A 71,897-nucleotide genomic window follows, 5' to 3' on the forward strand; every position below is an offset into this window, starting at 1 on the left:
GATCGAAAGTGTTTTTGATTCGATTCCAAAGTCTATACCTTATTATTGTTTATCCTTATGAAATATTATGTGTTATTATATTTAATTGGATTTAGTAATTCTATATATGTTATCACATGTACTTATGTTATATGCCATAGTAATTCTATCTATGTGTTATCTTGAAGATACAAATGGCTGCTCCGGATGATAACTTGAATGATGACATAATGGCGGATATTATCAACGCCGGCACCAATGCGGATGTAGATGACACGAGTCAGTACTTTGCTGATTATGAGGATATCCTGAATATCCCGGTGGTTGAAGATCAACAAATTGTCGCGCAAGAAAATACTGGCGAGGTATATTCGATTATCTATCATCTCTTATAGATGCATGCGTACGTATATTTGTTGTTAATCGTTGTGTTTCTACTCATGTAGCCGGTCTCTGGATCTACATCAACCACCGGCAAGAGTAGGAAAGTCCGAGGGCCAAAAAAGCCATTAGAGGGCCGTTTCATAATATCAGAATTCGACACCGACACCGGCAAACCATTGGGACCACATGCTCAGACATATGTCAATCAATGTGGGTTCATTGTAAAGGATAGGATCCCAGTTAGTGCTCGTGAATGGAAGCAGAAGATATCCGCTCCTAATGTTAGTTTTGTATCTGATCGTGACAAGAACCTAGCTTGGAGAGATATCACTCAGCATTTCACATTACAAGCAGATGATGCTTTGAAGGAGCTAGTGAGGGATTGGACAATGAAGAAGATGGCAACATTGTTCCAGAGTTGGAAGAAGACATTGTATAAAAAGTTTATCTTGAAGAATGATACGCCGGATTTCAATGCTAAGGCGTTTGTCAAGTTGGAGTCCCATTGGGATGCCTTCGTAGAATACAAGACATCTCAAGAGAGTGAGGAACGTGTGATGAAGAATCAGCAGAATGCTCGACAGAAGCAATACCATCATCGCATGTGATCAGGTGGTTATAGGAGTGCTATTCCCAAGTGGCAGAACCTAGAAGCAGAGATTACTACCAAGGGAATCATACCTGAAACAATAGAGAAGAACTGGCCTCAACGCGCGAAGAATTGGTTCTACGCTCATGGGGGAAGCCTAGACCCAGACACTGGCAAGCTAATTTTCGGCCAAAAAATTGAGAGAGCAACACAGAGACTAGCTCATGCTAGGGAAGAAGCTGATAGTGGTGTTTTCAAGCCCAACAGAGAGAAGGATGAATTGACATATGCCCTAGAGAATCCCAAACACGGTGGTCGAACAAGAGGCTATGGGGCGGTTCCATGGCTACAAGCAATCCTAGCAGACAAGGATACCTACAGAAGCTGCCAGAGAAAGAAGGATGAGGAGGCAGACCGAATCCGTGTATTGGAGCAATTTGTTAATGAGTCACGACAAGCATTGCTTGAATCACGTGAACGAGAAAAATCTCTTGAGGCAAGAATGGAGGAGGAGATCAAGAGGCAAGTGCAGCTAGCAATGAGTCAAATGCAATCGCAATCAACGCCGGGAGTCACCATTAGCCCCGTTGGTTAGATGAAAAGCAGTTGTGCTTCCACGGAGCTGCCAGTTATTCAAGATGATGTTGGGTTGCGCTTCTCTGTTGATGACATTACCGAGCCTCTAACAACATGTGAGCTGCACATTCCAGATGGTAATAATGCATCAATCATGGTGGCTATCGGGGTTGTATCTCCAATAGACCGAACGAAGACACCAAGAATCCATGGGTCAGTTATTCAACCTGGATATGCTAGCGTCTCGGTCGATAGAGTGCTCAAAGATTACAGCAATGTTCCTCTTGACATTGAAGGCAGTGATGGGGAGAAGACACTAGGAGAAGCAGAGAAGACATTTATTCAATGGCGCAAACGCTTCATCATCATTCCTGAGGTGCCACCGCTTCCCCTACCTCACCCTAGGTACGAATGAAAGTGAATGAAATATTATTTTCCATTAATTTTCTATTGGCTTCAAAAATAATTGACTCACAACTTGTTTTTGTAGCAGGGTCTCCCCCCAGCCTAGCCCAATCATTCATTCCCCATCTCATCACAGCGTCGCGGGGGGCGAGACGACTTCATCCCCACGGCGATCTCCAACTCCTACACCGGCCCCATCGCCTCCACAATGATCTCCAACTCCTACACCGGCCCCACCGCCTCCACAACGATCTCCAACGCCTCCACGCCGGTCTCCAATATCGGCCTCATCGCCTCCACGCCGGTCTCCAACACCGCCCCCACCCCCTCCACAGCGACGCACTACAGAGACGTCTAAGGTCCCGGCGGCAAAGAAGACCCCGAAAAAAAGAGTTATTTCTCAAGAAATACTTCTTGAAAAGACTGATGAGCAAATAGCAGCTGAAGAAGACAAAAAAGTGAAAGATTTTTTTATAGATATCGAAAAGAAGAGACAAGCGAAGCTTAATGAGAAGCCGTACTTTTACATACCACGAGATCTGCTGAGACAGAAGGTCGAAGCTCACAAGAAAAAGATGCTTAAACTTCGTAAGCCTCCGCCACTATCAGACTATGACCGCTCCCTCATGAAGTCACATGATGCAGATAAGAAAAGGAAAAGAGCATCAGGGAAGGATGTCCCACAGCTCGGACAACAGAAGCAACCAATGCAAAATCTTGTTGTTGCTAATGAATATGGTTCCAACATAGAAGTCTATCGACCAGACAACTCTGGAGAAGTGTCGGTTCAAGACCTTAATGCTTTTTTTGAACTAACTGGTTTAACCTTGGATCAATTGACGGGCAAAGCTACAATCCAGAACCTGGAAGTTGATACCTGGAAGACTTATAAATTTGGCAAAAGTCTGTACAACCCTGCGGCTCTGAATGAATTGGGTACGCAAATGTACTTGCTCAACAAATGGTACATGCAGGCGTGTGGCAGGGGTGAGGAGTGGATCTTTGTCAGATTTAGAGACCATCATTACTTCTGTGGCGATGACATCTTACATATTAGTTTCGAAGAATTGCATCAACTATACCACATGGACGCTCTGGACAAATCAATCATTAGCTGTTTTTGTTTGTAAGTGATTCTTACTTTTATTTAATAAACTCACTTCCACGCGTACGTGTATATAATTATCCTCACATGTAACTTATATTTATATACAGATTCTAGATGTCAGAGCTCCAAAGAATACAAGACACCAATGTTGGCTTCATTGATCCTTATATCGTATTCAAAACCGATATTATTGCCAAGGAGCAGTGGGTATCTGAAGCACAGAAGAATATCATGAAGTTTTTTGTGAAGCAGCACGATAAGACAACAATATTTTTCCCGTACAACTTTGAGTAAGTGTTAATAATAATATAGTCTACACATTTTATGTAATATCAATACAACTTATATGCATGTATGTGTGTGTATAAACCAATGCAGGTTTCACTGGATACTCATTGTCATTGAGTTAAACTCAAGTCGGTTAGTAATCTTGGACTCGTTGAGAAAAGAGCGGGCACTATACCAAGATATGATAGACATTATCCAGGGGTAATTTCGATCTCTCGCGCACGACTATTATTGAATAGACTTTGCCATAATTTATTAACGATCGTACATTATTGGTCGCATAGGGTTTGGAAAGAGTTTATTCGGCAACACCGCAAGGATTGCAAGGCACCACTTAATGTAGTTGAAATACCAGTAAGTTGTACTATATATACTTCCCCACGTGTTTAATTACTATATCGTACTTCAATTTACGTGTGAGATGATGAGAATAATCTTCTTCTCGTACAGTGGTGTTTGCGGCAGTAACCAGGTAATAACTTGTGTGGATACTACGTTTGTGAATTTATCACTGCGCACATAAGAAGAACTCCTAAAGATGTCCTCAGAGTACGTATATATCAATTTTTTATTTATTTTTAAATGAATATATATATATATATTAATACTTTTCCTTTTATTTCAAATGCAAGACTGAATGGTTGAAACAAAGGGTCATGCAAAAAGACCATCTGAAAGTAGTTCAAGAGTCAATAGCAGGATTTCTTCTAGAAAAAGTGCTAAATCCCAACGGCGAGTTCTACTTTGATCCTAAGGAATAAACTATGTAAATTAAATGTTTATTGATATCGTTATTTTCGAGAACAAGATTATGAAAGTGTTGTATATATATACATATATATCTATAATATATATAGTTTCATACTTTATTCAAATATAATAATGCTCGAGATGAGAATTAGATGTAATTATATGCGTGCGTGTATTTATATTAGCAGCGTAGAATACGTAGATAAAAACATATTATATATTAAATAAATATGTGTAACTGAACTGAAAACAAATTAAACAAAAAAAAGAAAAAGAAAAGGAACATTTAGTTCTGGTTGGGGTTACCGACCGGGACTAAAGGGCGTGACCACGTTTGCTCGGCTGGAGAGCCTTTAGTTCCGATCGGTAACACCAACCGGGACTAGTCCCGGCTCGATGACCCGGGACTGAAGGTTCCACCTTTAGTCCCGGGATCGTTGTCCCGGCGCGGTAACCGGGACTAAAGGTCGTTACCGCCCGGGACAACAAAGCCATCCTGTATTAGTGATGGCGGGGGCCAAGAAACTTTGGCGTGCGGCGGTTCCACCAAAGGTGAAGTTCTTCTTTTGGATCGCCTTGCATGGTCGGCTGTGGACAGCGGAGCGGAGGAAACGGCATGGACTCCAGTTGGACGTGGCATGCGCCTTGTGCGATCAGCTTGACGAAACAACAGACCACCTCCTTTGCTCTTGTGTCTATGCCCGCGAGGTATGGTCTTGTTTGCTGCATTCCTTGGGCTCCCTCGCCACAGCACCTCAGCAAGATTCTTGCCTGCTCGACTGGTGGCTGCTGGGTCGGGCTACACTGCCGCAAGCCCTCCGCCGAAGTTTCGACTCGCTTGTGCTGCTTGTGTCCTGGTCTGTGGAAGGAAAGGAACCGCCGCCCCTTCGACCACAGGTCCTTGACGCCGCCCGAGCTGCTCTACTGCATCCTGGACGAGGCGAACGCCGGGATCGGTGCGAGCTACGGATGCCTAGCGTTGCTCACAGCTTTGGCGGCTTAGGGCCTTTTGGCACGGCTTATGCCGGCTTCGGCTTCATCTATTTTGCGCAAATCGAGACACTGTAGCGTGAAGCCGTTTTGTAAACCGTGATTAAAATGAACTAGAAGCCAGGAAAAGCCAGTTTTTCTGGCTTTACCGGCTTTAGCTTCACCGGTGAAGCCGTTTTGGATGAACCGTGCCAAATGGGCTATTAATACCTTGCTATGCCCCCCACCTCCACCTTGTCGCGCCATCGGTTACTTAGTACAACATTAATTCCCCACCACTAGTTGGTGATTTGTGTTATGTGGTCGTCCAAGATGTGTACGGCTCCTCGCCGTGGCTATCCTTGGAGCTTGTAAAACTTTCCACTTTCACTTAATGAAGCACGTGCTAATGCACGCTTTCGAAAAAAAAAGACTGTTAATGCTGCTCTCCAAGTTGCTGCGTTTCGGCAAATGGTTTATGCTCTGAATGGACGCCAACTAGTTACATCTGTGCATGCAGAAACTGAACAAGAGATCCAGTTTTAGTTACTTATCCAGAAACTCTTCAAATATTCACCACACACGGATACACACAGTTATACAGAGCTAAAGACAGAGCACACCAGCTTACTGTTACTCAAGCTGAACTTTTGTGCAGCTCCGAAAGTTTGAATTAAACAAAGCAATAGGAGAAAGGAAGTGATCACCATTGCCGTTCGATACTTTTGTGCAGCAAAATGTAACGGTACCATATTGGAGGTAGCACATTCTTTTTTCCTTTTTTTGGTATACAACATCTGTAAATTGCAATAGAATAGAAGAACTGAAACTTAATGAAAGTACACTCCTGATATGTGAGCAAGTAACAAACCTAAGAGATCGAGGAATGCTGATTTTTCTGAAATATCAATGTAAAATAGTCCTAAATCCATGTTTTCAGAACATACGATCTTTATAATAGTCATGCTCTGCATATACCAAAGAATAAAGCACAAGGAAGGAAAGTGTTTTCAACTGAGATGGTACTGGCAGATTGAAACTTCTCTTTCAAACTAAAAACAAAGATTCGCATGTATGCTTGGTCTTATGAAGTTCATGGCTGAATCACAGAAATATATAGTCAGTGAAAAATAGTATACTTGCATGCCTGCCCTTCCACGGAGCACACAAACGTCGAGCTGCTGACCACAGGGTAAAAAATATATATAGTTGGATATGAAAGACATGACCTGAAGAAGTGAGGTAGTAGAGGGCAGCAGGGTAAAAAACTTTTGTACAGAAACTGAACCAAACAGCCATTTTTATGTTTTCAGGAGCTCTTCAATTTATTCACCACACACGCATACAGCTACAGCATACTGGCAATCTGGCATGCTCAAACTGAACTGAATTGAACTGGACCAGGCACTTTATAATGATGCCAACACAGCCAAGTTCAGCATCACAGAGCACGCTTTGTTCCCGAGTAGGGAGCCAGGGAGGACCAAAGCCCCTGACAGTCAAGCATAGAATATGGCTTCAGTTAGAATGGAAGCCTGGCCTGAACACTGTTCATCCTTCACGACAAGCAAGACGAACCCATGATTCACCATCAGCACATGCTGCAGTCTAGCTTCATTCCAGACAGGAACTCAAAGTGCAGAACCATACTGCTGACTGATGAATCTTTCAGGAAAGTGAAACAAACAAAGAGGAACGAACTTGTATGGTTCTGTGATAAGCAGTGTTTTTTTTTTTCTGAAATACGCATGAGAGCTGCGTATCATTGCATTAAGATAGAGAAAAAAGGAAGGCTCAAAATAGCCAATACAAAACTCACACCACACACACCTCAGGACATTTTTGTTACAAACACGCCTGTTTATATTAAGAAATGACCAAAACCTCAACTACAGGAGCCGCTAACGACCACCACGACTAGCAGCAGCCACCAGACCTCTGAGACCCTTGGCGCCTGCCAGCATCCAGTGATCTGCCTCATCCTGTGCAAGGAGAAGTGCCCGATCCAACCTGGGCGAGACACCATTAAACACAATGTTGTTCCTTTCCTTCCAAAGGATCCAAGCCCCCAGCATGACCAGCGAGTTAAAGCCTTACCCAACGTCCTTGTTGAAAGTGCTGCCAGCTTGTTGCCACCAATCAAAGAACCTTGCCGAACTTGGTTGAGGTGCAACATCTGGTAATCCAGAACGACGGAGCAGCTGGTGCCAAAATTGCAGTGAGAAGACACATGAACACAGGAGGTGCTGAATTGTTTCATCCTTCTGGTCGCAAAATGGGCAATGTTCAGGGTGGGGCAGACCACGTCGAGCAAGTCTATCAGCCATCCAACAACGGTTATGTGCTACTAACCAGAGGAAAAATTTACAATTCCTAGGAGCCCAATTACTCCAAATCAATTTGCTTGGCTCAAAAAGGATTGCTCCAAGGAAGAACGCCTCACACGCCGATTTGGTAGAGAATTCTCCTTAAGTCTCAAATTTCCATTTGTTAACATGGTTAACCTCAGGTTGAAGTACTACTTCCTGGACCAAGTCCCAAATATCTAGATATTCAGCCAAGACTGCAACAAAATGGTGGCCTCGAATATCCTGCACCCAACTATTATCCATTAGCGCTTCCCTAACAGTGCGCCTTCTTGCCCGCCTTTTTGGAACACATGCAAATAGACGAGGGGCCAGTAGCTCAATAGAAGACCCATTCAACCATTTATCAGTCCAGAACTTAGTGTCTGCCCCATTGCCAACCTCTGTGGTCACAGCCAAGACAAAAAGAGCTTGGGCATTCCCATGAATTGTGACAAGGAAGGTTGCCCATGGCTTATCAGGTTCAGTTTTACTCAGCCACAGCCATCTAACCCTGAGAGCCCAACCAAATTTCTGTAGGTCCAAGATACCCAAACCTCCTAATTCCTTCGGACGACAAACCTTGGGCCATGCAATCAAACAGTGTCCACCATTTGTCTCCTTCCTGCCTCTCCAAAGGAAATTACGACGAATCTTGTCTACCACCTTTAAACACACTACTACACAAAATCTTTTACACAACGTTTACCAAATGGGCTCCGAGGTGGTTGACCTGGTTGTCCGCCTCAGTTATTCGAGGCAGGGCAGCCAGGCCAGCAACCGCCTCGGTTAATCCTTAACCGAGGCGGGCACTATAGAGAAACCGCCTCGGTTAATGCTTATTAACCAAGGCGGTCGCCCTAACGTAACTGCCTCGGTTAATCGTTTAACCGAGGTGGTTGCCCTAAGCCAACCGCCTCCGTTAATCAGTATTAATCGAGGCGAGCACTATAGGGCAACCGCCTCGGTTAATCGATTAACCACGTCGTTTGTTCTAAAGCAACCGCCTCAGTTAATAGGCGATTAACCGAGGCGGTTTCCTTATAGTGCCCGCCTCGGTTAAGTCTGGGCTATAAATGCAGCCGCACCCACCCTTCTTCCCCATGGCTCCTCCTTCATTTTTTTGGGTTTTGACCTCAAAACCCTAAAAAGTGGCCATTTTCTAGGGGGAGAGGCTTTGCCCTTGGATTTGTTGAAGGGGGCATCGCAAGAGGTTGATTCTCGCTCTCAAACCCTCAATCCTCTCTCTTTCCCATGATTTGGGTGCTTTTTCTCAAGATCTAGATCTAGATCTATTTGGAGGAGAGAGAAATCATCAGATCTAGAGCTACTCGGTTGTCTTTTTCTGTACTGCTGTGCTTATATGTGCCATTTTCGTTGTTTGTTGTGTGTGCAAGGTGTTCGCGGTCATGGACAGGGAATGGATGTACAAGACATCGAGGCTAGATCCAGCTTTCCTGGAACATGTGACAAAGTTTATTGCCGCTGCCAAAAGGCATCGTCTGAGTCGAAAGCAGGAACTCACCATCTGTCCGTGTAAGAGCTGCAAGAACCTTCTTGCCCACGGAGACGACACGGTGAAATCTCACTTGATCCGGTACAGTTTCGTCGAGGATTACACCATTTGGAAGTTTCATGGGGAAGCAGAGGATCCGAGTGCCGGTGCATCTGGAAGAGGGAACTCGTCGACAGCGACGACGGCGGCAGTGAATGCTGAACAACAAACCTCATCAGCAGTGACCGGCGGGCACGACAATGCTGCTACTGGCGATGACAATGCAGATCATGATTATGTCACAATGGATGATCTACTCCAAGACACGACTGACGACGATGATGGTGATGGTGGTGAGCCAGTGAGGGATACCGAGACTGCGGACCTTTTTGAGTCAATCGCTAACCGTCTTGACCACGACGACATTCTGTTTGGGAGCCTGAGATGGCTGGAGAATTTCAGAGAGATGAAGCAGGAGGCAATTGATCCCCTCTATAAGGATTGTCCGAAGCACTGGACGGCGCTGTGTTTTAACCTCCAGATGCTGATGCTGAAGGCTCGCCATGGCTGGTCCGACACTAGCTTCAATGACCTGTTATGTATCCTTGCTGACACATACCCAGGGGGTAACAAGGTGCTCGCCAATACCAACCGAGCGAAGAAGCTTATCCGGCTAGTGGCGATGAAGCTTAAAAAGTTCCATGGCTGTCCTAACCACTGTATCCTATATCGGGGCAAGTATGAGAACTTGCAGAGCTGTCCACACTGTGGCGTGAGTCGGTACAAGAGGAATGCCAGTTGTCGTGTGGATGCGGACGACGAGAGAGGGCCAAAGAAGAAGAAGATGGCCAAGAAGAGTGCCGCAAGAAGCAGATCCCGTCTCTTGAGGACGAGGAAGAAGAGGGTTACACACAGAGGAAAAGTTTGGCCCATCACGGTCTGAACTTTTAATTCATATTAAAAATGATCCAATTGGAACAACTTATACCAGACTGTATAAAATATGCTGGGTCTAACATTTTTCTTGATGATTCTTAGGAGGAACAGTACTATGCGAACAATCCGGACGAACAACGCCAGCACGAACAGGATGAAAATGCAAGCGATGTTCAGATAATAGAGACTAAAACTCCAAACCCTGAGGCTAGCACGAAGGGAGGGAAAGGAACGAAAGGAGAAAAATGAACTAAAGGAGGGAAAGGAACTAAAGGAGGGAAAGGAACGAAAGGAACATGCAAGAGCTCAAAATAGGAAAAGAGGACGACCGCCAACAAAATTAGTTGTCAATACTCCTCCTACTGTCGTAGATGAATTTAGTAGCGAATCTATCGCTAAACGAGTTCAAAGGGCCAAGGATCTAGGGAAACAGCAGACCAGCCATTTTAGGCCTTTTTAGAACTACTATGTGTTGTCTATTTAGTAAGCTATATTTGATCTTTAGTTTCTCCAGATGGCTAGAACGATGTGTGTTCAGACCTAAACGATATGCTGAACTAAATTCATGTATGTTCAGGCGTAAATACTTAGTCAAACATTTCCTTCAACAATTCATGTGTGAAACTACTAGTGAGTAAAGAGTTCAAACTTACATTGTGTTTAGTTGTCTAATATTTTTTTTTCTCCAGCAGTTGTCTGATAAAATAACATGCTAGTTTGGATACCCTGAAGCTTCCCAAATCTGATGACCTGTGGACATGAAACAATTTGGATGTCACCTCTAACAGATCAAGCAGATAGCATTTTCTATGAATTTACTTATATTATTAAGGAAACAATCACTGAGACATTAACCAAACATGCACAATTAAAGAAGAAACTAATCGTCTCCTGTTTCTTTATGAAAAAACTGAACACGAAATATAGTCCCTCATACAAACATCCATATGATACATGTCTAACTGGAAGTATGGAATGTGTCCCTCATACAAGCATGCAATACTACTAACAGAGAAATAACAGCAGCTAGGCTTCTTAGTAAAACTAGCCTAAATGAAGTACTAAATCAGCAAATGCCATATAGTCTTCTACATCATCACTTTTTGCTTCAACTCCCGAGACAAGTGCTCCAGTTGACCCAAATTGACGAACTTGTTATTTCTCTGGGTACTCTAAAGATATGATCCCACAAGTTTCAGTCATTCTGTAACTTGTCATTTCTCTGGGTACTCTAAAGATATGCATCTGGCGTCCCCTGAGACAAGCTTCTTGTTGACAAATGCACTTCATCCAGTGCTTAAAAGGTGCCTGCGGGGCTGGCCTGCATCACATTCAGATGTAGATTCATCATTAATCAAGGACCACACACATGACAACTGCACTCCATCCAGTGGCTCAAAGGAAATATTTTTCCCACACAGAAATATGAAAATCCTTATAATTACAGCAACATGGAAGGTATTTCTAGTTGAAGGCAAGCACCCACCGACAGACATCTGATATTCAAGCCAACTAGAGCTTTCCTAATGCCTCTGTATGTGCCAACATTAAACTTGTTAAGTCGTGCACCTAACATAACCATGCTAACTTATCATGCTACTATCAAAAACAAAAACAAGCATTCAATCTTCTCAGTGAGATATATTTCAGCCATATCACCATCGTCATCCATCAGCTGCTCTATCTCATATCTGACCTTAAGTGAAAATATAGATTGGAATATTCAAAAAAAAAGTTTTAAAAGGATCACAACAAGCAAAAGCATCATTATGACCATACTTTTACCTTCTGGACTCTCCTTGTCAATGCAACCAGCTTGCCAAATTATCAGCGTCGGACTCGTTCCACGTTGATGGAAATAATTTTTGCTGTCAGCTCATCTTGTAATGGGTAAGCTTCAGCCTCTAATTCAATAGCCTGAAAAAAATAGTGCAATCCCTTTATTTTTACTGATGATCCACCAAATCATTATCAGTAACATTGGACATAACTAAAAGTACACAAGCTGATAATACAGTATGTGTAAGTTCACTGTAAATATGTTAAGACAGTTCCATTATTTAGTAGTAAAATTTGGTGGTGGTAACTGGTAAGCAATCTGAGATGCATGGATCAGAGAAATGAAACTAACAGCTGACACATGGTGCACCAAACTTCAGTTACATCACCACTGAAAAAAAAACCATTACTAATTTGGCTATTTGATAATCGACAAGGCTAATAATTACAAAACCGGACATGATAGCAGACTGACAGTGCTTATCAGACATATAGAGTAGCCCAGTGAGAGGGTTCAAATTACTAAGTGGGCTCGACTCGTCACAGGCTCACATCACTTCAGATCAATAAGAAATTGCAGGTTCAGATCAATAAGAAATTGTAGGTTTAATGCAGTGATTGCTAGTGCCTAGTAGTAGTAGTAGTAGTGCTAAAAAGTCTGCTTTTGATGCAAGGAGCTTTGGTCTGTAGTAGTATATAGCATTTGCTCATAGTGTAGTTGCAGTGTAACAATTCCAAGTGGCACCTACCTTTAGTGACAAGAGACATAATATACTTTGATAGCACAACTGGATAGTTTTCTGATGTAGTAACTATCTTGTAGAACCTAGGATAGAAAGGGTCAGTTTTCAGTCAAAAGGACAATCCAAAGGAACTGGTGATTTCATTATGCTCTCTCTCTGAAGACAGCTTTACCACACCTTTGGAAATTGGAAAGTTACTGATAACCTAATTTGTGTTAACTGGTACCTATATCATGTGGACAAGTAATCTAGTGCATTGCAACTTGAAAATTCTATTAGTAATTTGGTCAGCTCTTGCTCTTTTCTCACATCTTTTGTACTGCTCATGTAATCCTGTCCAACAGTCCTATGACATGAGACTAAAACCTGAAAAAAACTGAAAAGGGCAGGGAATTGTTACACTATGACTTGCGGTAGGTGTAGTAGGGGAGGTCGTTCAGGTCCTCCACCTTGCCCACGGTGTCGTTGACGGACTGCGCGCAAGTGCAGAGAGCACGGCGTTGGCTGCCTGGAGGGAGGGGCGGACGCGCCCACGGCAGCGGAGGGAGTGGAGGAGTTGTGCGGCGAGGTGGGGGAGGCGGAGGCGGGCGTAGGTGGAGAGCGCGGCGTCAGCGAGCGCACTCGTCGGGAGGCTGGCGATGGAGGTGGCGCAGCGGGTCGAGCGGGACGAAGTCGAGGAGAAGCGGCACGCAGAGCAGGAGCCAGGGACGGCGAGGCCGCCGCCAGCTTTGCCACCTCGAACCTGGATCTCGTCTCATCCACCGCCATCGTCGGATCTACGCGGTGCCGCCACTCACCGGGGACTAGTGAGGAGCCCTGGCCGCCGCAGCCCTGCCCTCACCCTCGCCCTCGCAGCCGCCGCCGCTGCCCTCATCCTCAACCTCACCCGCCGCCGCAGCACGAACAAAGCGACGAGAGAGGGCCGGGCCTGGTCTGACGGAGAATTATACGTGACAGACTATACAACTTCAATCATCTCTGTGCTACCCAAAACATTATTTTTCAATTATAGATTTACCATTCTATCCTCAATTACATAAAAAATCGAAAATAGAAAATTTCCCACTTTTTGCTGGGTGCTAATCCCACCAATTTTAGTATGCACCCGGTGCGTATGGTCCCACCATTTAATACACACTAAGTTCCTCCCGGTGCCTCTCAAATTGGTTTCTCTTGGTTCCTCTGCCTTTTTAGCCATCGGATCGGTCCTCATGAGCCGTCCATTTTTCGACAACCATTGTAAAAATTCTCAATTGCCAAATGTAATCATACATATACATATGCCCAACCTGCTCCTGCCCCATGTGCGCAGCGTGCTCCTGCTTCCTCTGTGCACAGTGTTGTGGAGGATCAATTGATCTTCATCGGGAGTGCAGCACTACGAGTCCCATAAAAAATGTAGCCCCATAAAAAATGTAGCCCCAACAAAGAAGAATAAAGCCCCTCGTGTTTCACCTACTGAACTTGTAATTTTCTTAATGTAACAGTGCTTTCAGTTCTAGCAGTTGTATACAATTGTTCAATATTTGCTGACAAGTGCATAAACCATTTCAGGTTGGAAAGAAGGTAACATTATATGTCTTGTTGCAGCCAGAAGCTGTGGCTAAGGCAGTAGTTATTTCAACAAATCCAAGCAATGTACTAGGAGGCCAACCTCTTGGAAGGCTATTTTGTGAAGTTGTTGTGAAGGTTGTGATTAAAAGGGATACAATGCTGCCTCGCCCTTATGGTGACATTGAGACTTTGGCTGATGCTAAGCCAATGCCAGTTCAGTGGCCATACAATAGAGTAATAAACTAGACTTGCCTTTGTTTTTTTATTCATATATGTGATAAGTGAACAAAGTTTCTAATTAATGATATTTCTAATAGTTGAGGGTTAGCAAGGCATCACATTCATCCCAGTCTACTGCAGGTATATTTTTTTTTCTGAATTTTACTTTCACCAAACTGCTATTTGTGATGCTGATACACTGTAATTACTAGCTGAGAATTGTGTTTCATTCCTTCAAAAGTTTCATTCACTTAATCAGAAATCATTACTTCAAAAGTTTTAGTCACTTAGTCAGAAATCAAAACAATCATTTTTGAACTATGTTTGGCTGATGTGAAAATCTGCAATTGAAGCTTCTTGTCTACCAAATCTCTGTAGTGGAGATATTGACTTAGCATTTAGCAACCAAAGCTTAGCCTAACTGATACACAGCAACCACTCTTCATATATATATATTTTTGGCACTAGTAACCTCGAAGGGATAATGGGATGTAGAATGAAGTGTGTGCATATATATATATATATATATATATATATATATATATATATATATATATATATATATATATATATATATATATATATAAGCCGAGGCTCATTACCTCCAAGTTAACTTCCTGATCATAGTGCGAGCGGGCAACAGCAAAGGCCTGGGTGATCCCGGCGTGAAAGGCGTTCTCCTCAAACTGGCCCAACCGCGTCGTGATATCCGCGGCATGGGCCGCAAGTGAGCTGGTTTCCTCCGGCCGCGCCACCCCAAGGTCATCGAAGACCACGCCGACGGCGGCGTGCAGAAGATCGTGCTCGTCACTCTCGGCCTGAAGAGTCCCCCGCACCTCGGCAAGCTCCGTGCCTAGCCCGGCAAAGATGCTCTCGGCCTCCAGCCTTCGGGTCACCGCGGCTCCAAGATCCGCCCGGAGGGAGCTGACCACCTGACGCTCCTCGTCGCGCTCTCGGACGGCCCGGTCGCGCTCCTCGCGGACCGTGCCGCGCTCCGAGCGGAGTCTTTCCGCAGTCTGGCGCAGCTCGTCTCGCTCCCTGCGCAGCCGGGCAATCACCTCGGCATCCTGATCCGCCTTCTGCTGCAGTGCCACAGACCTGTGCTCGGCTTTCAACTTAAGATTCTGCTCCGTCTCCAGCTCATCAAGGAGTTCGACGGCCCGCTGGCTGGCCTCGGCGTCTTTCTGGAGCAGCTCGTCCCGCTCCTTTCGGATCCCGGCGGCCGCCTCCTCGTCCTGCTGCACCCTCGCCGACAGATCCTGGAACATCCCATGGATCTCCTCCTCGTCCCGACGCGCCTCGGCTTCCCGCTGTTTGGCGGCAGCAAGCTGGGCGCTCACATCTCCGCGCAGCCGGGCCTCCTCGATGAGACGGTCCCATTCCACCTTTTGCTTGTAGAGGAACCGAGATTTCTCCCGACTACGAGCAATGAGGGACTGAAAAGAAGACCAGTGTCAAAGATACAAAAATACATGAGGAAAGAAGAAAGCGAGAGGGAAGATCAAGCAGATACCCGGCCATTGGGAATGATGGCGTCACGTAGGACGACCCTGGCCTGATCCAGGACATCCATCATCACCGAGATCCCTTCGTCGAGACTCCCCCGCTCTATGCTCTCGGTAGCATCGTCGAGCGAGAAGAGAGTCGACGTTGGGCCTCGAGGATCCATCCACTGGAGCGGTGGCTCACCCCGCGCGGGCGAGCGGCTGCCCCCCGACATCAGGGCCGAGGGCGACCTCTCGCTGGTCCTCTCCACCACCGCCACGGCGCCCGAGGACCCTCCGGCCGTGTCCCCCCCCCATCCGGCCCGCCTCGGACGCCGTCGCCTGGGGCGCCGGAGGCACGGATTGCGCCGCCACCTCGGACACCACCGTGGCTCCGTTCGGCTGCTCCTGGCTTGGCGCGGTCACGGCCACCTACACTTGCGACGCCGGGCCCTCGGCTTGCGGCGCCGCGCCCACAACGGAGGGCGCCGCTAGCACGAGCGGCAGCTCCATCCGCTCCGACGAGGGTGGCGGAATCACCTCCGCCGCCACGTGCTCGGCGACCCCCGAGGGCGCTTCTTCAGCCCCGGCGCCTGCTTGACCCACCGTGGGCACGGGCGCCACCGCGGGCGGCGCCTGGCCGGCCGACGAGGCCGCAACATCGGCTCCGCTCCTGCCCGAAACAAGAGCGACGTCAGGCGACGGCACCCGTTCCGCCTAAAGAGCAACACTCTTCTTGTGCGCCAGCGCCAAAGAACGGCCCCGTCGCAAGACTCTGCAAGAGTTAAGAGGCATAAGGTCACGCTGAAAAACAGAAAAACAAAGGAATCGGTGACTTACTCTGGCGCTGTTGGGCGGTAGGGATGTTTTGGGGACGAACCCCCGGTTTCCTACTCCAACTCGTCTAGGCAGGACCGCTTCGAGCCTGCCCCCTGCTCCCGGGCAGAGGGGCTCGCCTCCCTTATCTCCGAGGGCGCGGCGGCGGAGCCACCCCTCTCTGTCGGTACCTCGGGCGTGGCGGCAGATCCACCCGCCCCCATCGGCTCGTGGGGCGCGGCAGCAGAGCCGCCCCCTCCATCAGCACCTCGGGGGCAGCAGCAGATCCACCTCCCCCCATCCACCGATCCTCCACCGGCACCCCGGGTGTGGCGGCGGATCCGCCGGCTCCCACCGGTCCCGAGGACGGGCCGATGATTTGGCCCGTCTCCGCCGGCCTCACGGACTCACTTCCCCCCACGTGGAACGGGAAGGGTCCCTGCGTGGACAATTGGGTGCCTGTCAGCGAATCCTCACCCCCAGAACATCCCAATCCACATCGGCTACTACCTCGTCAAACTCCTTGTCATCGTCGTCGTCGTCGTCACTGCCTGTCTCCTCTCCTCGCTCCCGTGCTTGCTGCTTCCGTAGCATTTTTTTCCTCTTGAGCTCCCTCGTCTTCCTATCCCACTCGGCCGCGGTGCGATTCGCTATCGCCAGGATCCGGTCCTTCGGCAGCGGAGCCGGGCTGTCCTCGAAGACGAGTCTCTTCGGCTGGTCCCGCTATCCCGAGGTCAGCGTAATGAGTCAGAAATTCAAGTGAAAAGGAGGCACGGGAAAAAAGAACTTACGAAATCTATGAACCCTGGTTCCGGCCGCATTGGGGGATGCCCCGGCACCAGATACACGAAATCAAGGACAACGCCGGTGGTTCCTTCGAAGGCTCCATCGCCTCCTTGATACGCTGCGCCACTTCGGTGGGGGGAGCGCTTCGTCGACGAGCGCCGTCCCTTCGAGCGACGCCCCGGGTGCCATCAGGTACAGGGGAAGCGCGCGGCTCATCAATGGCGCCACCCTCCGCGTATGGTAGGCGTCGATGATCCCCGATCCCTTCACGCCCCTCTCATTCAGAATTTGGAGGGCGGCGAGATGGTCCTTGATCCTCTTCTTATCTTTGTCCGGGACACCCCACTTCCACGACCCCGAGACCTCTTCGATGATGCGCCCGGAGAACACCGGCAAGGGGGCGGCAACGTCGTACTTGACATAAAACCGATGCGAATGCCACCCCTTGTTGGAGGTCGACAGACGCATCGACGGGTATTCATTCACCCGGTTGTTGCGGAGATGAATGCTGACACATCCCATCGGCATGCTCAGCTCTTGCTTCCCAACCCGCTTCTTCGACAGGTTGACGGCGAAGAAATACCGCCATAGGTCGAAGTGGGGACTAATCCCCAGGAACCCCTCACACAGGGCGACGAACGCCGCAATGTGCTGGACCCCATTGGGAGTCAGGTGCTACAGCTCCACCTAGTAGTAATCCAATAGCCCCCAAAGGAACTTGTGAGCAGGTATGGCGAATCCCCGCTCGTGGAAGGGAGCGAAGGACACGACATACCCTTCGGGCGGCGACGGCTCGTCCTCATTATCGGGCAGCCGCCACTCCTCGGCGGCGGTCAGCGGACAAAGGAGGCCACGACGAACGAGGCCCTCCTGGCGCTGAGGGGTGATGTTGGATCTGCACCACGGCTCCATTGAAACGATTGGGAGGGGGGTGGATGCAAGTTCAACGGCGGCTGCGATGCGGATGCGAGCTTGACGGCGGCCGCGATGCAAGTGCGGGAGGCTCAGGCGATTGGCGGCGGAGGTTGACGATGCGAAGGCGAGGAGGCAAAGTACGGAACCCTGGGGGCGAACCCCTCGGTTTTATAGGAGCGCGGATGCGAGAAGAGCAACCGCCCGCCTAGGTCTCCGAGCCTGCCACGATACACCGTCGCGTCACGTCGTGGGATACGCGCCCGCGATCCCTATCCTTTCCCACCAAAATCACGCCGGACGGTTCGCCTTCCCCAAGCAGACCAGGACTCTTTTCACACAGAGGGGATACGGGTCAAAAAGCTTTTTCTCCGGCCCACCTGGGCCTAGGAGTTCAAGGGCTGGCCCAACAGTCTCGACGACCGTCCCAACGAGGGATGGGCCCACGAGCGGCCAGAACTCAGGAACACAAGCCTCAAGGGAACCTCGATCCGCAAATCAAGTCCCAACCGGGCTAACCCTGGACGAATCCCCGCGAACGGGACCCCAGGGTTTCCTTTAAACTGTCCAGATTGACGAAAACCAAATCTCACAACCATACCCGCGAAGGGTCTGAAATTACCCCCCGAGCGATTCTATCCGAATCACCCGGGGGCTCGGGGGCTACACCCGACGGGTGCGCTCGCGTGCACCCTCTGGCAAATCGAGATACCCCCCGGGCGATTCTACCCGAATCACCCGAGGGCTCGGGGGCTACACCCATCGGGTACGCTCGCGCGCACCCTCTAGCAAGTCAAATCACCCCCGGGCGATTCGGGCTCGGGGGCTACTGTTGGGGACCTAATACCGGGGTACCCAATGAGGTGAAACTAATAACCATCGAACGTTGACGCTTCCGGTCAAACAAGAACGCCACTACGCTTCTTGCCCGAACGACAGGAGATTGGCCCCGCCTCGCCCGACCTCCGAGGGCTAGACTCCGCCTCGCCCGACGACTGAGGGCTGGCTCCGCCTCGCCCGACATCTGAGGGCTGGCCCCGCCCCGCCCGACGTCCAAGGGCAGGCTCCGCCTCGCCCGACGACTGCACCCTGCTCCTTCATAATGACGAGCATAGGGTACGACAGGACATTCGAGTCAACAGCAGTACCGAGGACCATGCCCTGCACGCCTGCAGGAAGGTACCGCCAGGATACGACGGGACGGGCGCTTTAGGCCCTTCCAGGCATGGTAAAGCCCGAACAGTGTTGTAGGCACCGACTACGGTCTTACAGTGTTGTGGGCGCCGCCGTCAGCCCTCGGACGTGGATCCTGACACAGGCATACGACAACCACTACAATCCAAAGGAGAACTCACATCATCTACAGTGACGGACACGTGGTCACCTCCCCGGCTACTCCCCACAGGGCCACAGCTCGGCTCCCTAGCACGCCGCACTGTCTGCCGGTGTAGGATGGGACGTACCCACTTGCTGGATAAAGCCAGGGCACGGCCCTACGAGGATCAGAAAAACACGCCATCCCTGACACAGTCTGCCATGTTAGCAGGGCAGGCACAGGGGGAAGGGAGGACCCGGCTCCTTCGAAGGACCTTCTCTGCCTTTGGTTTTTTCCTCTTTCTCCCATCTGTAGCCCATGTTCCTGTAGCATCCGGTTTTAAGAACAAAACCAAATACGCACCATATGTGAGCCCAGAAAGTCAAATCTCACATATAGCTACAAATAAAGGTATTATCAAAAGACATTGCTTAAATACATAGCGTATTAGTATAAATATTATAACCTCAGAGTATAGACGGCGGAAAGACGACTCCGATCTTTAGGTGAAGACTCCAAATCCACAGGGACAACTGACCGGTTGATCACAAGCCTAACTCCTCCAGACCAACAATCTGGTACCCATCCGGGATTTTCATATAAATATTTGAAAAGTAAAACAAGCGTAAGTACATGCCGTACTCAACAAATATAACATGGGGTTGATGAGGCTCAAAAGGCTGACACTGGTTCACTGCGATTAGCTTTTAATGAGTCATGATTTTAGCAATTGAGTAGCAACAAGTTTATCACAAGCCCATAAACACATGATCAGGTAAACATGAATAATGAGTAGAATAAACGGTAATCATTAGTGAGCATCTTTATTATCAGTATCATCAGTGTTCATCATCTATTCCATAAATGTTCCAAGGCCGCTCGTGACCGTGAGCACGGCTGATATACTAGTTTTACACTCTGCAGAGGTTGTACACTTTCACTGTGAGTCGTGATTTACCCTTTCGCCCGAGGTGATCAGCCTCTTGACCCACTACCAAGGAAGGTCGGCAGGGTTCACTATGAAGCCTTTCAAAGGTTCGTCTAACAAGTTAGGGCCATTAGATTCACTCGGCAAACAGATGTAGAGCCCCCCTTCCCGATGGCACATTGACACGCAGCCTATACACATGGGGACAGAGGCCGCACTATACCCGATTCGGCAAGCCATTCTTACGCCAATAAAGGTAACCTCTAACAAGCTAGAAAATATCCTCATACTGAGCTAAAGCTAGAGCCATGTAGCCCTCACAGCTGTACTGTAAGTCCCGGATGATCACTTACAGATAAATCATTAGAGAGAGGAATCTAGAGCACCATAAAAACAGTCCGATGCTCTAGCCCCCTTGTTCCATGTTGCTAAAAAACATCTTTTAATGTTTATTGCATATACCATTAGTCAAGTTACAAGATCATGGTTGTGGTTGAGCACTAGCATCAAACTACCCAATGCAATAACCCAAAGGTAACAAGGTATAAGTACAGAAGACTAGGATCTCCTTATTGGTAGTCAAGGTAGACACATGCAGCATGAACTAAATGATTAAAGGTGAATAGGTAATAAGGAAGATCCCATGCTATACTTGCCTTAAACACCGATCCTTCGGTAAGCTTTAATCTTCAACGTTCTTCTTCTTGATCACCACGTATATCTCACCGACTGGACGAAATCATAAAGCACCACACAAGCATCCATACAATCATACACGAAGCAAACAATAGATCTAAATTAGAATAGTACACCAAACATAAAATCAAGATGAAAAGTTTGTAAAATGAATCTACGTCTCGCTACGAACACACAGACGCGAAAAACACGCTAATCGAAGCTACGGTGAAAAAGATACATCTACCGAAAGATTTGCTCATATGAGAAAATATAAAACTATTAGCTTCATGTGTTTTAATTATATAATAACATATATAAGATATTTTATAGATACTATATATGGAATTAAGTCAAATTTAGATTCAAATTATAAAACTAAAGTAAAATAAATCATATTTTATTTACAAAACCCAGTTACATAATTATTAATCAAGATATGATTTAAACCATAAAATTTCAGAATTAGTAATATGGTAAACACTGTCACTAACGCGTAGATCTCGTTGATATGAATCTAACGCAACTTGAATGGGTCAAAACAGAATTAAAACGCAGAAGATTTGAAATAAACAAGATTTCCTTTAATAAAATAATAGATTAAATCTAGGCACGAATTTTAAAAGTTGAAAACATTTTCTAACAGTAGTATGAACATGTAAATTATAAAATTATGAACCTAATGCAATTTGAACGTGTCAAATCGGAGTTAAAACGGAGAAACGGTGGGGATCCATGGTTGATTGCAAGTGGTGTATTTCTATAGTATTGTTGGATTTGTTTTTCTATAAGAAAACGGCCATAAAACATATACGTGATGTCATGTGATGTCATCAAGCTAATTGGAACAGCTAACTGGAGCAGGGCACACGGCAACAGCTGATGATCGTATAGGAGCTCAACAGATGCATGTCAGATTGTAACCTCCAAGAGACACGAAGAACAATGAATCGATTACAAAGAAAGAGGGACCTAAAATGCAGAGTGATAGAAACTCACATGCAACGGTGATTTTGGTTGGAGTTCTGTGTGCAGATCAGACGTGGCACATGTGGATTTGATCGATCTTACAAGCATGAAGAAGAAAAGAACGCAGAGTCTTTGCTGGCTGAACTTCGTGGCCGATCGACGCTGCTGCTGGAGCAGGGGGTTGGACGGCAGCTATGCTGCTGAGGCTCACGGGGTGGTGGAGCAGGAAGGTTGCCGGCCCCATGGACAGAACAGATATCCACGGCCAACACGTCTGCAGCGAAACAAACAGAAGTTTCATGCCAAAATCTGGGTTCATGCGACAGGGAATAAGATAGAGAGGGTTCCTGTGGATGCGCTCACCTACGTCGAAGGACAATGGCAAGGTCGCGTAGCCTGGCTGAAATCCTCTCTGATGATGGACGTCGCCAATGCCAGCACGTACGGGCGGTGTGGCACCGGGTGATTGTTGATCAGCAAATAGCAGATTGCCGGAAACAAAGACTCGATCGGACGAGCCACGTTGGACATCGGCAGGAACATGGCAGACAGCCTTACTCGTTGCCGAGGAGAGTATGGCTGGGCTGGGCAGCGCGGCGGCGGCGGCGACAGCAATGGCGACGGCAACGGCGAGAGAAGGATGAGAAAAATCTAATTTACTACACAAGGGATTTCCTAAACTAGAGGCTCCCCATACGGTAGTTTTGGTGTGCTTTGCCCAAGGGGTTGATTGATATATATAGGAAGAAAAACTCCCCACATCTACATCAACTAGCAATATGGTACTAATTGATGTTGTACCCTACACATTTACTAATGGGCCTAAATAATCATTAAAGCCTATTAGTAAATAAATGCATGGGCCTTTTAGGATTTATTAGGATTATTGCACATGGGCTTTGAGGGTTGGAAAAAAATGAGAGATTTATTATTTTCGGAATTAATTAATTTCGTGGATAAAATAATTCTAGAAAAGTCCAGAATTGATATTTAAGCCACGAAAAATACTCCGGGACCTCCAAAAATTTGGGGAAAATTTCCAGAGACACTTTGGAACATGATGAACCCAAATAAAGTATTTGGAGCTCATGGAAATATTGTTGGGAACTTTGAACATAAAGATTAAGATGAAGGAAGTAGGAATTAAATTCCAGAAAGAAGCTGGAAAATTCCTAGAGATAGATATTCGTCTCCTAAACGTATAAAAAACCCACACTTTTGCACATAGAAATACGAGGTGCGACCGGCATAAATGCGACAAACATGTTTCTACCTTATGATAAATTTTAAATTAATGAAAATTTTTATTTTCCTATGTTTTCATATGCACAAAAATTCAAAAATAAACCATTTTAACTCTATTTTCAAAAGTCGCAAATTTTGGGGTGTTACAGTTCCCCCCTTGATCTATAAAAGGGAGGGCAGGGCACCCACTAAGGGGACCGATCGATCTGATACACAAGACGACGAATCAATTCTACACACAACATACAGCCAAGCAGCAACCGTGCTCTTGGCATCCTTTCGACCTTTCCATTAGAGACTTGGGACATGTCCCTCTCTCGACCGTTTGTACCCCCTACTATGAACCTCTTTTGGTACTAATAACACGAGCAGCAGCAAACTGGACGTAGGGACATTCTGCCCGAACCAATATAAACATTGTGTCCTTTAGTACACCATCCAGGCCTAACGCGCAACAATTATAAATTTACTAGTTGATGTTTGTTCGAAACACCGACATAATGTGTCAGAATACATATAGTAAATGAGAAAAGAGAGAAAACATAATAGTGGTGCCCTGATTTGGAGGCTCTTGCTGGAGTTGAGCCTAGAAAACAGGACACCCAAAAGTACGAGGAGCCCCAAAATCAAAATTAGGGGCCCTGATTTGGGGGCTACTACACTGGAGTTGCTCTAAGGCCTTTGATTTTCTGTCCTGGTTTTTACTTTTGGAGGTCTTGATTCATCTTGAATTTGGGAGACAGTGGTGCAACCTCTTACGTCTACTGCTTCTGTGGAAAAACCACATGTGATGTCTTCCAAAAAATCTAGTGGCAAAGATATTAATGGTTCTGTTTTTGGATCCTGCAGCCTTTTCTCCAATTTTTTCCCCAATATTTGACGTTCACTAGCTCCACTACCCATTCCTGATTACTCAAGCACTTTATAGAAAAAAAACAAATGTGGGTGCTCCAACTTGCGAAATAATTTCTCACAAATGCATACAGCAGAAGAAGAAACAAGCGTTCTTGTGGGCTAGCAAAAGTTTTGAATGAATCAATACAAGAGTATAAAGCGAATGAGGGAATAAACAGAGAATTCTTGTTGAGAATAAAAATGGCAACTTCTAGATAAATGAGATTTTGTGCTAAAGATAGTAAAAAAATCCTATGTACTATAAGTGTAATGTAACATTCATATATTTTGAAAATATATTCACATGGTTACCAGTAAGAAAAAAAACACTTATGCAGTGTCCAGATGTATAACAATTATTGTAGTTAATAAGCCCTGCTTCCTAAGCACTTCCTAGATAACTATGCTAGTTAATTACAGTCATTAAAGACCTTGGGCAGCCCAAGAGGTGTGTACGGCTGCCAAGGCACCTATCTGATTAGCTATGCTCTAGTGAGCTGTTTGTAATCAATGCAATGTCTATCTCTATATATAATCAAGGAGACGGCCTGGGGTTTGTGGGTTTTTTCAGGCTAATCGAGTCTGTGTTACCTCCAACATTTGGTATCGGAGCTAGGTTAGACACCAGAGAGCCACGAGGCCAACTCCTCACCTTCTCCACCCCATGTCGACCTCTGCTGAGCGCGCTGCCAGGCTCAAGGCCAAGGGAACCGGCGATGGAGAGCTGGGCGACTCCTCCGGCCGTGCCGCGCGCTTGAAGGCTGCAGAGGAAGCAGCAGCGCTGGCAGTCCAGGCAGCAAAGCAGGCGGCGGCTGCTGCAGAGGCGGCAGCAAGGACGGCGTAGGAGCTGCGGGCCGAAATTGCTGCTGAGAAGGGAGAAGAAGAGGATGCAGAGGAGGAGGAAGAGGAGGCGGAGAGCAGGAATCGGGGGCTGCGGACTCCGTCGCGAGACAGGAGGCGCTCGCAGTCACCACTGCGGGACCGGAGGCGCGACCGCGGCGGCGGTCGCTACGAATCACCGCACGGCAGAGTGGTGTACCGCGACTCCGGTAGCAGCACATCGTGGCCGATGCTGGACAAGTGGAACTACTACGAGTGGAGTCAGACCATGAAGCTGAGGATGCAGGCGCGCGATCTCTAGGACGCCATCGAGGGCGGCCCTGTCCAGTTTCGCGATGACAGGCGTGCACTGGAGGTGATTGTCGGGGCCGTGCCCAAGGAGATGGGCATCCCACTCCTCGACAAGGCTACGGCGAAGGAGGCGTGGGACGCCATCGCTGCGACTCGCATCGGCGTGGACCGGGTCCGTCGAGCAACGTTGCAGCGCCTACGCCGCGATTGGGAGAACATCGGCGTCAACCCCGGCGAGCAAGTGGAGGATTTCGCCCTGCGTCTGTCAACTCTGCACCAGTAGCTTGTCATTCATGGTGACAACGACATCACTGAGGAGCGTGTGGTGGAGAAGTTTCTGCGCACGGTGCCAGCCAAGTACGCGCAGATTGTTGTCGCCATTGAGCAGTTCCTCGACTTTGAGGCGCTCACTCTTGAGGAGGTGACTGGAAGGCTCAAGGCGGTGGATAATCGCGAGGAACAAGCGCTGACCGAGCCGGTGGCCATCAACGGCAAGCTGCTGTACACCGAGGAGCAGTGGAGAGCGCGCTGAAGGAAGGAGAAGAAGGGAGATGATGCCGGTGGTTCTGGATTCAGGAACCAGCGCGGTGGCGGTGGACGTAGCCACGGTGGTGGACGAGGACGAGGCAGAGGCGGTGGACGTGGTGGCGGACGAGGAGATGGCAATGTTGCTGGCCGCGTCGGCCCCAACACCTGCCTCAACTGCAACCAGGAGGGCCACTGGGCACGTGAGTGTCCCCAGCCGCGCCGTGAAGATGCAGAGCGCGGCGGTGGAGGTGGAAACCGTGCTGGCCGCGGCGGTGGCAATCGTGGTGGAGGTCGTGGCGGCAGAAATCAGGCTGGGCAGCGTGGCGGGAACCAAGGAAGGCATGAGGCGCGCGCCCAGTACGCCGAGTGCGATGAAGATGGCGCTCTATTTCTGGCACATGGCTTCATTAGCCTGGAACAGAGCACGCTGGCGCACAGCTACACGGCGCAGCACGTCGAGTTCTCCGAGCCACGTGCTCGCGCCTATCTCGGCGTGGACGAAGAAGAGGTGGACAGCGGCTGGTACTTGGACTCCGACGCGACGCATCACATGACCGGGCGCCAAGAGTTCTTTGCTGATCTGAACACTGGCGTTCGAGGAACGGTCCGGTTCGGGGACGCGTCGAAGGTAGAGATCAAGGGCGTCGGGTCTATTGTTTTCCAAGCCAAGACCGGTGAGCAGAGGGTTCTTCATGGCGTCTACTTCATTCCGGCGCTGAAGAACTCTATCCTAAGTCTGGGACAGCTTGATGAAGGAGGGTCCAAGGTTGTGATTGACGATGGCGTGCTTCACATTTGGGACAAGAGCCGCCGTCTGCTCGCCAAGGTACACAGAGGGAAGAATAGGTTGTATATTCTGCATCTTGAGGCTGCACAACCTCTCTGTCTCGCGGCATGCAAGGATGAAGAGGCGTGGCAGTGGCACGAGCGTTTCGGCCATCTGCACTTCGACGCACTCCGGCGACTCAGCAAGGAGGAGATGGCGCGCGGGATGCCGGTGGTTGACCATGTTGAGCAGGTGTGTGACACCTGCGTTACCACCAAGCAGAGGCGGCGTTCTTTTCCGGCTGCAGCAGCATACCGTGCCCAGAATCAGCTTGAGCTGGTGCACGATGACCTGTGCGGTCCGGTCACGCCAGCGACACCGGCGGGCAACCGTTATATCTTGCTGCTCGTCGATGACGCCACCCGCTTTATGTGGGCTGTGTTGCTGCCATCCAAGGACGCAGCAGCAGAAGCAATTAAGAAGGTCAAGGTGGCAGCAGAGGTGGAAAGCGGGCGCAAGTTGAAGGTCCTGCGCACCGACAATGGCGGCGAATTCACTGTCGCGGAGTTTACTGCATACTGCGCTGATGAAGGTATTAAACGGCATTTCAGTGCCCCTTATTCACCGCAACAGAACGGTGTTGTTGAGCGCAGGAACCAAACAGTGGTGGCCATGGCACAAGCTTTGCTCAAGCAACGCCAAATGCCCTCTCGGTTTTGGTGGGAGGCTGTGCACATTCTGAATCGATCCCCGACGAAGGCGCTGAAGAATGCCACTCCTTATGAGGCGTGGCACGGCCGGGCACCAACAGTCGGCCACCTCAAGGTCTTTGGCTGTGTGGCTTATACCCGGCTGCTTACTCAGTTTCGCAAGCTCGATGACCGCGGCGAGGCTGGCGTGTTTATCGGCTATGCGGAAGGGGCCAAGGCATACCGTATCTATGATCCAGTGTCCCAGCGCGTGCGTGTCAGCCGCGATGTGGTGTTCGACGAAGGCCGCGGCTGGGACTGGGCATCACCGGCAGCAGGCACACCAGAAGCAGCGAGCAGTGAGTTTACTGTTGAATTCCCATGGGCGGAGGAACTCCCTAAAGTAGGAAGTTCAGCGTCGCCTTCACTATCTCCTCCGCCACCTCCTGCATCGCCTGGTTTCTCTCCGGTGAATGCAGGAGAGCCTGCAGCGGAAGCAGAGGAGCCCGCAGCGGAGGCAGAGGCGCCTGCGTCGCCCAGAACACCTACACCAGCTCCAGCAAGTCCTCAGGTTGAGCATGTGACCCCCCTGGAGGATGATGATGAAAGGGTGGATGCTTGCCACGACGATGAAGAACTCCGCTATCGGAAGATTCATGACATTATTGGTGATCAGCCAACCCCTCCGCCGGCGCAGCGGCTGTTTGCAGAACTGAATCTCACCCATTTTGGTGAGCCTACAAGCTATGAAGAAGCCAAAGATGATCCAGATTGGCAAGCAGCGATGAAGGAGGAGCTGAGATCAGTAGAGCGGAATGGGACTTGGGAACTTGTTTCTCCCCGTCCTGGTCACCGTCCAATTTCACTGAAATGGGTGTTTAAGCTGAAGAAGGATGAACATGGAGCTGTAATTAGGCACAAGGCAAGACTTGTGGCCCGTGGTTTTGTGCAGCAGGAAGGAGTTGATTATGAAGATGCTTTTGCACCGGTTGCAAGGATGGAATCAGTGCGTGTTTTGCTTGCCCTAGCAGCACAAGAGGGATGGGCAGTACATCACATGGATGTGAAGTCTGCATTTTTGAATGGAGAACTCCAGGAGGAGGTTTATGTTACACAGCCTCCAGGTTTTGTAGTACCAGGAGAGGAGAAGAAAGTGTACAGGCTGCACAAGGCTCTGTATGGCCTAAGACAGGCTCCTCGGGCATGGAATGCCAAGCTTGACTTGACTCTCAAGCAGATGGGTTTTGAGCAGAATGTGTATGAAGCTGCTATGTACAGGAAGAGATCAGGTGACTCCCTACTGGTAATTGGAGTCTATGTTGATGATTTGATCATCACAGGAGTCAATCAGCAGAAGATTGAAGTTTTCAAGGCAAAGATGAAGCAAACCTTTGAAATGAGTGATTTGGGTCTTCTGTCTTTCTATCTGGGAATTGAGGTGAGACAATCAGAGGGGAGCATCACTCTGAAGCAAACCCATTATGCTAAGAAGATACTTGAGCTTGGTGGTATGGCAGGTTGTACTCCAGCCACCACACCCATGGAAGAAAGGTTGAAATTGAGCAAGGAAAGCACAGCAAAGGAAGTAAATCCAACTCAGTACAGAAGACTGGTTGGCAGCTTGAGATACCTAGTGCACACAAGACCAGATTTGGCTTTTGCTGTAGGGTATGTTAGCAGATTTCTAGAGAAGCCAACAACTGAACATCTTCAGGCTGTGAAGAGGATCTTGAGATACCTGGCTGGTACTCTAGATCATGGGCTCTGCTACACCAGAACAACAGACAAAGCAAGGTTTGTGGGTTACAGTGATTCAGATTTGGCTGGAGATGTTGATTCAAGCAAAAGCACAACTGGATGTTTGTTCTTCCTTGGAACCAGCCTGATCAGCTGGCAGTCTGTCAAATAGAGAGTTGTTGCTCTGTCTAGCTGTGAGGCTGAATATGTGGCGATGACAACAGCTGCAACCCAAGCTTTGTGGTTGTCAAGACTGTTTGCAGATTTGTTGGGAAGAAAAGTTGAGGTGGTGGAACTCAGAGTAGACAATAAGTCTGCTCTGGCTTTGGCAAAGAATCATGTTTTCCATGACAGGAGCAAGCATATTAGAATCAAGCATCATTTCATCAGAGATTGTGTGGAAGAAGGTAGCATCAAGACAGAGTTCATTCCCACTGCAGATCAGCTCGCTGATATACTGACTAAAGCCTTGGGCAAAACCAAGCTGGAAGAGATGAGGAGCAGGATTGGGATCAAGGAGATCAAGATTAGTTGAAGCAGGTCTTAGGGGGAGAAATGTAGTTAATAAGCCCTGCTTCCTAAGCACTTCCTAGATAACTATGCTAGTTAATTACAGTCATTAAAGACCTTGGGCAGCCCAAGAGGTGTGTACGGCTGCCAAGGCACCTATCTGATTAGCTATGCTCTAGTGAGCTGTTTGTAATCAATGCAATGTCTATCTCTATATATAATCAAGGAGACGGCCTGGGGTTTGTGGGTTTTTTCAGGCTAATCGAGTTTGTGTTACCTCCAACAATTATTGATAAGATCAAGTTCTAAACTCCTCCATAGGATGAAAACAGAGCAAGTGAGCAAGCAACGAGAAATTGCTTGCGAGAGAACAAAATGGGAAATAAATTTTAGGAGAGATGGACTGACCCCCTTATTGAGATGTATAGACAGGAAATATGGAGACGGGGCAGGTCATAGGTAGGATCTGCTTCAACAAAGGGGATTGACAGAAGAAAGAAGGGGATGAATCCATTCCCGTTCGCTGAAAATCCTTTTGCTAATATGATTAGGTAACCAGAGCAGTATACTCCTCAGCAATCCAAACTACCCCATCTACAAATTAATAACAACCAGAGCAGTGCAGTGGTTAAAGCAGAGAATACTTGGCCAAATAGTTGTGCACTGGCAAACAAAAACAATACAATGGGATGTATGACTGATGTTTGATTACCTTTTTGTGTGCCTTATCATACCAATCAAGTGCGAACTGTGTTGGAGATGAGTAGCAGATCTGATTCATGAGTTCATGACTTGCTTGGAGGGCATGCTCACCTGTGTTTTGTTGGGAGAAAAATCAGACAACTAGTAAAGAGGAAAGGAAAGTGGAAATTCAAAAGCAAGAGAGTTGTCAGCAGAGAAATTCAAAATCAGACAACTAGTAAACAGGATCGATCTTGAGGATCTACATGTTACTTCAATTCTGCTTCAACACTTCCCGTGAGCTCCCATGCATCTGCTGCTTAGTGGCTATGCCTATGTGCCAGAGAAGAGACGGAGAGCAGAGAAGCTTACAGGCTTGATTGATTGTCCCTGAACTCTGAACTCTCTCAAGAGGCTTCACAGTCAACTGTGGCGGTCTTCCCCTGTAGTATACTTTAAGTCTCCACGCATTTAGTTTATTATTCCATCCAGGGCAGAGAAATTACCAGCTTGTCCTGATTCAACCGGCAGATTAGATTATATGAGTAAATTGGAGTAGCAAGCCTTGTATCCCATTGGTAGCAAGTTGCAGATGCATGGGATCCGCCACTAGCAACCCAGACAAAGGATAAGCCAAAACCAGCGTAGACACCAGCAAAGCAATCCGGACTTGTCCAAACAAAAAAATAGCCAAGACACGCGTTTGCCTAGCTCATCCTCGCCGACCGATGACCTGTAGGCCTGAACGCACCTGCTCACCTGCACCGTGCACAAGTTTTTCGGAGCTGGGCAGGTATGAGATTCAGTTTGCTGTGAGCCGTCCGCCGCCACCCCATCTGCAGCGGTCCCCGGGACTCCCCCGCCTTCCGGTGCCGCTTCAGTTCCGGGAGGCGGTGTAGGCCGGCGGAACCATGAGGACGCGTGGGGTGGATTTACGAGAGGGAGAGGGGGGCGGGCGGACAGGAATGGTCGCGCGCCGGCGGTTTGAATGCCCGGGGGCTCGCCGCCGCACCGCGCTCGCCATGACAGGGTTGCGCGATTGGGAGCGGGGAGGAATCGGAGCTCGGCTTGGACCTCCGCCGCGGCGCTGCCGGTTCTGGATCTGCGTGGAGCTCGCCGGGGAAGAGATGGGGCAGAAGAGATGGCCGGAGAAGCAGGGGAGACGGGATAAGGGTCAGTGCATAGGTGAGACTGACAGTGCGCCCTCTGTTTTTTTGGGCCCACAGGTCAGTGAATTGAAGGAACGAGATTTGATATGAAAATTCTGTTGGGTCGTGGCCCACTTGTCATTGAGCTGTAACTCAAACCTTATTTGTTGCATAGGGAATGTTTAGAAATTACGTGCCACCGTTGCATCCAAATACCTTTGGGCTTTATTATCCAACTTTGGAAACTGGAATGCATGAAAAATTCCCGAGAATTGTATAGGGATTTCATATAAATCAGTTTATTTTATACAAAAGACTTATGAAATAGTAAAATTTCTACATTCCAAACGGGCATAAATGATTGCTCGTTGCTACAATCAAAGATCACTGAGGCTCCGTTCGTTTCGCTGAAAAAACAAACCGAAACGCTGTTCCGGTTGATTTGTTACGAGAGAAAAATACTATTCTGGCTCAAAAAACAAGCTGAAAAAGATGAATTATAAGAGAAGCGAACAGGGCCTGAATCTATATATTTATTTCGATATATAAATTTAACATACCTGATACAAAACGACTGTAAAAAAATATCACTCAACTCATATAGTCATATATGTAGTTCCACCGTTCTATAGTCAAAAGGTCACTCAACTCACTTAGGGCCCGTTCGATTATAGTAATACTAGCCCAAGAATTATTCTAGCTGACGAAGCTTATATAAATTTAACTAGCATTCCGGCTAGGATTTTTTTTTCAGGTGGTCGTTCCAGGGGAAACGAACGGGCCCTAATGTAGTTTCATTTGAACACAGCCCAAATAGCCAAGCCAAATTTTAGCATTGCCAAATCTAGACCAGCGAATTGGTGGTTCTCATTTTGGCCAACTTTGGGCATCTAAGGGTATTTCTAGTAGGACCTCTACTTGAGCCCCTATATCTAAATATGGAGACTCAGTAAAAAATGCGTGCTCCAGCAGGGCCTGGCCCCGAGATTTGGGTGGGCACCCAAATCCTCCTCCAGACCCCATTCTTGGGGGCTCTAGACCAGGACCCCAAAGCCTCCCTCCGACCCCGAGCCCTGGCGAGGCCTCGCGATGCCGACGCGCTCGCCCCTTCCCCCGCTCGTGCCACCGCTCCGATGACAACGAGGATGAGCTCCACGCCCGATGCCCTAGCGCTTGTGAGCTCGGGCAGCTCCTCCGTTCCGCCCGACGCCCCGGCGCTGGCGAGCTCGCGATGCTGGCCTCGGATCCACCCCCACAGGGTCCGCGCTGGCGCCCCCACCGGCCGTCGAAGAGGATCTCGCACCTCCCTTCCTCCCTCCCTCTGCCGCGAGGGGATCTCGCGGCGGTGCCCCAAGATGGCCTACACAACAGCGAGCGATGCCTACATCCATCGGTGGTCCCTGTACAGAGGAAGAAGAAAGAGGGAGAAGAAAGAGACAATGACGAGCGGGTCTTGTCTGTCATTCTCTACCGGAATAGATTTTAGGGCTCAAATTTGGTTGCTGCTGCTGGAGTAGAAGCAGAAAATTGAGCCAATAAAAGTAGGGGCAGTACCCAAATCAGATTTGGGGCCCTGATTTGGGTGCCCCCTGCTAGAGATGCTCTAATGAACTCAGGTGGCCGAAGTGGATGGCTATCATGCCAAATTTCAGAGCATAACTAAATGATAGTTAAAATTGATCAAGATGCCAAATGTTGGATTATACCTACATCATCCATACTTTTTCACAAACCAACACACCCAATAAGTAGGGGCTACTCTAGCTCTTGCTCCTCTCTAGAAATAAATTATTATTACAGAGAACAATTGTGAATATTTTAGCTGAAGAACTTAAAACTTTCTAATAGTGTGCGGACCTCTCGTGCTGCAATTATACAAATAGAATGGTAATATAATGCATCAGGTCACATGATATAGCAAAATCTTAACAGAGGGTACAGTTAGTTAGCATTGTGCCCCCACTCGTTTTGCAGAAACAGGAATTGCAAAAGGATAGAATGACACATTAGGCATATAAAAGTAAACACGATCTATCAATGTTTTCCATGTCATCTGCCAATGAAGGGAATAAAACAGCCGTAAGATCATAAGAACCGGATTCATCCATTGTAGGGGAAGTGATACGTTTTGTTTGTTCTCTGGTCTTCAAGCTCTGCAGCCATGTAACTTGGTCTGTCTCAGCCGTCTTTAATTTCCACCTGTCATAATCAAGGAGACAATATGATGAGGGGAGAAAAGACTATTCTTCTATAACAAACAATGTAAATAGAATCAAGCTTCTTTTTATTTAAACAACGCAAAGCCCACATACATGCATTCACAAGTTATGCAAATAGTAGCAAGCAATAGTGGGACTGCTACACTGTCAGAAACAATTAGTAGTTTAAGGGTAACTGTCTAAGGTATAAATATAATCTAACCCATGAAAACATGACATATAGTAACACTCACAAGTGTCCTAACATAATTTTGTAACCATAATTTATACTGCAAACAAGTAGTAGACATACCAGGAAAAGAGCATGAGCCCACTTTCTCGTGACAGCAATCTATAATTAACCTCTCCCGTGGTTGGTCTAATCCCTCCCAACTTTGGGCAGCCTATAATAACTATGTCTCTTATGTTTCCATTTGGTCCACCAATTGATATAAGCTCAGGACAATTATAAAACTTCAATCTCTGAAGTGATCTGAGATTATTGTTCCACAGGTGCCTAGGAACAGACACTATGCGTTCACAGCAACAAATCTCCAGTGACTCAAGGGAGATGAGGTTCTCCAGGCAACTGGGAAACCAGGCAGAGAGATCCCCACAACTCCGTAACCTGAGCTTTTGGAGACACGATGGTAACATCATTCCACTTTGCCAGTTGATACTTGGACACGCTGAAATCTCCAAATCCTTCAGAAGTGGAAAACTTCCCAATCTATTAGTTGGCATGGACAGCAAGCCACAGCCCACAATAAAAATTTTCTCAATGGAAGGGAGATATAGGAGGTCATCTTTTAAGCTTCCTGCAGAACTTAATGGTTAGGTGAGTGAGGAATGGGAACTTTCCCATTCCGCTTCTGGCCTCGCCATGTAAAAGGTCAGTGGACATAGGTTCAGAATCTCTAATAATTGTCAGAGAATGACAACAAGTGATCTCAAGTTCCTGCAGTAACGAAGATTCCACATTTGTAGTTCGATGGATTCAAGAGCATAGTTTGATAAATGAAAGATGGTGAGGGAACTACAATCAATGTCGTATCCATTCCCAGGGTTTGCTAGATACAGTTTCTTTAGGGACGGGGCAAACAGGCGTTGTGACTTGATCTTGGGACAATAGGACACACTCAGTACTTCAAGGAAACATAAATCTACAAACCTCTCAGTCGGTACCGATTCTAAACTTTTGCAATAGAAAAAAAAAATATTTTCTTTGTTGGGCTACGCCCCTCACCTTTAGCACCCCTGCTGGCGAAAGGGTCCTTTCGCGTCCCTTTGAGTGCGAAAGGGAGTACTCGGTTGTCACGGGTGTCTCCGCACGACACGAAAACAGGCTACGGAGGCGAGGCTCGGGCGAAAGCACGGGGATGATTGAACGCTCGCATGAGGTAACCTTCTTTGGTGTTGCAAGAACTCTCCTTTTTGTCGTTATTGGAGAAGGCAGCTCGGGGGCCTGGCGGCTACAGCTGGCCGACGGGGCCACCAAGCTGCGGCAAGGGCGGTTGGAGCCCAAGGAAGGTGAAAAGGGAAAAGACCAGTGTCCTCGGCGAAAAGGAATATTCCCCCGGATCGGAGCAGTTGAGAGGATAGTTGTGTCCATGTAAATGCTACGAAAGTGTATAAATAGCGCCCCTACGGGGGTTGTAAGAGAAGGGAACCTTCAGCCTGTTCGGTTGGGGCTGAAACGATCGTATACGATCGTGGATTATTACTGCTGGCTGGTTTGGTGTGAGAGAAAAATACTGTTCTGGTTGGAAATTTACGATCGTTTACGACCAAGCGAACAGGGCGCTTAACTCCATATCGTGATACCAAGTCTTATTATCTGTGGTAACATTTCGTCAGTCTCTCCTTTCCGGTTTCCGTGCATGTTTGGGTGACAACCTGAGGTTCTAAGGCTTCGGCCAAGAACAACATTATTGATGATAGGCACAAAAGCTGGTTGTAGAAATTGTTCGAGGCTTGATAAGTTTTGGCAATGTGAAGTTTCTATATCAGTCAGGGACAAGAAGGTGTGATCAGTGCTGTCGAAACTGTGAATCTGCTGTGCGTTTTGTGGATGAAACCAGCATGGAAGAGATTCACCGTTATAGTATTGGATCTTAAATTGCCTTCTCTCACTACTGGACTCCTTGCGTTTGCCGAGTGCCCGAAACACTCGGCAAAATACATAAAACACTCGGCAAATTATTCGCCGAGTGTAACACTCGGCGAATAGCACTCGCCATAAATAGTTCCGGCAAAGCCAACTTTGCCGAGTGCCATTTATCGGGCACTCGGCAAATATTTTGCCGTGTGCAGTTTGGCTCTCGGCGAAAAAAAACGGTCATAACGGCAGACCCGCCGTTAACAGCGACTTCGCCGAGTGTCAAACGGCAAGGCACTCGGCAACTAATTTTTTTTTAAATATTTTTAGTTTTTAGAATTCCTTGTCACCGAGTGCTGCACTCGGCAAATTATAAACATATGCCGAGTGTCGCACTGGAAGACACTCGGCAAACATTTTTCAAACAGTATTTGGTTTTTTTTAAAAATAGCTTTTCGCCGAGTGTCTTGTTGATAACACTCGGCAAATTGTGTTTGCTTTGCCGAGTGTCTTGGTCATAACACTCGGCAAAGCCTCAGAAATCTGAATTTTTTTTTGTTTTTGCATTACATTTCACAGCACATATATATATCACAGCACAGATATGTTTCACAGCATAGATATATTACACAGCACATATATCACATATATATATCATCTCCACACACCACATATCACATACATCACAATAATCCACAATGGTACACAAATGTCATACCACAATACCAACATAAGGTTCGAGTTTAAAGTATCCACCACAAGTGCATTACAAGCATAAGTGCAACACAAGGAATAAGTTCAACACATGAAAAGAAGCAAATCACCAATTAGACCACGGCGACTGCTGCGGTGGGTCATGAGGTACATCGTTTGATGCCGCCGATTGACCCTGCACAAAGAATAGATAAGATTACTTGATAGCTGCAAAAGGAATTGTTGAGACATATATAGCTAGTAGCATTGCAATTCAAAAGGCAATACAACAAATACAACTGTGTGTGTGAATGTGTGAGTGTGTGTGTGCTGGTGTGCTGGTGTGTGTGTGTGTGCTGGTGTGTGTGTAGGTGCAATTTTGTTACCCGCCTTGGCAGACAAGTTCCACCCGTTATGTAACGCTGTCTCGTACGTTTCGTGTAGTCCAACGTATGAGGAAGACAGAGTAAACCATTTCTGGGTTGCAGTTTTCCTGCTACAGTGCTCGCGCTCCTACCGGCAAGCCAAAGCCAGGGCAGTGTAAACAACAGTGACTTGTACAACTAAACTAAACTAAATAACTAATCCTCAGATCCAACATGTGGTCTTCTGAAATCCTGCTTAACTATGGGTTATCTATTTATCTACTGTCAACCATGCTCCATGAGTCTGACACCTAACCATACCAACGCAGGCACAATCTTCCAATGCAAACAGAAACACCCCATGAACTATGGGCTTAGGGTCGTTTATTTGATGGTAAGTATGCCCTATTCAATTCTTTTAATAGTCACTTTGGATGTGGTTCATATATACCACTTGTGCTACGTTTCAGTCATAGCATGTGCTGCTTTACACCTGAGGCGATGTCAGCGTCAGTCTTTTTGACTGATTCATTTTTCCAACTCCGAGTGCCTCTTTTGCTCCTTCTAAAAAAATTTATATGAGTGCCATAGATTTTTCCCTACATTTTATTTCAATTTCTATGTATAGGCTTGCTCTTTTAGAATTGTGTTTTGCAAGGGTTCTGATTGCTGAGTGGTTTCAGTATGCACTCAGGTAGTCATGTGTCCCACGCTACTGCAGTGTGCAGAACAAGTATGGAGCTGGACTATTGGAGAGAAAAATACGGAGTTGAATATCAAAGCTGATCACATGCCATGCTATCTCCTAGTACAAAACTTGATGATCTTGCCACGACTCGTGTGGGAGTCCACTAGTCAAATCGGAGCCAACTATGCACTATCTTGTCTGCCATATGAATTGCACATCTCCAGTACTGTTCTTTATTCAGTTGGCAACAGCTTAGAGCCTCTGCGACACTCCTACAGGTTCAGAAATGCAGAATTGCTAGTTGCTCTCATTTCTCTATCTATTGCACGTAAAAAATAAATTGCTTCATATGCATAAGTTGCTCTCCTCTTAATCAAGTTTGGTGTTTTTTTGTATTTTCTGCTTCTGTCCAGTTGCACTGATGGAGTACAGTTTAACTGCTTCATATGCATAAATTGCTTCATTTGCATAAGTTTGATGTTTTCTGCCGGTCCCGACTCCATGTTGCTGCTAGCTGCTGCCGCCGCAAGTGTGTGCAATGTAAGCCGGGGGACCCTAAGCCCACCACGCCCGGTCGGCACGTCGGATCGCTGCTAAACTACGAGCCTTTCATGTCATCATGTGCTTTCGACTGGAACGCACAAACCAAGCAGAAAAGCTACTAGTAAAAGCCCGTGTTAATCCAGCGCATTACATTAAGAACCCATCCTTATCTGCCGGGGGGGGTGAAATGGAGTTGGAAAGGGATGGGGGGGGGGTGTGTGTGTGAGTGAGTGGACATGGGGATAGATGTACTCACAGGAGTGTCTTCAGGAGGACGAGGAGGAAGGAATAGCGCTTGTGGCAGAGGTTCACCCATCTTCGCGCCGAGATTTTGCATCCACTGAAACATCTGCTCCTGCCTCTGCCGATCAGCGTCAATCTTCGCCTCCAACGCTATTCTCTGCCTCCTCTCTTCTTCTAGCTCGGCCTACAAAATTTCACCCCAATGTTACAATGGAAATCAAAGGTATGTAAGAAACAATGAACGACGAATAAAAGAGTAATAACCTGCAAAGTCTGCATGGCGTGCTGTGTACTGGTCGGCCGTGGGCGTATGGGCGGCCTCTGGCCCGTGTCGCTTGCTCGGATCTGGGAGAGAGTGGGAGTAGTGGCCGTGTCGACAACGCTGTCGCCAAGCCAGTACCTGCCATGCTTCTTGCCTCCTCCCACCCTCATGACAAGGTCTCCTTCGAAATCCTGGGTGCTCGGATCGTACTCCGGCCCATGGACCGCCTTGGCCGCCGTTGTGTACTCGGTGAGATGGCTGTGGATGGAGTGATTGCTGTACGCCGAGGGGGGGTCCTCCGGGTTGAAGTCGACGGCGGACGTCGCCTTGCCCTTGTGGGACATAGCCCATGCCTTCACCTGGGAGCAAGGTGCGCCACCATGTGACGCCGACTGTGAAACAAACAGTAAGATCATTAGAAACTATGCAGAAGCAAGCGTTGGAATACATAAATGAAGTCACGTACCCATCTCTCCGCGTACTCGGCAAGGGTAAGGTTCCCCTGATGGTGTGGTGCACCTGTCATCATCAAACGCCGCTCCCGGCAAGTGGCGTGTGTCTCCGACCACTCCGGGGAGCACCACTTGTCCACCATCCTCCTCCAGCACTCGCCTTTACCGGCCACCCAATTTGGAGGCACCTACATGTCAACAAGCATTTGTCATATAAGAACACAGTAAGTGTACTTAATCTCAGGAAGAAACAGTATTTACCAGCATGTATTGCTCTTTGGTCAGCGTCAAGGTTCTTGCGAGGTCTTTGTCGATCTTCACTTCCTCGAAGACAGCTTTGTATTGTTGTACAGCCAAGACACGCGCCTCGTAGTGCATGTCCTTCACGAGCTTGTAGCAGGCTTTGTGAGCGTGCCTCTCGGCCCTCTCCTCGTATCCCTCGTCACATATGTAGAAATCCTGCATATAAACATTATGTATGTAGTCATTATTTCAAGGATGTGATAGGAATAAGATGTATTGAGCAAGATAGTGCGGGGAAGGCTTACCCACAGCTCTTTCACACCCCGCTGCGTCTTGTTGTCGAATTTCCTGCCTTCACGATCTCGTGCATCGGGGGCAGACGCGTAGTGCTCGAACGTGTAGGCCGGCTCCACCCCTCCTGCCCAGTCATGCATTCTGAAGTTCCTCTTCGTAACTCAGTCATATATCAACACCCCTTCCACCCAAGCACGGACCAGCTCATCAATTAGAGGCTCCATGAACACACCCATCTTACTCCCCGGGTGTCCAGGAATTATCAATGACAAGAATATATTCTGTCGTCGAAACACGACACCGGGGGGGGGGGGGGGAGATTGAGGGGGATAACGAAGATTGGCCAACAAGTGTATGGGGCAGCCATCAATCCATAAGGATTGAACCCATCTGTTGCCAGCGCAACACGTACATTACGAGCCTCAAGAGCTTTCTCACGATGAATCCCATCAAAGTGGGTCCATGCTTCACCATCAGATGGATGTACCATCTTCTCAGGACTGTATCGAGTGCCATTTTTATGCCACGTCATCTGTTTCGCGGTTTCCTCGGTTATGTATAGCCGTTGGATCCTCGGTAAGAATGGAAGGTACTGTAGGATCTTCACGGGGATCTCAAGCTGCCTCTTCTGACCATCACCAGACTCTACCTCTAGGTACCTAGAGGATTGACACTTTGGACAGTACTTTGCTTTCTCGTGTTCTTTCCTAAATAGGACGCACCCCTTCGGACAAGCATGTATCTGCTCATATGGCATCTTGAGTGCACGAAGGAGTTTCTACGACTCGTACATGCTCTTTGGCATAATGTGAGCTTCTGGAAGCAAGCTGCCAATAACTGCCAACGTAGCATCGTAACAATCTCGACTCATGCTAAACTGAGCCTTTAAGGCCATTACCTGTCCAATGGCATCCAATTGAGAAACCTTTGTGTGGCCGTGAAGGGGTTTCTGTGCCGAAGACAACATGTCATAATACGCCTTTGCGGTTGCCTCTGGCTCCTCCTCCCCACCTTCTTCACCTACGTGTGCTTCGTGAAAGTCATTTAGCCAGTCACCTACCCCGGCATCAGCATCAAAATCTTCGACGCATGCTCTCACGACCTCCTCTCTCATCCGATCGGCTTCACCGTGGTAGATCCACCAAGTATAATCTGCCGTGAATCCATTCTTGCAAAGATGAGTAGACATGACATCCTTTGGTTGCCGACGCCTGTTTGCACATCTACTGCACGGACACCAAATGGATGACGCTCCTGGAACTAGGGCAAATGCTCTATCTATGAAAGCCTCCGTCTTCTCAATCCATTCATCAGTCAAAGCACGCTGACTTGGGCGGCCCGTGTACATCCACTCACGGTCATCCATCCTCTGACATATATACCAACGAGACATTAACAATCAATTGCATGTACACGATGTTCCTACCATCTAATAGGTCAGGATAGGTCCTAATCCCACCCGAGGATGCGTAGCTGGGGTTAGTCTCCATGGTCTACTCCGATCCGAGACAGAATTTTGGTAGCACCTCCCCGCTGTTCTCCAAATACACGTCCCGGTAGGAAGATTGTGTATCCGGAGAACAACAGGGAGATGCTGTCGAAACTCTGCCTCGGAACGGAGTAGACCACGGAGACTAACCTCATCTACGCATCCTAGGGCTGTCCAAAAAACGTGAATAATTCGAAACAGATACGGTTATCGATATGCAAAGAGCTGCATATTTCCAACCGTATCTCTTTCTCCACATCTATAACAGGATTGACCTTGCGCATCTATCCTCATTGGATGGCACCAGTAGTGTGTCACCAACAACTAGCTCAAATGGAAAATCCACAGGATTTTATTTTAAGATAAACAACCACAACTGGATTCAGGTTCTTTGCCGAGTGCCTGAGGCACTCGGCAAAGGCCAAATTGCACTCGGCAAAGCCTTTGCCGAGTGCGGCACTCGGCAAAGAACACACGGCAAAAAATTGATCGGCAAATATCTCTTTGCCGAGTGTCTTTTATCGGGCACTCGGCAAAGGCTTTGCCGAGTGCCCCGGGGACACTCGGCAAAGAAAAGCGACCGTCACGGCGCCGGTCCCGTTGACGGTCACTTTGCCGAGTGCCAACCCTGCAGGCACTCGGCAACGATTTTTTATTTTTTTTAAAAAAAATTCTTTGCCGAGTGCCAACCCTGCAGGCACTCGGCAAAGATTTTTATTTTTTAAAAAAAAATTTCTTTGCCGAGTGCCAACCCTTCAGGCACTCGGCAAAGATTTTTTATTTTTTAAAAAAAAATTCTTTGCCGAGTGCCAACCCTTCGGACACTCGGCAAAGATTTTTTATTTTTATTTTTACAAAATTTCTTTGCCGAGTGCCAACCCTTCAGGCACTCGGCAAAGATTTTTTTTATTTTTTTTTAAAATTTCTTTGCCGAGTGCCCTCTGGCCGGCACTCGGCAAAGTTTGAATTTTTTTTTAAAAAAAATTAATTTTTTTTAAAAAATTATATGCATTTTTATGTCATATAAATTGTACTGTTGGGAGTAGCTTATGATCTGCATTTTTTAAAACCACAAACCTAACATGCTGCTCTAAACATACTAGAAACTTTTGCACGCTTCGCGGCACCCTACCAATCAGATTGTGAACGCCCATAATTTTTTTGTCATCGTAAATGAATCCAGCTATAACAATCCTGGCAACATTCTTTAAAAGATAAATTTCGGTATCATTATTCCTAAACATTTATATCAACTACTTTAAGCATTGAATCCCAAAGATTACTGGGAAATATTGATTCCCAAAGATTACTGGGAAATATTGATTATTTAGCTGGTGCTGGGTAAATTAACCAAACAAACAAACAAATTGACTACTGGAATGTATCTCCTCTTTGGCAACTAACCAAACAAATTGTATGTCCACAATACACTTGATAAATGTAAACAATTGGTGCAGATCCAATCATCCAATTGTTGTTAACTGGATGGATAGACAACCAGACGTGCAATAAATAAACACATACAGATCATATTAAAACAGACTTCATATGATAGACAACCAGCTCAGAATTTCTAGTCATGGCAATGTTTATGTCATCCATCCACTGGGCCTAACTTGAGGTACAAAATTACTGTTTTTGAAGTCGGACAAAGTGTAGACAATCATTTTGAGAAGTCTATAACTCCTCCTAATTGACTCAATCTAAAATATGAAATATGAGTATATAACTCTTTGGAAGCATAAGCAAATTAACTACAATTCTCTAATACATTGTATCACGATATTCAGAATGTAAGAGCCCAAATAATCGATCTTATCTATACTGTACAGTTTCTGCAGAGCCAACAAAACTTGTATATTAGCAAATAACCTGTTTCCAGTAGTGATTGCACGATCTACGTTTAGTTGCTTTTCTTGCACATTCTCTGTCTGGCACTACCCCAACACCTGCATCATAGTGCCTGACTAGTGATCAGACTGAGATCAATAGGTCATGTCTGTTTGATGCTGTGTAAAGTAACCAGCTGCTGTCGAGAAGTCTCATTGCCTGAAATCCTAAAAAATAAGAACAATCATAAATAATATGATGCTATAACAGGAACAGGTATGAGATTTACGAGGAATAAAATTATGAATTGACCAGTTCAAGGCTTGTCAGCAATCTGCATCTTGTTGGCCGAGTCACGGCAAAAGAAAATCACGCCCTAACCAGCAGGCATTGCTGATGAATTGACATAGTTAGGGTAGTAATCTGTTGGGTGCTTGAGGGTAAAACTAGAAACCAATTTTTTAATCAAGATTGACGAATAGCAGCAATAGAAATCGCAAGATCAGCTAGCAAATTGGTATAGGTCATAGATGCATGCAGCCCAGGTGTGCAGAGACTCGCACACAGGCACCGAGGAATTTTCATCAAGATCTACTCAAAATAAGAATCAGTAAATCACTTGGAAGATAAAAAAAGGTACGGATCATCTATAACACGAATTGGACCAGCAGAAGCTGCTCGTCTGCCCGAATATGCACTCGAGTCGTCGCACATTATATGGATTAAGCAAATCATATGTCAAGACCACCATGAACTAATTGTCATTGTTGTCTGCATTCATGGGACAATGCTAGAAGGAAAATCGAAATACGTTTACAGTGAAGCAATAGTACTCACATATATAATATATTCTAAAGGAATAATCTGTGCTAATCCGATGGGAGTGGCCTCCAGGTTGAACGAGTACCATAATATAGTTACCAGAACGTGTACAGTTGGTTATGATAATTAGAGAATGTCTTCAGTAATTACGAGAAACTATTTACGATAATTAGAGATCGAATGCCTTCAGTAATTTACCATAACTTGTGGGAGCTAATAATATTTACGAGATTTTATATTATGAACTTTCCTACGATATTTGCGAGATCTATATGTCAGAAAGGAAACCAGAGATTTAGAATCAATTATCACTAGAAAGAAAAGAGAGAATCACCAAATCCGTGCCTCCTCGTGGACGAGGCCTGCCCAGGTCCTACATCCACCATGGCAGAAGGCCGCCCGGGCTGTCCATAGGGACAGCGCCCCCTACCATGCTTGGAGGTGGCCATCAACGCCACGACGGGGAGCTCCGGACTGGCCGCCCCCTCCATGGATTCGTCGTGGACCAGCCCTCGCCCAGATCTGCCATGGGAAGAGGGCTGCTGAGGGTACCGGAGGGAGGGCGCGCCACAGGGCCGTCGGCGGGGTCGACGCCGCAGTGAGGGCACGCCACAGGGCCGCCGGCGAGGTCGACGCGGTGGAGGTCTCTATCGGTCACGCGGTGCAGGTCGACGCCGCAGGGAGCGCGCTGGAGGAGCGCGCCACTGTCGCTCAGTGCTGGCGGCGAACGCGAGCAGGGCCGGCCATGGCCTAGCGGGCTGCGCGTCGGAGCTGCGCCGGGCCGCCGTGTGCCGAGCCTCGCTGCGACGCCAGTGAAGGGAGTGCATGTGCGCGGTGTGTGCGGGCCAGTTGGGCCGGCAGGTTAAATCACCCCTTTGCCGAGTGCCTCCGATCTGCCACTCGGCAAAGGTTTTTTTAAATTTTTTTTAATTCTTTGTCGAGTGTCCCAGATCTGACACTTGGTAAAGATTTTTTTTTAAAAAAGACTTTGCCGAGTGCCCCTGGCACTGCACTCGGCAAAGATTTAATTTTTTCAAAAAAATTCTTTGCCGAGTGCTCCTGTGAAGGCACTCGGCAAAGAGGAATTTTTTTTAAAAAAATCAAAACCTTCTTTGCCAAGTGCCTTATTGTTGGCACTCGGCAAAGACCCCCTTTGCCGAGTGCCATGCCCCGGCACTCGGCAAAGTTTTTTTATTTTTTTTGTTTTTGGCCTCCAAATTTTTTGTGCAGCCCTTTTAAAGCACCCGGAACTCCTAGTTAGAATTTGGGAATTTTTTATATCTTTTTTATATATTTAATTACTTTATTTCGTTTACTTGAATTTTTTCAAAAAATATAAATTTGAACTGCATGTGGTACGAATAATGGAATTTAATGATTCAAAAAATGATAGTCATGTTACTAGGTGTAGTGTGAGGCCGTATCCAGGAACATACCCGAAATTTCAGACATCTTGTTCACAAAACATGACCGCGAACTTGCGTGCGAAGTGTTTTTAAATTCTATAAAAAGCAAAAGAAGTCCAAAAATTATGAAACTTGTTGAGATGTCGTGATATCATATGTGGAGCCTATGATAAAAATTTCAGAAGATTTCGTGCACGTTGTCACGTACGATGCTTACAAACCAGGACATCTCTACACGTGATATCTGATATCACATGTGGAGATGTCCTGGTTTGTAAGCATCGTACGTGACAACGTGCACGAAATCTTCTGAAATTTTTATCATAGCCTCCACATATGATATCACGACATCTCAACACGTTTCATGATTTTCGGACTTCGTTTGCTTTTTATAGAATTTATAAACACTTCACACGCAATTTCGCGGACATGTTTCGTGAACGAGATGTCCGAAATTTTGGGTCCGTTCCTGGATACGGCCTCTCATAACACTCACTAACATGACTATCAATTTTCAAATCATTAAACTCCATTATTCGTACCACGTGCAGTTCAAATTTCTAATTTCCGGAAAAATTCAAGTAAACGAAATAAAGTAACTAAATATAACAAAAAGCCACAAAAAATCCCCAAATTGTAACTAGGAGTTCCTGGTGCTTTAAAAAGGCTGCACAAAAAAATTGGAGGCCAAAAACAAAAAAAACAAAAAAACTTTGCCGAGTGCCGGGGCATGGCACTCGGCAAAGAATGTTTTAATTTTTTTTTTAAATTTCCTCTTTGCCGAGTGCATATACAGGAGCACTCGGCAAAGAAATAATAAAAAAAATTAAATCTTTGCCGAGTGCCGTCCAGGGAGCACTCGGCAAAGTATTTTAAAAATAAAAAATTTTTCTTTGCCGAGCGCCAGATCTGAGACGCTCGGCAAAGAATTTAAAAAAATAAATAAATCTTTGCCGAGTGCCAGATCTGGGGCACTCGGCAAAGAAATTAAAAACAAAAAAAAACAAATCTTTGCCGAGTGCCTAACCGTAGGCGCTCGGCAAAGAAGGCCGTGGCAGGGCGCCGTTTCACGGGTAGCCTATGCCGAGTGTAGAGATTTTGCCGAGAGTCTGGCACTCGGCAAAGAAGTCCTTTGCCGAGTGCCTGTGTTTGCCGAGTGCCCGACACTCGGCAAAGAAATCTTTGCCGAGTGCAGCGCTCGGCAAAGAAGATCTTTGCCGAGTGTCCGATTTTTGACACTCGGCAAAGAAATTTACACTCGGCAAAGTCTCTGTTTCCAGTAGTGAACACACACTAAATGGCCAAGAGAACAGCTGCTAGTCCACCAAGCGTACTTCAATGATGACTTCAGGGCCTCCTACTTAGTGGCGTCCAGCTAGCAGGTTCGTTGTCATTAGCTTAATCAGATTAATAGTAGTTTAGCTAAATTTCCCTCCTCTTTTTTTTTTTTTTTTGCAATACAAATCACCCTTGCTGACATAAGGTAGCAAAAGATAATTTGTCTGAGATAAAAATTGATCTTCTCCATAGTAGCACACCAAAAAACATTTGTAGACAGGAAGCATGAGAAATCCTGTACCCAATACTCACTTAATTTCTGTACATATGTATCAGCCTGACAAAATGGTAAATCGACCTAAGAGCACAATTGACAAAATGGTAATTTTTTTTGCACAATTGAAGTAACGTAACAACCTAAGAGCAGCACCATTGACAAATGAATCCGGGCATTGCTTTGCATGCTCGGACATTGACGAATGAATCATGGTTGAACATCGACATCAGGAGACGCATAAAAATTCATGTGCTGCCATGACATTTATCTCACAATACCAAATCCACTCGACGTACACAGAAATTTCGGCGGCAGGAAAGGCACCTCCCATAATTTTCAAAACGATATTTACAAATCAACTGTAGATTAAACTTTAAGCAATCAGACTTCAAAAGGCAAATCTGACTCAAAAAAGGATATCAAGGACAGTAGGAACATAATCAGACTAATAATCACAAATCATGACAACCTGCTAACACCAATTCAAGCATTCATCAGCCATCAACTCTAATTTATAAACTATCTCCATCCTCAAATGAACAGCTATTTTTGAAATCACTCTGAAATAGGCAAGAGTAACTTGAAACTACGAATTGCAGGTAATAAGAAGGGAATTATGTCAGGGAATTCATTGCTTGTGCGGTAAGGGATTCCTAAGGAACTTAACCAAACATGGAAGTAGAAGGCATACACCAACAGAGTAATCAACTTTGGGTAGCAGAAGTCTAGCTATTTCCTTCCCAACTTTGGGATCCTGACAACCTAGCAAGCGATAGATAATATATGAACGAAGGGGATACACCAATCCAGGGGGCCAGGGCGAGAAACATGGGTAACATTGTAACAAAACATCTCTAGAAGACGATCGAGAAGAGTTTACGAAATTGGCGGGTGACAAATACCGAGCACAACATCGTCATGCTGTTCCGGTCGCGTGGCTTCTGCTCGCGATCTACGGTGACTGATGGTGTCTAAGCAGGACAATATGAGAAGCATTGAGAATACAATGGGGCTTACCGGAGAATGGGGGAAGCGGTGGGATCCTGCGGTGGGCTCCTGCGGCGATGGCGAAGTCTCCGCCGATTCTCTCCACAACCCTAGGGCGGTTTCGTGGGCGTGCTCGCGGCGGGGACAGGGGCGTGGGCCAGCCGGTGGCTGTGGCAGACCGGCCGGGCGGGGGGGAGGTCGATGGCGGAGGCAGGCGGAGTGGGGAGGGAGGGGGACGCGGAGGGAGGGGGACGCGGAGTGGGGAGGGAGGGGGCGGCGGAGGGGTTGCGGTGGAGGGTGTGCGGTCGGCTGCGCGTGGGGAGGGAGCTCGACGGCGGCGGGCGTGGGGAGCACGATGGAGTGGGGAGGGAGGAGGGCGTGGGGGGGGGGGGAGCTCGACGGCGGCACGAGGGGAGGGAGGTCGACGGCGGCGCGTGCGCAGGGATAGAATGGAGAAATGGCCAGAGCCGGCCAGCGGCCTAGCTTTTTTGCGGCCTGTTTGCCGAGTGTCGGCCCGATACGACACTCGGCAACGTTTTTTTTTAAAAAAAATCCCATTAGTTTGCCGAGTGTCGGCCGATGGCGCACTCGGTAAACTACTTAAAAAAACCTAAACGCCTAGTTGCCGAGTGCCGTGACGATTGGGCACTCGGCAAACATTTTAAAAAAAAAAGTGCCCTCCTGTTTTCCCTATTTTAAAAAATCCCTGTTCTCCCTTAACAAGAAATTTTAAAAAAAGTTTATTACATTTTTGCCGAGTGCCACCTATGCAGCACTCGGCAAACTTATTTCTATATTTCATGCTGCCCTTTTCTTTCCTCTACTTAATTACTTTCCTCTATTTCATGTTTCACTAACTTCATGAAATGAACTTGCATTACACTTTGTTAGGTGCACTCACAAATGTATATTTCAAGCTTGTACAAAAATTGGACTATTATTTCATGTGTTTGTATATCACGCGTCTAAAATTCAATAATTGCGACGAAAGAATTAAAATTACGAAATGGCTCTGAAAAATTGCCAAAAATTCACAAGAGGCGATATTTGTTCTCTATTGTATATACAAAAAATTTTGAAGTGAAACTCCAAATCGACATTCAAATTATCTCCTCATCTTACCGGATCTCTCTCAAATCTCACAAAACTTCTCCGCAGATGATCCGATTTGTAAGCAGCGTACGTGTCAACTTTGCCGAAACACTCTCAATTTTTTACCATAGCCTCCACGTATGATATCATGACAACTCGACGAATTTCGTGATTTTCAGACTTCGTTTGCTTTTTATAGAATTTTCAGACTTTTCCGCCACGCGTTACTGCTCATGTTTCGCGAACACAATGTTCGAAATTTCTGGTCTGGCCCTGGATACGGTCTCAAAACAGACTCAGTGACAAGAATATCATTTTTATTCACTTTTTTGGATATTCGAAGCACTTGCAGTTCAAAACAAAAAAATTACCGAAAATTCATTTGACTAAAATAAATTGACGAAATATAGTAAAATAACTTAGAAATGTACAAAACTTCAACACAGAGCAACAGGTATTGTAAGACAACAGTACAAAAAGTTTGGGGGGCAAAATAAAAAAAATGTTTGCCGAGTGTCATATGCTGACACTCGGCATATATCAGGATTTGCCGAGTGTTGTATTTTGACACTCGGCATATAGGTTGGTTTGCCGTGTGTTAACGGGTGACACTCGGCAAAATGATAACGGAGGTCGACGGTGTTACCCCGGACATGAAGTTGCCGTGTGTCTGTTGTTTGCCGAGTGTCAGCACTCGGCGTAAACTGTTGTGCCGTGAGTTTTGTTTTTGCCGAGTGTTGTCTTTGGGACACTCGGCAAATATCATGTTTGCTAAGTGCCCGAAATCTTGCCCACGGCAAAGGTGGGGACACTCGGCAAATTAGGTGTTTCCGGTAGTGTCTGCCCATCTTTAGTTGAACATTCACTAATATCCACTGAGTGTATATGATGAAATTGATATTTCACTGATTCAAATTTCTGCAGATTGATCAGCATACGAAAGCCACTAGGAATGTCATCAATCTCCCATTTCTTAGCATAAAATATCTGCATATTGTAGAGGCAACAGAATGCTGCAGGAAGGCTCTTGCAAAGGCAAGGGTCCAGGATTTTAAGGTACCGAAGATGCTTCATATTGATACTACCTGGCAACCCCCACTTAGAGATAGAGGAACAGACCATGACACACATGCACAAAAGTTCAGCACACCATTTCTCCATCACAGTATTGCCAGTTTTACTCTTCAAAGAGAGGTCGCACAGTAGGGTGCGCAGCTTTCTATGCTTGCACAGATTCAATAAGTCAGAACACTTAACATCCCCGTCTTTGAGCAGGAAAAAGTCTACTCCACCCTCTCAACTATGGGAGTTGGTCTACATAACCCCCTCAACTATGAAACGGTCTGATTTACCCCTTGAACTTTCCAAAACCGTCTATTCTACCCCCCAGGCGGTTTTTGACGGCGGTTTTGCTACAGTAACAGGGGTTTTTGCTACAGTGTCGGCGGGTTTGCTATAGTGGCGGGGGTTTTGTCTTTTTTCTTATTTCCGCTGAATCTTTGAAAAATCATAGTAAATCATAGAAAAATCATAAAATGGAAAATCTAATTTTGTTGGACTCCACATGAGTAGATCTACACAGTGAACATATAATACGGTATGCTTTAGTACAAATTTTTTTTGTAGCTTTAGATTAATTGGAAAATCCAATTTTGTCTGTAATTAATTAGAATTTATCTATAACTAAGTTATACATAGTCCAATGAGTATAAAATTTTTACTATAGTTCAAGCATATAATAATTAGCGTACCATAAAAATTTCACCACAATTGGACCATAGAAGCTGCAGCTATGAATTATTCCAATTAATTACGGACAAAATTAGATTTTTCAATTAATCTAAGGCTACAGTAAAAATTTTGTACTAAAGCATACCGTATTATATATTCACTATATAGATCTACTCATGTGGAGTCCAACAAAATTAGATTTTTTATTTTATGATTTTTCTATAATTTACTGTGATTTTTCAAAGATTCACCGAAAATAAAAAAAGGAAATTCAAACCCACTATTACTGTAGCAAACCCACCGTTACTGTAGCAAAACCGCTGTTAAAAACCGCCCGGGGGTAAAATAGACGGTTTTGGAAAGTTCAGGGGGTAAAACAGACGGTTTTGGAAAGTTCAGGGGGTAAAATAAACGGTTTCATAGTTGAGGGGGTGAAGTAGACCAAGTATGAAAGGTTGGGAGGTTAAGTAGACTTTTTCCTCTTTGAGCACCAACGACAGATGGCGGACATTCCGAGGTATCTTTGGAAGATCCTTAGTGTCTTTTATTACGAAGCACTCATCCTTTGAAACCAGTTGTGCCATGTCATGTATCAAATCATGTATTACATATTTGTCCTGAAGCTGTGGATGTTTCTGAAAAAAATGACAGATGTGCAAGTTCTTCAAAGTACTGACCTCCAGTATGTTGAAGTGGAATGTTAGGTTGATGTTCCACTAAGCCTTCTGCCGCCCAGATTTCAACTAATTCTTCCTTTCCAAATTTGTAATCTTTTGGGTACACAGCACAGAACGAGAAGCATTTCTTTAAATGAAATGGTAAATAGATGTAGCTCAACCGAAGAGCTGGCAAAACGTCGGTCTCCTCTTGTATAAACTTCCACAGCTGACTCTTAAGAACCCTATCCCAGTGTGCTAGGTCAAGGCACATTCCTAACAGCCGTCCAAGAGTTTTTGCGGCTAAAGGAGAGCCTCTCAACTTTGGGAGTATTTCCTTACCAATCTGTTCTAACTCAGGATCATTGTTGGAGCTATCAGATCCAAACACACAAAGTTTAAAGAACTTCCAAAAGATACCTGTGTTCAAACCCTCTAAGGGAAAGGGTTCCATCGTACGCACTACATCAGCAACCTTCAGAGTCCTAGTGGTGACAAGCATCATGCTTCCTTGACATAAACTTTTGAAAGGTGCACAGAAGCGCTTCCAGTCCTGCTCATTTACATCCCACATGTCATCAAGGACAATTAAGAATCTTTTCTTGTTCACGCTATTTGCAAGAGCAAGCTGAAGAGAATTCAAATTACCATTTTCTAGCACTTCCCCATAAGTTTGTTCTATGGCTTCTTTAGTTAACCTCTTGACATCAAAATCATCCGATACACAAATCCAAATTATCAGGTCAAAGTGACCTTTCACTTTTGAATTGTTGCAAATATCTTGAGCCAAGGTCGTTTTTCCGACACCCCCAATTCCAACAATTGGCAAAACTGCTGCAATACTCATTTTTGTTGCTTCAGTACTGTCAACGGTAGCACAGACTTGGTACTTGCTTGCTGATGAACAAACTCCATTTCTTTTCCTCTTGCGTCTAGAAGGACCTGTGTTATTATCTGTTGGTACACCAAGCATTCTTATCAGCTTCTCCCTTTCGTTATCACGACCAAAAATCTCTGGCTCAATGGGGAAAGTCGTGGTCTCAGGCCTGAATGATTTGTCAAACCGTGGAACTGCTTGAAGCAAGCCCATTTTCTCAAGCTGTCTAGAAAGATGATTGAGCCTCTTCTGAATATCAGTCACCTTGTTGAAGCTACCCCGAGTGACACTATGAAAGAAATCAATGATAGGTTCCACTATGATCGCATTGCCCTCTACTGAAACCTTTTTCTCATACCATCTGAACTCATCTAGAAGATCTTCCGCATCATACACTGCATCTTTGAGTTTTGAAAGGAGGTCAGCTATACAATGATCATGGATCTTCCACTCTGCACGGTCAATGAGGTTGTACATTGCTGATAGAGTATCACTAAGGCATTGAAGATCACTCTGCAACTGCCGTACGTCTCCTTGAAGTTTTTCCTTCTGCGTTTCTTTGCACTGGGGTTTCAGAGATGAAATGGCCGATGTAATCCACTGGAACAAATTGGCGCACTCATTGAGGCCGCTAATGACTCCAATGGTCTTCGGTACGTTGATTATGTTCATACTGGCTTGACTCTGGAGATTTTTGTTTCATCCACTGTCCTGGACAAACAGTGGATGTATTAAGCATTAGAGAAGTATATCTTGTGGTCAGATTATAATGTTAGTAAATGGTATAAAAATGATAAGGTAACACGACAAGTATTTGTCAAATTCTTTTATCCTAGAAAAAGGAAATTATGTCCTGAACCTTATTTAGTCATCGCCAAATCAGGAAAGGATAATGAATATGACAAACGGAGTTTCGACGTGGCAGTGCAAATGTTAATACAGAGAATACTTGGCGAAGTAGTTGTGCACATTAACAGAAAACACAGTACAACAACTGTAAACAGGTAACATATACAAAACGATGGGATGTATGATTGATGTTTGGTGATATCTTGTTTGATTACCTTTTGTGTGCCTGATGTCAATCAAGTGCTGGCTGCAAACTGTGTTGGAGATGAGTAGCAGACCTGATTGAGGATGACTTGTTAGCAGGAGCGAGCACACGCCCACCTGTAGGTGGTTTGTTGGGAGAACAGTCAGATATAGCTAGTAAAGAGGAAAAGCAAAGTAAAAAGGCTGAACCGAAAGAGTTGTCGGCTTACAGGCTCGGTTGCGGCGATGGACATGTTACTTCAATGGTCTTGCTACAACATTCCCTGTGAGCTTCCAAGCATCTGATGCTTACAAAAAGTATAAGCCGAAAGAAGAGGAAAACAGGAAAACAGAGAGAGGTTTCCCCTGTATCCTTTCCACTCATTTAATTTATGTAAAGCTTCCTGGAAGTGCCACACCTTTGCGGCCTTCCTGTGTATCATTTCCACTCAATTAATTTAATTTCAGGCTACAGAAATTACCACCTTGCCGAGCCAAGTCGCAAGCATTGGATCCGAAACCCAGAGAAATGATGCGGAAGCAGAACCCATTACTCATCAATCAATCAAAGGGGATAACCAAATCTGCGCCCGATTCGCAAATTTTTAGATTAAGGAACAAATGTATTCCGGTCTCTCACATTCACAATCGAATGGGTACAACCAAACTGAACCAATACAAAACCATGGTCTAAGACCAAATACTGCTAAGCAGACTCACCCCAACTCCAGACTACTGATAATCAAACAACCCTTGCATTGTCTAAACACAACCCAAAGGATGCAGCCAAACCATAGACCGGTAAACAACTAAACCCTAACTCCAAACTGTAGCTAAACCGGCAACACTCGTAGTGTCCAATCACTGGCACTCAGGATACAGCAAAAAGAAGCTAGTTCTCTAAACTCTTGTGTTGCTTCCACACAGAACTTCTGAAGATTTCCAGCCATCATTTCCAACTTCATGCATCCAAACTTCATAACTTTCCTTTCTTCCTTTTTTGATAGCTATGACCTTCCAGTACATCTCCCTAAGGATTACTGTTCTATTCTCTTTTGATTCCTCCACCCACTGGATCCAAAAAATTGCAGTGATAAGCCTTCTAGACGCCTGCAGCCCTCCTTCAACTTTCTTCCCTCTTCCTCTTTAGACAACATGGACCATTGCCTGATCCAAAAAGTCCCCCTGAAAAGTACCTACAAGCAAGAATTAGTAACTCGATTTTAGAATACTGCCTCATTTCTATTCAACCATAATACCCAACACATGGCTGCAATCCCCACTATTATTTGATTTCTTAGTCTAGGAGCAAATCTCCTTATCCAAGATCCGAACATGTGAGTATTGCTCTTAGGTGGTTGAAAGTTAAAGGTGATGAACAATGTATTCCAAACCGATCTAGCTATTCGGCAATCAAAGAAAAGATGTTGGATATTTTCTTCTAACCCACAGAAGCTACACTTAGTATCTCCTTTCCATCTTCTCTTAATCAAGTTATCCTTTGTTAAAATCACCCCTTTCTTTAAGTACCAAAGGAAAACTTTAATTTTCAAAGGTAATTTTGCTTTCCAGAACACATTATTCTCTAAAATCCTCTCTCTTTTCATTAATTCCCTATATAGTGACTGTGTAGAGAAAACTCCATTCTGTTTTATTTGCCAAATGAAGCTGTCCTTATCATTATTTAGGCTTACCACAAGAACTAAAGAGACTAGCTTTAGCCACTCATTTAGTCTGTCACCCACTAATCCCTGCCTAAATGAGACATTCAGCGGCGTTGAATTTAAAACACTAGCTACTGATACCCCTCTTTTCCTTACAAGTCTGTACAGTTCTGGAAACCTTCGCCTTAATGGTTGTTGATCAATCCACACGTCCTCCCAAAATCTTGTTTGTTGACCATTGTTAACTTTGAACTTGCCATGTTGTAACAACAAATCTTTTACCCCCATCAGCCCAGACCAAAAATGAGAGTCCCCTGGACGTTTTTCTAACTGTGAAAGACACTTGTTCTTCACATACTTCCTTTTAAGCACATCTTGCCACCGACCCTCCTCATTAAAAAGCTTGAATAACCATTTACTAAGTAAGCAATGATTCTGAGTTTCCAAATCTAAAATCTCCATTCCCCCCATACATCTCAGTTTACACAGGATACTCCATTTAGCCAGCCTGTATTTCCTTTTGTGTTCATCACATTGCCAAAAAAAACCTGGATCTGTAATAATCCAGCCTTTTCCTTACCCCTTTTGGGATGGCAAAGAATGACATCATGAACATCGGCAGGCTTGACAAAACTGAGTTGATCAACACTAGTCTGCCTCCTGAAGAAAGAAGCTTCCCTTTCCAACTACTTAGCTTTTTCTGAAAGCGCTCTTCAATTGAGCACCAGTATTTATTTGAAAGCTTTCGATAATGCATTGGGATTCCTAAGTATCTAAAGGGAAAGCTTCCCTCTACACAACCAAAAATTCTCTTATATTCCAAACCATGGTTATTAGCCGCTCCAAAACAAAACAACTCACTCTTATGGAAATTGATTTTTAAGCCCGACAATTTTTCAAAAGCTACCAGCACCAGTTTTAAATTTTTGGCCTCATCCAAATCATCTTCCATAAACAGTACCGTATCATCAGCGTACTATAAAATGGAAAGCCCATCATCGACTAGATTTGGTACCAACCCCCTAAATTGTCCGTAGTTTTTTGCTCTCGACACTAGGATAGCCAACATGTCTGCTACCAGATTAAAAAGGATAGGTGAGAGGGGATCTCCCTGCCTAAGTCCTTTTCTAGTCTGAAAGTTATGGCCTATTTCCTCATTCACTTTAACCCCCACATTTCCTCGACTCACTACCTCTTCAATCCATTTACACCACATTGGCGAGAAACCCTTCATCCTAAGAGCCTGCTGTACAAATACCCAATTAACTTTATCATAGGCTTTTTCAAAATCCAATTTCAGAACTACCCCACTCATTTTCTTCCTATGCAGCTCATGAATAGTTTCATGGAGTATTACTACTCCTTCTAGGATGTTCCTTCCTGTCATGAATGCAGTTTGCGATTGTCTCACTACTTTATCAGCCACCGCCACTAGCCTGTTAGCCAAGACCTTAGTAAAGATCTTGAGGCTTACATTGAGCATGCAAATCGGCATGTATTGCTGAACTTGTTTGACTTCTTTTTGTTTCGGTATAAGAGTGATTGTCCCAAAATTAAGGTTAAAAAGAGGTAATTTACCAGCATGGAACTCTCTAAACATGGCCATTAAGTCATCTTTTATGAGAGACCAGAATATCTGGTAAAATTCCACCGGAAACCCATCAGGACCTGATGCCTTATTATGATTCATTTGAAAAATAGCTTCTCTTACTTCTTTCTCTATGAACATTTCAGTGAGCAGCTTATTTTCTTCCTCAGTTATCTGGGGTATATCATTTATTTTTGATTCATCCAGTGAGAAATTATTTCTCTGTGATGATCCAAACAGGTCTTATAATAATTTGTTATAAAAACTTTTAAGTTTTCCTACCCCTTGATTACTTCCCCTTCTTGTTCTAGTTCAAAGATTCTTGTTTTTCTTCTTTTTCCATTAGCCACCATATAGAAGTATTTGGTATTATTATCCCCTTGTAGCAGATTTTTTGTTTTAGCTCTTTGGAACCATTTTACTTCCTCTTCCCTAAGTAACTGTGTGATTTTTTCATTCACATTTTGTTTCAAGTCCAGCTCTTGTTGGCTTAAAACCTGGGACTCATCCAATAAATCCAGTTCCCCAGCCAGCTGGAACAATTCCTCTTTCTCTTTATTAAAATTCTCATTCTCGTTCTTCGCCCAACCTCTCAAAAACTGACTTAACCTTCTAATCTTGTTCTGCCATTTCTTCATTTGGGTATCTCCATAATCAGCACTCTTCCATACTCTTGCAACCGCCTCAAAAAAATCCTTTTTGAGCAGCCAGCTAAGTTCAAATTTGAACTCAGGCTGGTTTCTCCTAAATACTTTGTCACCGGTGCAAAGAAGTAGTGGAGTGTGATCAGAGATTTCCCTGTTCAGTGCATCTACCGTGACTAGAGAAAATCTTTGCTCCCATTCCGTGCTAGCCAACACCCTATCCAACTTCTCATAAGTTGGTATTCTTTTGGAGTTAGCCCAAGTGAATTTCCTTCTAGACATTTCTATTTCCCTTAGGTTCAGACTATCTATAATAGCATTAAACAAGAAGGGCCATCGATCATCATATCTATCATTGTTTTTCTCACTTGGGTTTCTTATTATGTTGAAATCTCCCCCCACCAGCAAAGGAAGAGAGACTTTTTTGCAAGCCTGAACCAATTCCGTTAGGAATTGTTCCTTAAATTCAGGTTGAGCAGCTCCATAGACCGCTACTAAGCACCAATGAAAGTCATCACTCCTGTTCCTAAGGTGGAACTTTATAAAAAATTCCCCCTCCTCTATACTCCCAATATCACAGGCATCTAAATTTACCCCTAGCAGCATTCCACCAGACCTTCCATGCGGTTCAGTCCAATGCCACACAAATTTTTTCCCTCCACAATACCTATCTAGCTTTGCCTGCGTAAAATCTTTTTTACCAGTTTCCAAGAGAGCAATGAAGTCTAGCCCTTGCTCTCTTGTCGTATTACTTAGAAATTTGGTTTTAGCCAAGTCACGAAGACCTCTGCTATTCCAGAAAATTCCTTTCATTTTTAACCAATCTTATTGATCTTAAACTTTAATTTCCTCGAAGCCTTAATCCTTGACGACTTAGCGCCAGGCTTCCGTTGAACCGTCCTGAAATCACTACTTAGGTGATAACTATCTTCGTCGAAGATTTCTTCCATTACATCTCCACATAAAAACTCTAATGCTTTCTTCTCATAACTATCTGAGTAGACAGATTCATTGTCCGAGCAATCCTCTTCCCCTTCTCCCAGTACCAAACCTGGCTGTTCACTAGCTAAAGCGTCCTCGACTAGGTTCTGAACACTCCCCTCAAAAGAATCCCTGTTTATAGTTCTCGCCCCTACTCCTAAAGCCCGCAAATTTTCTATCACAATTGAAAGGGGTATAGAACAAGAGTGGTCAGCCTAGTTGTTACCTTTGTTGCATTCTAGATTTTTGGACTGCATTAAGCGCTCCGCCCGCACCAGAGTGTGCTCAGCCACCACTCCAGCAAGTCGCGGACTCGCCGTTGTCGGAGAATGGACCACCTCCTTGATCAATGCAGCTCCTACAATCTTCGTACCAGCAGGTTCTACCACATCCATCACCGAGCAACTATTTTTCCTTTCTTCATTAGTAATAATTTTTGCATCTTCACCCAGCTCCTTGACCTCTGGAACTGCAGCACTTCCTTCCACTTCCATTGGAACCCCTCCAGCATCCATCTCCTCTGAATTAACCTTGACCAACCCAAGGTTATCAGTATTCCCCTCCATGAACTCATCCAGCTCTTTGACCACTTTATTAGCTAGGTCCTCCAACACCTCATCCACTACTCCATCGAGTATCTTGCTGGCCTTCCAACTAAGGAATTTGTCGGGGACCAAATACCAGGGTACCCCAGAAGGTGGAACCAATAACCACCGAACGTTAAAAACTTCTGGACGCATAAGAGCACCGTTTCATCCTTTGTTCGAATAACAGGAGTTTGGTTCCGTCTCACCCGACGCCTTTAGAAATAGCTCTGCCTCGCCCGAGGGCTCAGGGTTAGTCTCCGTCTCGCCCGACGCCTTTGGGACGGGCTCGGTCTCGCCCAAGGACCGAGGGATAGACTCCGTCTTGCCCGACGCCTTTAGGGCGGGCTCGGTCTCGCCCGAGGGCTGAGGGATAGATTCCGCCTCGCCCGACCCCAGAGGGGGTAAGGGTCGGTCTCGCCCAAGAGATAGAGATTGGTCTCCGTTTCGCCCGATGGCAAGGAATAAGCCTCACCCTGCTCCACATCTAAAGACTGGATTCATCTTACCTGACAACTTTTCCCCGTTCCCTCAAGATGATAGGTACAAGGCGAGACAAGATGTTCGGGTCAACCATGGCTCCAAGGACCATACCCTGCGCCCTGGCAGGAAAAGTACTGCCAGGGAATGACGGGACAGGTGTTTTAGACCCTTCCGGGCGCCGCAGAGCCCGAAAGGTATTACAGGTGCGTGCTCCTCGTCCTGTAGAGTTGTAGGCGCCGCCTTCAGCCCTGGGACACGGAACCCGACAAAGATATACGACAACCGCTACGCTCCAGAAAAGGATTTGCTATCTCCACGAACGACGGATATTCCGTCACCACGCTGTGGACCCAAGGGAGCGGCGCCAGCCTCCCGACCCCTCAGGTCCACCAAGTTAGAAGACCTTGGCCACGGTGCTACTCCGGACCCCCGACCCCGCGTCCCTCCGACGAAGACTCATAGGAACCAGAAGGCATGCAGAGCAAGGCTGGGGGAGGCTCATAAGTCAAAACCACTGTACTATGGCCCATACCCTGCGCAGGGTAGCATTCTGTAACCAACCTCACATTCTACAGAGACATCGACAGTATTGTAGGCACTTATCTTCCTTCGCACTCATCAGAATGAAAAAACAGACCGGGTAGACGTGAGCCACAAGACTAAGTAGAGTACGCATCCTAAAGCCCTCACCCTTGTAAAGCCAGCCCCTTCATCTATAAAAGGGGATGCGCTTCCTCCATCAAGAGGGGGGACTTTTTACCGAACAAGAGAACACACACACACAGTCAAGCTGCGACTAAGCTCTTGACCTCCTTTCAACCCTTCCATCAAAGACTTGGGACCAGTCCCTCTCTCGATCGTTTGTACCCCCTACTACAAACCGTTCACGGTGCTAATAACACGAGCAGCAACAAACTAGACGTAGAGACATTCGGCCTGAACCAGTATAAATCTTATGTCCTTTAGCGCACCATCTGAGCCTAACGCGCATTACTATAAATTTACTTGCCGGTGTTCATACGAAACACCGACAGTTGGCGCGCCAGATAGGGGATTTGCGCGTTCCAAGTCAGGCCTCGGATAGCCACCCACGCAATCAGCTAGGTCCCAGGCACACATGTGCGTTTTGGCGACCTAGATTTCATCATCACACTAGGAGGAGAGCTGGCGCTGACCCACACGGCCGCACAGTTTCTCCCTTCCATCAACCTCAGCCATCTGAGGCTTGAGGGCCTGCAGGGCGACTCCCTTGGACCCCAGTCATCTAGGGAGCCCCCGCGCAGCATCACCCCATTTCCAGAAGGCCCCGTGCGAAGCACCCCGACAATGTTTCCATTCGGTCTCCGCAACGCCACGGCAACCGCTGGCCACCTTCTGGCACTACGCATGGTTCAGCCGCCTACGGACAGCGAGTTCATGGGGGTAATCGAACACGATCCGGAGACACTCTACGGGCTCCTCGTGGAGGAACCAGAGTCGTCCTCCAGCTCTGACTCCAGCAATGGGAGCCATCACCCTTCTCGGGAATGCTTCATGACACAAACCCCCGAGGGACACGTCCAAAGCGTCTCCGGAGAAGAGACAACCCCAACAGGCAACCCTGGTGCTAGGATCGAGGCGGAGACGGCGGCTCCATCTCACATAAGGATGGAGCAGCTAAGAGCACGAAAGCAGGAGATCGATGACGCCGGGCAACAGCTTGTCCGGGAGTACCAAAACATCGAGGAGGAGATCAAGCGTTGCGGAGACGGTGGTCACGCCCGCGCCTCGGCCCGTGATGCGCATCGGAGGATCCTCACTGATGATGGGACTCTCCCTCACTTCGCTCGAGCAAGCCAGAACATTGCCGTGGCAACGACCTTGCTGCACGGCCTTCCGGAGGCCGTGACGTCCGAGGATCGTCGCGCCCGTCGAGAAATTCGCACGTTGCTCGAGCGTGCGGCGGCGCAGCAGGCGGAGAGCTCGTTGTCTCGACGACGCGAACCCGACACCAGCCAGCGCACACCCTCGGTACGTCCCGTCAAGGACGCGTCAGTTCACCAGACGCCGCCAGGCAACAGGCAGCGCTCTGCTATCCCGGTACATCAACGTCTCGGCCGCAACCGTGACATGCGCAGCACCATCAGCGCCCGCAGGCGCACCCACGGCGACGAAAGGGAAGGAGCTCGTCGCGGCTATCATCCTCGGCGCGGCGGACGCTACGACAGTGGCGAGGACCGGAGCCTGAGCCCCAGCCTGCTGGGCCCTCGGGCCTTCGGCCGACACATCCTCAACGCTGCGTTCCCCTCGAGGTACCGACCGCCCACCAATATCCTAAAGTATTCTGGAGAATCGAACCCCGGGCTTTGGCTCGAAGACTATCGGCTTGCCTGCCAAGCCGGTGGTGTGAGCGATGACAACTTCATTATTCGCAATCTCCCGCTATTCTTGGCCGATTCGGCACGAGCTTGGTTGGAGCACCTACCGTCCAACGCCGTTCAAAGTTGGGTGGATCTCATGGAGATCTTTGTGGGTAACTTCCAATGCACATACAAACGCCCTAGAAACCCATGGGACCTCAAGAACTGCCACCAGAAGGCCGATAAATCCCTCCGTGGGTACATCCGGCGCTTCTCCCAGCAGTGCAACGAGCTCCCTAATGTCGCCGACGCCGACATGATAGGAGCCTTCCTATCTAGGACATCCTGCGAATCCCTGGTCCACAAGCTAGGACGTAGGGGCCCGTGGACCACCAAGGAGCTCCTGGACATCGCCACCAGCCACGCCTCTGGAGAGGAAGCGGTCGGAGCCGTTTTCGACCGCACCAACGGCAAGGCGAGGCAGGACAAGGCCGCCGACGAAGGCATCTCCGACCGCCCCGCCAAGAGAAAGAATAAGAAGCAACAGCGTGACAACTCGCTCGTGGCCGTCGCCGACTGTAAAGGTGGCCGGAAGCCCGTGGAAGGCGCTCCGAACCACTTTGAAAAAATGCTCGAGGGGCCATGCCCAAACCATGCTTTCCCGGCCAAGCATCTATACAAGGAATGTGGCCTCATGCGCAAATACTTGTCTGGGGGACTCAACAAGAGGGAGCAGGGGAAGGAACATGCCCCTAGTACAGACGACGTCAAGGAGAAGGACGATACCTTCCCGACTCCGAACGGCGCCCTGATGATTTTTGGAGGATCAGCGGCCTACGACTCCAAACGCCGCCAAAAGGCCGCGCGCCACGAGGTCTATACGGCCGAACCGGCCACACCTGCCTTCCTCCGATGGTCGGAATCCGCCATAACCTTCGACCGGGCCGACCACCCGGGCGCCGTCCCACACCCGGGAAGGTACCCACTCGTCGTCGACCCAATCGTCAGCCCAAAACGGCTCACAAAGGTACTGATGGACGGAGGCAGCGGCCTCAACATCATGTACGCCAAAACGCTCGACGAGATGTGCATCGACCGAACGAACCTCCGTCCCATCCGAGCACCTTTCCATGGCGTCGTACCTGGTAGGCAGGCCATGCCACTAGGGCAGATCGATCTGCCCGTCACTTTCAGGGATCGGTCCAATTACAGGACTGAGACTCTCACCTTCAACGTAGTGGGGTTCCCTCCAGCCTTTCACGCCATCCTGGGACGACCATGTTACATGAAGTTCATGGCCGTCCCCAACTATACGTACCTTAAGCTGAAGATGTCGGGCCCTCGCGGGGTCATCACCATCGACACCTCCTTCCAGCGCGCTTACGAGTGCGAAGTCGAATGCTGCGGACACGCATCCGCAGTCATCGCCTCCCAAGAGCTCACCACCCTTAGGGAAAAGGTCATTGAAGAGGCACCCGACGCGAAGAAATCAACCGGGTCGTTCGAATCGGCAGAAGGCTCCAGGGAGGTCCTTTTGGATCCCAGCAGCTCCGAGGGCAAAAAAGTCCGTATCGGAACCGCTCTCTCCTCCGAATAGGAAAGCGCGCTCGTCGACTTCCTCCGCGACAACAAAGACATCTTTGCGTGGAAACCCTCGGATATGCCGGGCATCCCGAGGGAGGTCACCGAGCATACTCTCCAGATCCTCCCGGGCTCCAAGCCGGTAAAGCAACGCCTACGCCGCTTCGACGAAGAGAAACGTAGGGCCATCGGCGAGGAGATAGCCAAACTACTAGCCGCGGGATTCATTAAGGAAGTATACCACCCAGAGTGGTTAGCGAATCCCGTTCTTGTGCGAAAAAAGAGCGGGAAATGGAGAATGTGTATCGATTATACCGGCCTCAACAAAGCATGTCCAAAGGATCCGTTTCCTTTGCCACGAATAGACCAAATAGTCGATTCCACCTCAGGGTGCGAAACCCTCTACCTCCTCCACAGCATACTACCGGCAGACAAGACGGAAGCCCGATGGCTCGCACGACACGCCAAATCTTTCGTTCTTGTAGAAGGCGAGCTCTACAAACGAAGTCACATCGGGATTCTGCAACTCTGTATCCCTGGTGAACAGGGAAAACTCCTGCTGGGCGACATCCACGGTGGAGTATGCGGTCATCATGCCGCACCAAGAACAAGGTTTCTATTGGCCCACCGCCGTAGCCGATGCCGAGCAAATTGTACGCACCTACGAAGGGTGCCAGTACTGTGCCCGGCAAACACACCTCCCAGCCCAGGCTCTCCAGATGATCCCCATCATGTGGCCCTTCGCGGTCTAGGGGCTCGACCTGGTTGGGCCACTCAAAAAGGCGCCCGGGGGCTTCACCCACCTGCTCGTCACCATAGACAAGTTTACAAAATGGATTGAAGCTCGACCAATATCCACGATCAAATCCGAGCAAGCAGTGTTGTTTTTTCTCGACATCACCCACCGCTTTGGAGTACCGAATTTCATCATCACAGACAACGGCACGCAGTTCACCGGCAGAAAATTCGTTCGATTCTGTGATGAACAACACATCCAAATCGATTGGGCGGCCGTCGCACACCCCCGGACGAACGGGCAGGTCGAGCGCGCAAACGGCATGCTCCTTCAAGGCCTCAAACCCAGAATTTTCAACCGGTTGAACAAGTTCAGCGCACGCTGGCTCGCTGAGCTCCCGGCCATGCTCTAGAGCCTAAGGACAACTCCTAGCCGGGCCACCGGCTATACACCCTTCTTCATGGTCTACGGTTCCGAGGCCGTTCTTCCAACGGACCTTGACTATGGAGCGCCAAGAATCAGAGCATACGACGAACAGGGAGCCGAGGCATCCCACCAAGATGCCATGGACTAGCTAGAAGAAGCCCGCGACGTCGCCCTCCTCCGTTCGGCGAAGTACCAGCAGGCGTTGCGACGGTACCACAGCCGATGGGTGCGGGGTCGAGCCTTCAAAGTCGGAGACCTCGTCCTCCGTCTTGTGCAGAGCAACAAGAACCGCCACAAACTCTCCCCGCCCTGGGAAGGGCCCTACGTCGTCGCGGAAGTACTTCGCCCAGGCGCCTACCAGTTGAAAACCATCAACGGCGAGGTCTTCACCAACGCCTAGAACATTGAGCAGCTACGTCGTTTCTATCCTTAAAATAAGCATACACTTTTCCTCATCAGATTTTGTTATAACCAAACCCCGATCCTTAGTGACTTTCGACCCCTGCAAGTCGCGAGGGGTCAGACCTCACTCGGGGGCTGGCATGTGATCATAACATGTGACATATAAAAATACAAGTATTGCGCTTGCAAAAACCTCCTGTGTTATATTCATAAACATTCTCTAAGTTTTCCATTCCTCTCATAAACGAGTCCTAAGGGCTAGGATTTTGGGAACCAATTCTGAGTACGACCGGTAGGACTACGGGACACCCACGCCCCAGCGGCTACAACCTCTTTGCTCACTAGCTCAATCAGAATTAGTTCGCCCACGTTCCTAGTTTATTATGACTTAGACCATGAGAGGGGTCGGAAAGCACTAAAATCTTTTCTACAAAAGGAGAAAGATAAAAAATTGCTTGCCATAAGCAAAAGATGTAAATTTGTTCATTTTTTGCACAAATTCGTCACTTACAAAGCGATTTCATTACAAAAAGGAACAATATACTTGTAAATTCAGCGGACTGTTTACTCGGGGGCTTCCCCACAAAATTATTCAATTACAGCCTTTGCTTAACTCTACTACAAGTACTACTGCGGTTGCCGCGCCACGCTCTCCATCGACGACGCCCGGGGCATGTACACGGGCCAGCTCGCCTACTGCGGTCGCCGCGCCACGCTCTCCATCGGCGACGCCCGAGGCATGTACACGGGCCAGCTCGTCTACTGCGGTCGCCGCGCCACGCTCTCCATCGGCGATATCCCGCCGCTTCGCGGGATCCTCGAAGGTGCCATCATCAGCGACGCCTCCGCCAGGGCGTCCGGGGACTACGCCATCATCCCCAGCCACAACCCTGACAACGGCGTAAGGGCAGGAAACGCCTCCCGCCAAAGGAGGAGCACAGCGTACGACGGCGCAGTCGACGACGTACGACGCCCACCGGCGCCTCTTCTCCTTCGGCAGCAGCGACTCCTCAGCAAGGGCGGCATGCACCATCTCATCTACGCTGGATAACCTCCAGCTCGACATCACGCTCCAGATTCACGAGCAAATCTGTGAGTTTTCTCTTTCTCTAGCATTACTCTTCCTCACTCAGGAACCACCGCGACGCACGGACGCATTCGGCGGAAAGGAAGAAGGAGAGATAGTGGCTCGGAGACAGAAGAGGAGGTGGGATGTGAACTCCCCTCCCCCTCCCTATTTAAAGAGAAGGCGCTGTAGCTAAGGAAAGGCGAAAGGTTGGACGAAAACCCTCTCTCTTCCCCTCTTTAAATACAAAATCAATACCGATTGATACCTGAGGGGACGCGCCGGAGCTGACGGGACGTGCCCCGGTCGACAAGGCGTCCCCCCTTGGTCAAACTGAACACTGCCTGGGTATGGCCCGCCACTGACCCACTCCGGACGTGGCAATTAAGGCGCCCACATAGGCAGACAACCCTTCACCTCCCCATGCAGGACCACGGGACGATCCAACGACAAGACCTTTTAGATCTCCTGGGCCGGCCATTCGGCCCAGAAGAGACGACGAACGAACGCCCAAAGAAAGATAAGCATCTCTGCCTTCTTACTTTACGTGTTAAAAATTCATTCTCGGGCTTCCGACCCCGTCAAACGACAGGAATATGAACATCACTCGGGGGCTACCGAGGATGTCTACCAATCTAGACATCCTCATCACCGACCCCCTCCGTACACTTGAAACTAAGGATGCGAAATACGGGCATAAAACTTTGAGTAAAAACCGAGCGAACTAGCAGACCCTACGCCTCGATAGCTACGGTGTTTCTGCTCGCCAGAAAAATCATGCTCAACGCCCCTCGTGTCTCCAGCTTCAACGTCTGCCTTCTCAAAAAGGGTTCGGAGGGGTCCGCCTACAGAGTCTCCCCCAAAGGAGAAGCTGTCAGGTTGCCCAAATTAAATAAAAACGGCTTGGAACGCCACCGAGATACGAAAAACAAAGAATAGCGATTCTTATGCAGGTTACTTCCAACCTCATCGTGAACATCAGGGTCCGAACCCCAAACGGACACATCGGGTATGAGCTTTTCGTCACTCATACCGCCAAGGTAACGTTACCGACCCCGCTTTCATTTCAATTATATTATACATATGCAAAACATCCCGACGCTTCGTGTCGCATCACGAAACGGCCGTCGCCTCATTCGATATAGGCGGCCACAGGCCGAGGTTCGAAGGTCGGCCCACGAAGGGCTCGAGGCCGCCTCATGCCGAACAGAGCTAGGGAGAAATAACTGAGACAAGCCCCAGCGGCCCTGCCTGACCCCGCTCAGAAGCGGACAGGGACGTCTCAACCTTTTCTCGTTTGATTCTAACCCCGAGCCAAACCCACAGAATCTCCATCGAGGAGAGGCCATCGGGCCCCCTGAGCCTATCGAAAGGCTCGGGCATCTGCCGGGAGGCGGGTTAAGAAATTGTGGAGTGCCACCAGAGGGCTCTGCCAACCCCATCAGCAAATGATGGACCTGGATTCCACACGAACATACCCGTTAGTGAGCTCGTTGAGCGCGATACTCAAGCCGTCGAGGCAAGTGTCGTTTACTCAGCCCCTCCGATTGCGAAAATCGAGGACGGGGTAACACGCAAATTACGGCCGACCCCTATCAGACCCTAACAAGGCCTGGGGGCTCGAGCCAATTAGTACAGGGACACAGGTTCGAATGCCCCACCTTGTCGAGCCCATAGAGTCCTCGGTTGGGGATTTCTGTTGGAAGACAGGGCGGGGAATATTGCAATAACATCCAAGCACTTCGTTGACCCTGTCACCAAAACCATAGTTCCGATCTCCAGTAACCCCCGACCCCAGCAAAAGCAGGGGGTCGGACCTTACTCGGGGGCTGGTTAAGGTACGGCTACCTCCTTTCTTTCTTTCGAAACAATCTCCTCGCATCAAGACCAGCGGCAAGATTCGGGGGAACAGATTGGTAAGATCGCAAAAAATCAAACAAAACAAAATTACGACGCAAAATCACGAAACCGCGTCCAGACTCGAAAAATACCGACACTTGTCCACATATTACATATAAGTTGTTCTCAAAATTGTTCGACTAACTACTCCCGCGAAGGGAGAACCATCTCTTTCAGATTATCCGCCAGGTTTTTCGCAAGGGGAGCAACCATCTTCTCCATTTCCTCCAGCTCATCATCCTCGTAGGTGGATGGGAAGCCTTCGCTCATCACCTTTAGGTTGATTTCCTTCTCATAATGAGCATGGGCGACGGTGAAGGCCTGGGTGATCCCGACGTGAAAGGCGCTCTCCTCAAGCTGGCCCACCCGAGTCGTGATACCAGCGGCACGAGCCGCGAGCGGGCTGGTCTCCACCGGCTCCACCACATTCAGGGCATTAAGGACCACCCCGACCGTAGCTTGCAGAAGATCGTGCTCATCGCTCTCAACTTGAAGGGCCCTTCGTGCATGGGCAGCCTCTTTTTCTAGCCTGACGGAGACGTTTTCGGCGTTCAAACTTTGGCTCACCACGTCACCGAGCTCTGCCCGGAGAGAGCGGACCACCTCGATGTCCTCGTCCACCTTCTGCTGGAGGGCCGTGGCCCTACTCTTGGCCTTCCGCCGGAGGTCCCGCTCCATCTCCAGCTCCTTCAGGACTTCGTCGGCCTTCTCATTAGCCGCGGCGTTCCTCTGTAGTAGCTCATCTCGCTCCTTTTGGAGCCTGGCGATCTCCTCCCCATCCAGCTTGGACCTCGCCGACAAATCCTCGAACATCCTGTGGGCCTCCTCCACGTCTTTACGCGCCTGGGCCTCCCGCTCCTAGGCAGTAGCAAGTTGTGCGGCCATGTCTGCTCGCAGCCGGGCCTCCTCGGAGAGGCGATCCCACTCCGCCTTCTGCTCGCGGAGGAATCGGGATTTATTCTGGCTACGAGCAACAAGAACCTGAAGAAGACTGGAATCAAAAATGCGAAAAACCAAAAACACGCGGAGAAAGAAGAAAATCAAGCGAATACCTGGGCAGTAGGAACGACAATTTCACGTAGGGCTCCTCTGGCCTGGTCCAGGGCCTCCAGCATGGTCGAAATTCCGATGTCAAGACCCTCCCGCTCCATGCTCTCAGAATGATCATCGAGCGAGAACAGAGCTGACGTCGGGTCTTGGGCGGCCATCCACTGAAGCGACGGCTCCCCCCGCGCGGGGGAGCGGCTTCCTCCCGACAAGGAGGCCGGGGGTGGCTCCCTCCTGACCCGGTGTGGCACCACCGCCACACTCGAGGACCCTCCGGCTGGACCCTCCTCCGTCTGGGCCGCTCCGAGCGCCACGGGCGGATCCACCTGGGCCCCTGGTGGCGCGGATTGCACTACGCCCTCGAGCTGGAGGCCCACGACCGCGCCCGGCTGATCCTGGCTTGGCGCGGTCACGACCACCTCCACCGGCGGTATGCGGCCCTCGGCCGGCTGTTCCACGTCCGCCATGGAAGAGGCCGCCCGCTCAGTAACCTCCGCGGGCGTGGGCGCCACCACGGACATCGTCGGGTCGGCCAACGCGGCCCCAATGTCGGCACCCCTCCCGCCCGAAACAGGGGTGACGCCAGGCGATGCCATCTGTCCCACTTGAATGGCGAGGCTCTTCTTGGGTGCCAGCCCCAAGGGGTGACCCGTCCGCAAGAACCTGCACAAAGGTATTAATCATTAGATCAAAATAGAAATGGAAAAAGGATGAAAACAGGGAAATCAGCAGCTCACGTTGACGTCCTCAGCCGGCGGAAGCGTTTTGGGGACGGATCCCTAGATCCCTGCCCTGACTCATCCGGGCGGGACCGCTTTGAGCTTACCCCCTGCTCCAGGGCAGGGAGACTTATCTCGTGGGGCGCGGCACCAGAGCCGCTCCCCTCCATCGTCTCGTGGGGCGCGGCACCAGAGCCGCTCCCCTCCATCGTCTCATGGGGCGTGGCAACAGAGCCGCTCCCATCCATCGTTTCACGGGGCACGGCACCAGAGCCACTCCCCTCCCCTGTTGCTTCAGGGTCGGCAGCGGTAGGCGCGCTTTCCTCCATCCACCGGTCCTCGGCCGGCACGCCGTGCGAAGCGGCGGACTCGCTGGCCTCCACCGACCTCATCGATTCACTTCCCTCCGCGTGGAAAGGGAAGGGTCCCTGCACGGATGGGTGGCCACTCGTCAGCGTGTCCTCGTCCTCCAGGACATCCCAATCCACGCCAACGGCTACCTCATCGTCGTCATCATCGTTGTCGTCTTCATCCTCACTGCTCACATCCTCTCCCCGATCCCGTGCCTCCTGCTTCAGTCGCTTCTCCTTCTTCATCTGCTCTCTTGCTTTCTTGTCCTGCTCGGCCGCGAGTCGATTCACCGCCGCCACGGCCTTGTCCTTGGGCAGCGGAACCGGACTGTCCTTGAAGACTAGCCCCCTCGGCTGGTTCCGACGCCACGAAGGCAAGTATCAAAAAATAGAGATTCAAAAAAAAGAAAAAAGAGCACGAGAGAAGAAGGCTTACGAATTCAAAGAACCCAGGCTCCGGCCGCATTGGGGGATGTCCGGGCACCGGATACACAATGTCGAGGACCCTGCCTACGGAATCCTTCGTCGGCTCTGTCGCCTCCTTAATGCGCTGCGCCACTTCCGAGTAAGGGAGCGCCTCATCAACGAGCACCGTCCCCTCGAACAACATCCCGGGCATCATCCGATGCAGGGGAAGCACGCGCGCCATCAGTGGCACCACCCTCCTCGCATGATAGGCGCCGATAATCCCCGTCCCCTTTACACCCCGATCCTTCAGGGCTTGGAGGGCGGAAAGAAGGTCAGAGAGGTGTTTCTTGTCTTTGGACTGGACGCCCCAGCTCCACGACTCCGGAGCATCTACAATAAGGCGTCCAGTGTACCTCGGAAGGGTGGCACTCACATCATCCCTAACATAAAACCACTGCGAGTGCCATCCCTTATTGGATGTTGCCAGACGCATGTATGGGTAACCCCTCGACCGGGTATGGCGCAGATGAATGCTGGCACATCCCATCAGCGCGTTCACATCTTTCCCCCAATCTTCCTCTTCGACAAACTAACGTTAAAGAAATATCGCCACAGATCAAAATGGGGATCGATCCCCAGGAAACCCTCGCACAGGGCAACAAACGCTGCCATGTGTTGAATCCCATTGGGAGTTAGATGCTGCAGCTCCACCTCGTAATAATCCAGCAGCCCCCGAAGGAATCTATGCACGGGTACCATGAATCCCCGCTCATGAAAGATGGCGAAAGAGACAACATACCCTTCGGGCGGCACTGGCTCACCCTCGTCACCAGGTAGCAGCCACTCCTGGACGGCGATCGGCGGGCGGAGAAGGCCACGGCGGACAAGGCCCTCCAAGCGCCGTGAGGTGATGCTAGATCTGCCCCACAACTCCATTAAAGCAATGAGGGAGGAGGGTAGGCGCGAGCTCGACGACGGCTGCAACACGAGCGCAAGCTGGTCGACGGTGGCGATACGGGCGCAGGAGGCTGGGGCGATTGGCGGCGGATGTTTCAGAACGCAAAGGCAGGGGAGCGAAATACGGAACCTTGGGGGCGAACCCCGTGGTTTTATAGGGGGCGATGGACGCGAGAAGCGCAACCGTCTGCCTCGATCTCTGGGCCTGCCACGCGCGCCACCGCGTCACGTCGCGGGACACGCGCCCGTAGTCCCTATCCTCTCACCTCAAAAATCACGGTGGACGGTTCACCTTCCCCAGGCAAATCTGGACCCTCTACCCACCTGAGAAACACAAGCCACGAAGGCCTTCTTTCTCTTTGGCCCACCTAGGGCCCAGAAGCTCGGCGGTCGGCCCAACTAAGGAAGGGTCCGCGAACGATCCAAAATCAAGGGCACAAGCACCAGTTAGGTCAGCCCTGAATGAGTTCCCCGCGAACGGGATGCCACGACCCTCTCGAAAAAACATCCAGTTGATGAAAAACTAAGTCCTTCAGCCTTACCCGCGAAGGGACCAATACAACCCCCTGGGCGACTCTACTCGAATCACCCGGGGGCTCGGGGGCTACACCCATCGGGTGCGCTCGCGCGCACCCTCTGGCAAAGTAACTTCGACGAAGTCAAAAAACACCCTCCAGGCGGTTCTACTCGAATGACCTAGAGGCTCGGGGGCTACTGTCGGGGACCTAATACCGGGGTACCCCAGAAGGTGGAACCAATAACCACCGAACGTTAAAAACTTCTGGACGCATAAGAGCACCGTTTCATCCTTTGTTCGAATAACAGGAGTTTGGTTCCGTCTCACCCGACGCCTTTAGAAATAGCTCTGCCTCGCCCGAGGGCTCAGGGTTAGACTCTGTCTCGCCCGACGCCTTTGGGACGGGCTCGGTCTCGCCCGAGGACCGAGGGATAGACTCCGTCTCGCCCGACGCCTTTGGATAGCTCTGCCTTGCCCGAGGGACTCAGGGCTAATCTCCGTCTCGCCCGACGCCTTTAGGGCAGGCTCGGTCTCGCCCGAGGGCTGAGGGATAGATTCCGCCTCGCCCGACCCCGGAGGGGGAAGGGTCGGTCTCGCCCAAGAGATAGAGATTGGTC

General features: G+C 48.1%; 1 protein-coding gene, 3 long non-coding RNA genes and 1 pseudogene across 7 annotated transcripts; 1 reads left to right on the plus strand and 4 right to left on the minus strand.

The window, feature by feature from the left end:
- The first annotated feature begins 3,284 nt into the window (after positions 1-3,284).
- LOC136541382 (uncharacterized) lies at positions 3,285-3,683 on the plus strand. The gene is made up of 3 exons (XR_010780348.1): positions 3,285-3,331; positions 3,420-3,530; positions 3,614-3,683. It is a non-coding gene; the product is annotated as an uncharacterized lncRNA (long non-coding RNA).
- Positions 3,684-10,758: 7,075 nt separating this feature from the next.
- Positions 10,759-31,465, minus strand: LOC136541381 (uncharacterized). 4 transcript variants are annotated; one of them, XR_010780345.1, is made up of 8 exons: positions 30,945-31,465; positions 30,558-30,700; positions 30,217-30,317; positions 29,913-30,098; positions 21,017-21,089; positions 19,899-20,007; positions 11,610-11,741; positions 10,759-11,145 (listed from the first exon to the last, which is right to left on the minus strand). It is a non-coding gene; the product is annotated as an uncharacterized lncRNA (long non-coding RNA). The 4 variants fall into 4 exon arrangements; XR_010780347.1 differs by having other exon boundaries at positions 30,452-30,700; XR_010780344.1 differs by lacking the exon at positions 29,913-30,098.
- An 8,598-nt stretch (positions 31,466-40,063) lies between these two features.
- On the minus strand, positions 40,064-40,938 carry LOC136543168 (uncharacterized; annotated as a pseudogene).
- A 1,531-nt stretch (positions 40,939-42,469) lies between these two features.
- LOC136544987 (uncharacterized) lies at positions 42,470-44,360 on the minus strand. The gene is made up of 2 exons (XR_010780885.1): positions 43,888-44,360; positions 42,470-42,958 (listed from the first exon to the last, which is right to left on the minus strand). It is a non-coding gene; the product is annotated as an uncharacterized lncRNA (long non-coding RNA).
- A 5,004-nt stretch (positions 44,361-49,364) lies between these two features.
- LOC136543170 (putative disease resistance protein RGA1) lies at positions 49,365-52,529 on the minus strand. The gene is made up of 4 exons (XM_066535701.1): positions 51,011-52,529; positions 50,820-50,889; positions 49,713-49,812; positions 49,365-49,580 (listed from the first exon to the last, which is right to left on the minus strand). Exons 1-4 carry the CDS (start codon positions 52,527-52,529, stop codon positions 49,365-49,367), a joined length of 1,905 nt encoding a protein of 634 aa, XP_066391798.1.
- Between the last annotated feature and the right edge of the window lie 19,368 nt (positions 52,530-71,897).

The sequence above is a fragment of the Miscanthus floridulus genome, chromosome 3 (assembly GCF_019320115.1).
Source record: "Miscanthus floridulus cultivar M001 chromosome 3, ASM1932011v1, whole genome shotgun sequence".
NCBI classification, from domain to species: Eukaryota; Viridiplantae; Streptophyta; class Magnoliopsida; order Poales; family Poaceae; genus Miscanthus; species Miscanthus floridulus.

Excerpts from the sequence above, each read along its gene's own strand:
- LOC136543170 (XM_066535701.1), bottom strand. The coding sequence starts at position 52,529 with ATGAACATAATCAACGTACCGAAGACCATTGGAGTCATTAGCGGCCTC. Across the intron at positions 49,813-50,819 it reads CGGAATGTCCGCCATCTGTC|AAAGCTGCGCACCCTACTGT; the intron begins GTTGGTGCTCAA and ends GTGCAAGCATAG. Across the intron at positions 49,581-49,712 it reads TTTTGTGCATGTGTGTCATG|ATATTTTATGCTAAGAAATG; the intron begins GTCTGTTCCTCT and ends TACAATATGCAG.